The sequence below is a fragment of the Strongylocentrotus purpuratus genome, unplaced genomic scaffold (genome assembly GCF_000002235.5).
Source record: "Strongylocentrotus purpuratus isolate Spur 01 unplaced genomic scaffold, Spur_5.0 spur5_scaffold_2, whole genome shotgun sequence".
Classification (NCBI taxonomy): Eukaryota; Metazoa; Echinodermata; class Echinoidea; order Camarodonta; family Strongylocentrotidae; genus Strongylocentrotus; species Strongylocentrotus purpuratus.
Genome location: NW_022145605.1, coordinates 14589921 through 14657183, shown reverse-complemented (window position 1 = coordinate 14657183; position 67263 = coordinate 14589921). Strand labels below are relative to the sequence as shown.

At 37.5% G+C, this 67263-nt stretch overlaps 3 protein-coding genes and 1 long non-coding RNA gene across 6 annotated transcripts; 3 read left to right on the top strand and 1 right to left on the bottom strand.

Moving 5' to 3' along the window:
* Nucleotides 1–19992: 19992 nt before the first annotated feature.
* LOC592398 (vacuolar protein sorting-associated protein 37B) lies at nt 19993–41770 on the top strand. Of its 2 annotated transcripts, none has more exons than XM_791924.5 (5): nt 19993–20197; nt 25948–26450; nt 33389–33560; nt 34855–34937; nt 36953–41770. In XM_791924.5, exons 2-5 carry the CDS (start codon nt 26103–26105, stop codon nt 37328–37330), a joined length of 981 nt encoding a protein of 326 aa, XP_797017.2. In that variant the 5' UTR covers nt 19993–20197; nt 25948–26102; the 3' UTR covers nt 37331–41770. The 2 variants fall into 2 exon arrangements, with proteins under 2 accessions (XP_797017.2, XP_011670931.1); XM_011672629.2 differs by lacking the exon at nt 19993–20197 and adding an exon at nt 23435–23528.
* A 683-nt stretch (nt 41771–42453) lies between these two features.
* On the bottom strand, nt 42454–46277 carry LOC105441495. Its single transcript, XM_011672630.2, has one exon. It carries the CDS (start codon nt 46165–46167, stop codon nt 44986–44988), a length of 1182 nt encoding a protein of 393 aa, XP_011670932.2. The 5' UTR covers nt 46168–46277; the 3' UTR covers nt 42454–44985.
* Nucleotides 46278–46299: 22 nt separating this feature from the next.
* LOC592372 (arylsulfatase A) lies at nt 46300–54372 on the top strand. Of its 2 annotated transcripts, none has more exons than XM_030991751.1 (6): nt 46300–46637; nt 47672–47803; nt 48714–49082; nt 49915–50167; nt 50539–50808; nt 52253–54372. In XM_030991751.1, exons 1-6 carry the CDS (start codon nt 46315–46317, stop codon nt 52472–52474), a joined length of 1569 nt encoding a protein of 522 aa, XP_030847611.1. In that variant the 5' UTR covers nt 46300–46314; the 3' UTR covers nt 52475–54372. The 2 variants fall into 2 exon arrangements, with proteins under 2 accessions (XP_030847611.1, XP_796991.5); XM_791898.5 differs by having other exon boundaries at nt 46303–46637; nt 47672–47926.
* Nucleotides 54373–62442: 8070 nt separating this feature from the next.
* LOC115926688 lies at nt 62443–65896 on the top strand. The gene is made up of 4 exons (XR_004065211.1): nt 62443–62703; nt 64108–64201; nt 64650–64792; nt 65339–65896. It is a non-coding gene; the product is annotated as an uncharacterized LOC115926688 (long non-coding RNA).
* The last annotated feature ends 1367 nt before the right edge of the window (nt 65897–67263 follow it).

The following is a 67263-nucleotide window of genomic DNA, read 5'->3' as shown; positions in this document are numbered from 1 at the left end:
TGAACGTTTCTCTAAGTAGGTTGGGGGAGTGGTATTTACGATAAGGCAGAGCGTAGCGTTTGTTGGCGTAGGGTCTAGGGCCTTTAACCCTCTGAACTACAACTTGTTGGCGGCAAAACTGATATCCCGCTTCTTTTCTTTTCTTCTTCCGTTTTTACCTCCCTTTATCTCTTCTTTTCCTTTTTCTTTCCCTTTTCATCATTCTCTCTTATTTTGTAATAGGGGGGGGGGGGGGGGGTGACAGCTGGGATCCAAGACCCTTTCGGCCCTTGATCTGCTTCTTCCCCCCTTTTTTTCCCCTTCTTCTTCCTCTTCCTCTTCTTTCTTTCCCTTTCTCTCCTCTTTCCCTTTCCCTTCTTTTCTTCTCTCTCTCTCTTTTTTTGCGGGGGGGGGGGGGGGGGCAAGGCCCTCCCGGCGCCCTGGATCCGCGTCTGCCTTTAGGGGGTATAGCTGCGCCTGCCGTCAGCTAGCTGAAAGTGTTAACAACTAGAAGCACAGTGTTAAATACTAAAAGTGAACCAGGTAATCGTAGTGAGGCAAAGTGGTCTCGTGGATAAGCAACCGCCTAGTAAGTGGAAGGTATCGGGTTCGATCCCCAGCTAGTGTATTTTGTTTTAAAGCCCAAAAGCCAGATATTAAAAGTTAATAATTTTTCCAATTTTGGTGTGATAAAATAATTATTGTTGGTGCTGTTGATTGTTGATGTATGGGAAAGGGTTCCAATGCACAATATGTCAATGGATTCCTCAAAAAAACTTGAAAAAGGGCCTATGGTGAAGGGGGAGCAGCTGAGTGTAGGAAAAAGCTGTTAGGGAGCCCCTTTGGGGGGTCTTTTTTTGGGGGGGGGGGGGGGTCTTTTTTTTTCTTTTTCTTGGAGGTCGTCAGCTAGCTGGCGGTCGTCAGCGTAGCCGGCGGCCGGTAGCGTTAGCCCCAAAGCCATGTCCAATTTTTAAACTACATTCAAGAGTCCTTATTGCCAGGTTAAACAAGTTTTTTACATTTTCAGTACTACTTTCTTCCTTTTATTCACTCTGTACACTCCCATGCTATCCTTTTCCAGTCTGTTAACAACTTTACAACATGAATTCAATGATGGGCAAGGTTTTACTTCTCATATGAAAGCGCCCAAACTTCGCGAGGTGAAACAAAGGGTCTTTCAATTCAAGTCTATTCAAGCCCAATATGGGCTAACAACTGGCCTGCATACCCGAGCAGAATCATTTTGTGCTCGACAAAGACACACAGCCTTGGGTAAAGAGGTCCAATGTTATTAATTTTTTAGTTATATTTTTTCATTGACAGTATACTATTAAATATCAGGAATATTGGATGCTCTGTTTCAAATACAGTCCAGATTGCTGCGCAATGAATTATCTAATGCTTCTTGTCCAAAAACCATATCTAACTGGTTTTTAAAATGGTATCATTTTAATTTCCATTTCCAGCATTATTTTGAACTGTCTTGAACTGAAGTTGTTTTCCTTTCTTATATTTCGATACCATTACGTCATCAAAATAATGCGGTCATTGTTGCAATGTCAGGAATGCTAATATTACCTCTTATGTAATCCTCGCAATTGACAAAAATATTCCGTCAATGAAGGGAGGGTCGGTTTTTTTTCTTCAATTCATTAATTCATTAATTGATGCCATGTCAGAAAGAGCTGAATAATGTGTTACATAACTATTCAAACATTGCAGGTGCAAGCTATTGAACACGGAATCGAATAGCCAAGCTTCCCTATTCATTGGTGCCCTGTTATAGAAATCGTAGCATATCCTAACACTATGAACATGACTGACAATGAATATGCATGTGACACCTGTTCTACACATTTTTACATAATAGCAGTGAAGGGATGTTCTTTGTCTACCTGAGGAACTGTATATTTTGTCCGCTCTCATTGTCAGTCATTTTCATAGTGTAAATTGAATAGATCCGTGTTCTGTTCATTATGCTATGTCAGGGCAGTGGCCTATTGTCATATCACTTGAAGTTTAAGTCAGCAGTTTGCAAAATAAATGAAAATAACATAAAACCTCACTATTATATCAGAAATATCAGTAACTGAAAGAAAACATTTACGGGCAATCTTGACAACATCGGACTGCAAAAATATGAATAATTATGCATCCCGAAATCGTTAAATCAGTAAATCAACATATTAAAGTCATTAACATGCAGAAAGTGCTATAAGACCAAGAAGCGAACCAGTTAGTAGCATTGAGGCAAAGTGGTCTTGTCGATAAGACTGATCGCTTCACAACGCAATGTATGTATGTACTAGGGTTCGACTCCCAGCTTCTTTTTTATACCTCATGTTATTTTTTAATTTTTTTTCTTTACCCCATGATATTGACGTGTCCATCTCCTTTTTTTAAAGGGGACACCCCCCCCCCCCCACCTCCTCAACAAAGGAGAAAATAACATTTGATACTTTTTCTTTAACAAGCGACTCTCTGAATTAGTTAGAATACGTTTTTTGCTACATCTACAAAAATAAGTATCAATATGAAAAAATACCTGACGATTACCAGTTGACACATTAGTCTAGTGGATAGGCAAACGCCTGGCAACTGGAAGGTATCGGGTTCGACTCCCAGCTAGTGCTTTTTTTTAATTTTTTTATAAATCTTTGAAAAAGAAAAAACTGATGTTAGAACCCATTTTCATCTCACTCATAGTTTGGTGTGATAAAATAATTATTGTTGGCGTTGTTGATGTATGGGAAAGGGTTCCAAACCACAATATGTCAATGGATTCCTCAAAAAAAAACTTGAAAAAGGGCCTATGGTGAGGGGGAGCAGCTGAGTGTAGGAAAAAACTGTAATGGAGCCCCTTTGGGGGGGGGGGGTCTTTTTTTTTGGGGGGGGGGGAGTCTTTTTTTTGGGGGGGAGTCTTTTTTTTGGGGGGGGTCTTTTTTGGGGGGGTCTTTTTTTAGCTGGCGGTCTTAAGCTAGCTGGCGGTCATCAGCGTAGCCGGTGGCCGGTAGCGTTAGCCCCAAAGCCATGTCCAATTTTTAAACTAAATTCAAGAGTCCCTTATTGCCAGGTTAAACAAGTTTTTTACATTTTCAGTACTACTTACATCCATTTATTCAATCTGTACACTCCCATGCTATCCTTTTCCAGTCTGTAAACAACTTTACAACATGAATTCAATGATGGGCAAGGTTTTACTTCTCATATGAAAGCGCCCAAACTTCGCGAGGTGAAACAAAGGGTCTTTCAATTCAAGTCTATTCAAGCCCAATATGGGCTAACAACTGGCCTGCATACCCGAGCAGAATCATTTTGTGCTTGACAAAGACACACAGCCTTGGGTAAAGAGGTCCATTATTATTATTTTTTTAGTTATATTTTTTCATTGACAGTATACTATTAAATATCAGGAATATTGGATGCTCTGTTTCAAATCCAGTCCAGATTGCCGAGCAATGAATTATCTCATGCTTCTTGTCCTTAAACCATATCTAACTGGTTTTTAAAATGGTATCATTTTAATTTCCATTTCCCAGCATTATTTTGAACCGTCTTGAACTGAAGTGTTTTCCTTTTTATATTTCGATATCATTACGTCATCTTTCATACGCCTTCCCGGCATGCACCTTGAGCATTGTATACGTTTCTGTAGATTAATGTAATGTGCATAGATAGCAATGTACCATACTTGGAACACAAGCACCTTCAATCTCATATAGTGTAGTTGACGCAAATTAGGCTCCGTCTCATTTCATCTCTCTCGGAGCTTCTGATACCGATCATGTCGAATTATGATGTTTGGTTATTTTGGCACATCTGCTCCTACTTCTATAATGTCAAGTTTTCGTTATATACAAGGCTTATGTTTAGGAATGTCACTAGACGTGAAAAACTAAATGGGAGAGAGAAGAGAAAGAGAGGGGGGAGGGGGCGAGTTAGAGCGCGAGAGAATTATCACAATCTTTATTTTAGATCGTGTAAGGGATTTCCTGACTACTTGCATATTTTGTAATGTTACTAATTTTTACATAAAGTTTTCACAATCTTTACTCTTTACCAATATATCAGATATAATGTATTATAAAGTACCGAAATGTCATGTCATACTGGCCAAGTTATCAAGGTTGCTGGTTCCACAACAATCTTGTTCTAAACAATCGTGTGATGATCACACAAGCCCCATACCTAGTATGTTTCATTTTGAAGAACTTCAGTTAGTGTTCTCGCTCATTAATTATTAACTCCATAATATCTCCTAGCATGATTTCATTTAAAATTGCCTAGCACCCCCTCCATTGAGCCTTAGAGTTATTAGCTCCATCTATCCCCTAGCATGATTTCATTTAAACTTGCACTAACTACATCCAGCCTAGCACCCTCTCCATCTAGCCTAGCACCCCCTCCATTGAGCCTTAGAAATATTAACTCCATTTCCTAGCTAGTTTGCCATTAATGCTAGTTTTCAAAACTAATTTATGTATAATACACCTACGTGTTACTTTCAAGTTGCCTTTGATACCAGGTAAGGAAGTAATGTTCGATAATGTCAAAGTCTTCTGCAATATTGTATCGTAAGTATTGAGATAAGACTGAGTATATGCAGTGCGTCCCATAAAAAAAGAAACTGAGAATTATCAATGTTTTATCATAACTTAATCACAATTATAAACAAAGAAAATGCAATAATTTTTCAATAATTCATTGCATTTTCACCCCGGTCCCCAACAGGAAAAATTCCTCTGTAGGGCTCTGCATTATGGTTCATGGAATGCCCACATAGAGGATACTTTTATGTTGGGGGTCGGGGGGGCAAAATGCAATGAATTATTGATAATTAAATGCCTGAAACCCCTTAGCTTACTGGGAATCTGCCCTTGACCAGTGGCGGATCCAGGGGGAGCCCGGGGAAAAAAAATCATAGAATTAATGATAGATATGATTCTATTGATATATTATAGAGGTAGAAAATCTAATGATAAGCTTGCTCTAAATAATAAAATAATTTTTTTTCTACAGCGAGAAAGACATGTACAAAGTTCATTGGTGTATAAACCATTGAAAAGACTGGAGCGACCATGTAAAACACACCGTTACATCAATCTCCAGAAATATTGGCATACTGTATAGAATAAAATGTTTTGTTTTGATAGAATATTAGTTATGCTATGTAATAGTCTAATCTTACCACATATATCCTATTGTAATATTTTGTGGGCAACATCCAAGTGTGTGACTAATAATATTCTTTTGCTGCAAAAGAAATCAGTACGCTATTTTGTACCCGAGTTGGTTATCGTGACCATGCTACCCCACCTGAAATGCTTAAAGGTTGATGATATTTACTTCCTCCAAATTTCCATATTCATGTCCGGGGGTCTCAGTCATGTAGAAATACTGTAAGCATGCATGACCACAGGTCTTCCAGACACCCCGGAAACGAGGCTCTTTAAAGGTATAGACCAGTTTTGGAAACGCCCCCTCTCGAAAAATGAAATGGAAGCTCTTACTACCAATCATGTGAAAGAATATGTTTTTACTAATACGTGGTCATACAAATTTTGCCAAGAAACCGCCTACTAATTGATATATTTGGTAAATTATTTTATCTATTTGGACCTGATAGATATAACACACGTGTCGCGCACGTGTGCGTAGTCCCATTAACATCTTTCTGTGTACAGTGCTTATAACATTACCAAGACTGGGCCAATATTTCTTATCATTTGATGATTCCTGAACCTTGGAGGACACACCAATACTTAGCCTATATGCTTGATGATCAACCTTTTCTGATCGATTCCACCACGCCTCTTTCATAATGCAATCGCATGACCATAACTGGTCTTTATCTTTAAGTGATTCGCACGCTTCGCTTACTCACCACCGCCCCCAAAATAAGAATCTAGCTACGTGCCTTCAGTTAAATATATAGCTCAAGCCCGTACAAGCTTTTAAGGGGGGGGGAGGGGTTCTTATAGGGTTGCCACTTTTGAGCCAGAGGTGAGAGTGAATCATTGCGAGGGGTGTAATGAGCACTTAATTTTTTTTTCGTGAGAAAAAGTTTATCCGCGAATTACCCGGCGAAAAGGCGGGGGGGGGGGGGGTGGTGGGGGAGGTGGTGGTGAGCACTAATTTGTGCGGGTGTAGCTACGATGTTGACTAAGTTAACGAAATAAATCTTAATATATTTATGTTGTCGAGGAAAATGACCTTGTGCCCATATCGCAAGTAGGCCTACTATACAGTGCGTCCCAGAAAAAACGAAACCGAGAATTAATCACAATTATAATTAATAAATGACACATATTTGTAAAGCATAGATCCTCCTCTTTCATTTGATGTAACTCATATGATGCATATTTTCACGCGCGAGTGATTAAAACAAATTGAAGAGAGGGTACCAAAAAGTCATTTGGCGGGCGTTATCTGAATTTCAAAGAGAAAATCACATTTCTAGAAAGTTTATTTTCTGCCCTTTCATACGACACCTCAATCAGAAATAACAAAGTTCTGTTTGTTTAAATTAATGCTTGCATTTCCATAATTTGATGAAACGAATTGGTTTTTACTGGTTGCCTGCCATAGCAACGAGCAGACTCGACAAAAGACTTAACTCGAAAGAGCCCCCAGAAACTTAGGGGTTTTGGGCATTAAATTTCCATCAGATTAGCATCCAGTGGACCGCCTTAGGGCCCTAGATAGGGTCCAGGGGGGGGGGGGGGGGCAAAGCCACCGGATGTTCAGGGGTCTTGTTATGCCGACATGTTTTGATCGAGTTATGAAATAAAATTATTTGAATTTAATTGAATTGAATGACAATACCCATTCGAAGACTCGAATCATATCACTTCCCCAAAACGACAGAACATAACTTTAGAGTCGATTTGATATTCGCAGAGAAATTTATTTTTAATTTTTAAAGATAACCAGATAGAATGATTAAAAAAAAAATATTGGCTGCCATCAAAGCTGAATCACGAGACACACTGAGCTTAAATGTGCTAAATATTACTTTGATATGTATACAAAAATCATACTTTCCGTGCGCGTCTCAAATGTCTGACGGACAATCTGTGCGGAAGAGGTCTCGCACCAATAGTCCGCCTGCCGCACCGAATGTCCGTACTCTAGTCCAGGCGCGGATCCAGGATTTCTTAGGGGGGGGGGGGGGGGGCCCAAATTTGAAATTTTGCGAGCCAAATATTGGTACGTAATGGTGACCAACAGTGACGTAATGCGGGGGGGGGGGGGGTCGGTGCAGGGAGGGGCGAATTTCCCCTCCCTCCTCCGCGAAACGCGGAAGCTTTGACGTTTCATTAAATTATTAGAGAAAGAAGACGATTCGATGTACCGTTCTCGAAAAAAAATTCTCGTCTGAATTAAGTTTTTTACCTCCCGCGCGAAGCGCGGAAAAATTTTACGATTTATTTAACTATTAGTGAAAGAAGACGGTTCGTTGTAGAGTTTTCGACTCTTAATCCTAGTCTGAATTCAGTTTCCCCCCCCCCCCCCTCCCGCGCGAAGCGCGGAAGCTTTTAAGTTTCTTTCAATCATTAGAGACAGAAGACGATTCGTTGTACCGTTTTCGAAAATAATCCTCGTCTGAATTTAGATTTTTCCCCTCCCGCGCGAAGCGCGGAAGCTTTTACGTTACATTAAATCATTCGAGAAACAAGACGATTCGTTGAACAGTTCTCGACTCTTAATCCTCGTCTGAATTCAGTTTTTCCCCTTCCGCGCGAAGCGTGGAAGCTTTTACGATTCATTAAATCATTAGAGAAAAAAGACGATTCGTTGTACCGTTCTCGACTCTTAATCCTTGTCTAGATTCATCCCCCTCCCTCTCCTGCGCGAAGCGCGGAAGCTTTGACGTTTCATTAAAATATTAAAGAAAGAAAGAAGACGATTCGTTGTGCCGTTCTCGACTCTTAATCCTCGTCTGAATTCAGGTCCCCCCCCCTCTCGCGGAAGCTTTTAATTTTCATTAAATCTTGAGAGAAAGAAGACGATTCGTTGTACCGTTTTCGAAAATAATCCTCGTCTGAATTTAGATTTTCCCCTCTTCCGCGCGAGGCGTGGAAGCTTTTACGAATCCTTAAATCATTAGAGAAAGAAGACGAAAAATCAGGGGTTTTAGGCATTAAATTATCGTCAGATAAGCATCTATGGGCCCCCGTAGAGCCCTATAGGTGGAGTCCATGGGGGCAGAGCCCCCGGAAGCTTAGGGGTTTTAGGCATTTAATCCAGTTCAGATGAGCATATTTTGATGCCTCATTATTTTTTAACACGGGCAGTTAACTATTCTCTCTTTTTTGCTCTCATTCTATTTTATTTCTCTTTAATATACTTTTTCAAAAAAAGTGTAGGGGGGGGGGGGGGAGGGAGCTCGAGGCTCCCAATCTCTGCCGTACCTCGGGCCCTAACATCTAGGAATCTCAAGAATCATATTTCTTGCCTGGCTGTAAATTTAGGAATTTGTCATTTTCGAACAAACACATACAAACGTATAATTTACTAAAAAGTGAGGAAAAATCTCGGAAATTAAGTAATTTCAGCATTATTTGTAATTCACCGTTGTGGAATTAGAAATAAACCACGTTTAAATTTGATTTCCCCAAGCCCCCCCCCCCCCCCCTATCCGTACGCCAGTATCTCCTCTTTTCTTTTTTCTTCCTCTTTTTTCTTTCCCTTTCTCTCCTCTTTCCCTTTCCCTTCTTTTCCTTTCTTCTCTCTCTTTTTTTTTTTTGCGGGGGGGGGGGGGGGGGGGCCAAGGCCCGCTCGGCCCCCCCCCCCCTGGATCCGCGCCTGCTCTAGTCCACACGTATACATATTCAATACAAGTATAATTATACGGGCAATTCCACGGTAACGGAAGGACATTCAGACAAGATTTTTGAACTTCAAGTTCATACTACAAGAACTGTTTTATTAGTAAAAGATGTGAAACAGTACAGATATAATACCTATACAAGTGTCTTTAATTCTCCCAAAAAAAATTGTCATTATAGTTGAGTGGTATAAAAATATGCATATCAATTACCTCGGTAACGGAAGGACATAAAAACGGACATGGTTTTTCCAGTTAATTAGTTTTTATCCAAACTCTGTGAAGTTGATGAAGCTTTCCACTTGACTGATACACATTTTGTTCCCCATAGTTTAATATATACATCACCTTATTTCACATTAAAATATATACATTGGTATGTTAATTACTCCATGTTTTGTCCGTTAATGTCAGGTAACGGAAGGACGGTAACGGAAGGACGTAAGGATATGTACATAAACATGTACAGTATATTACTGTCAACAATACAAATACAAACTATGAATTTGTAATGAACAAGGTAATATCATTACACATGAGTACTTTTCTCATAATTTCACACCCACATGTACACCTACATGTATATAATTTGTAGATACAGAGGGATTAAAACTTAATTAGATGTATTTACATAGTAATTAAATCATGTGCACCAGTTACGTTGAAAATTATTCATTTTGTTTAAAAAAAATTGCCATTTATAGTAGAGAAATGGCCCTATCTGAGTAAAAAGTGTAAATTTACAAAAAAAGAAAAAGAATTACAGTGACTTGATGTGAAAATGTATCATCAGCTTAGGAAATAATGCAGTTCACTTTATACAATTGTAAAAAGTGACATAACTGAGTTTTAAACATCCAAACAAAGTTGTATTACAACAAAATTACAAAAACAAAACAAGTCTAGGCATTTCATCTGACATCTGTCATCTTAATTTGCTTCTAAGATAGTTGTAGGGAAGTGAAATCTTCCCCTCTTATCAATTACTGGTATTGGAAGTATCTCCAAAATTTGTTTCTGGCTAACCACAGCATACTTATCAGTATGATCTTTTGCCTTAAACATGAGGCCCTTTGTGTCCCCCTTATGGAGATGCATTACATGGAAGTCTTCATCATTGATTCTGATAACTTGGGCAGCATATTTGAATTCTTTTTCGAGCTTGTTTCCTCCCAAGTACTGAACAAGAACAAAATCTCCAAGTTTTGGGATAGGTTGCTTATCAGGCGATGATGATGGTCCAGGAGAAGAAAGTTCAGTTGAAGTGAGTTCAGAGGAAGAAGGCGTAGGTCCAGATGTGGAAGGTTGAGATGTCGATGGTCCTGATGTTGAAGGTCCTGATGTTGAAGGTTCAGGTGGTTCAATATCCTGGTCGTGCTCGATAGCTTGAGATGATCCAGTAGCTCCAGTAGGTGGTGTATTTTTACAGGCTTTCATTAGTTCAAACTCCTTGTATGAGTCTGAGGTGGCATACACAGCATATGAAACAATATGCTTCCTCAGAGGGACAACTACATGAGTATTATGAGTGTTTGGCAATGCACTGACATTAGCCCACCTGGCATCAAGAACATCCTTCCTAGCATCTACATCTGTGGCAGGGACGAACATCACTTTGATTTTTGTATGCTTTTTAGCTTCTGTAGCGAAAGACTTTGGATCTGTGATGAAAGCCCCTGTTTTACACGCAGTAAACACCAGGCGTTTGATTTGTCCCCCAATGCCGTCAACACTTCCCTTCCCATGGCTTGTTGCGAAGAAGTTCCATGATGTCTGTATGCTATACATCTCACTGAAGTATGTCAAGTTTTCAAATAGAAACCTCTGTTTGAACTGACTTGCTGCACCATCTGAAAAAAAGGATACTGTTTCCATTTCAGGGCAAGATTTCTTCAACTCCATTATGATGTGCTCTAGGAATGTGGCCACTTGGTATTTCCCATGGACCAAATCATCACTCACAATGGCAAATGATTCTACCTTTCCATTACCAATATTAGCACATCCTGTGAATATGGTTACTTGTTCATGGTTCCAGTGACCACTTTGAATTTCATCTTGGTGGATGATAGAGTAGTTTTCTGCGAAGTCCACCTGTACAACTATGTGGCGTCCATCGGCTTTGTCTTTCTCTCTCTCAAAATGGGCGCTCTGCTTCCTTTTTATGAAGGTATGGATGAGAAACCCGGGTAGTTGCTGGCGAATACTTTTTATGCATCCACTCAAGGTACCTCGCTGAATGCTTTTCGTTGCCTTTCCCTCAACAGTAATCCACTGGATCCATTCAGCCTCATCATCAGCCTCTTCTGGGAAGCAGTAGGTGTCATCAAATTTGGAACGACAGGCAGAACATTTCCCAAACATGCAGTTCTCCTTTTCCTGATCACATACCACTGTTGCAATGAAGTCACGGAAATGTGTTGGAATCTTCCTTGCAACAGACTTGTCAATACACTCCAACAGAAGCTTGATGTTTTCATGATATTTGCAGATGCAAACGTTATGGGGGAAGTCACGTGAGAGGAAGACATGGCAGGGCCGCAGGGAATAAAACTTTGATAAGCCAACAGATTGATCAGGATTTTCTTCAAGGTATAAGTTGTGGCATTCTTTTAAGGTCATTATAAGAAAGCGCTTTTGGATGTACTCTTTTGTACCATCTTCTTTCCTTGAAATTACAACATCTTTCCGGTTTGGACTCTGCCAGGAAATGTCATCGCGGCAGTAGAATGTTGAAATTGCCTCGCAGAGTTCATCAGTTACTTTGGTGGGGCCATTTTGTGAATAATCACTATCTTCTGTAGGAACTGCGAATTTCCTGGCCAGTGTTTTGATGACCCTGCTCCTCTTTCGTGGACTGAGTGGAAGATGCTGTGATGCACGCTTCACAGCTTTCCCCAAACTTTGAGGATTTTTGTAGCTCTGCTCGTTATTGTTTGTAGTTGCTGGTGTTCCCTTGTCATCGTTTGCCCTTACCCGTCTCTTTCTTTCTCTTTCCTCTCTTCTTAAGGCCTTTAAACCAGCTGTTGACAAGCTTTTCCTCTTTTCTTTCTTGCGGACTCTGTCTTTAGCTTTCATTTCTTCGTGACTGCCTTTTCCCTTGCACCGTTCTCGATATCTTCTTTGCTTTTCTGCAGCTGACAGAGGCATATTGACATTCTGTAAAATGGAAAAAATATCTCAAAAATTTAAAAGGTTGAAATTAAAAAATGTACAAAGAATTTGTTTAATCAGACTCATCTAGGCTCTTAATGTGACAAATGCATTCCAAGTATACATGTAGGCATATATGTGTCATTAAATATGATCACATTTGAACTTTGTTGTTGTCCAGACATAGTGACTAAAGTCACATACATGTAGAACCTGTATGTTCTGAAGTCTTGACTATAAAATGGTTGCAATGAGAAAATGATATTACCATTTAATTACTCTAGATAATATTTGTAGTCTCAAGATACAAAAATATATTGGTATTTTACATTAACTTGAAAATAGAAATAATTGATACCAGCATATAAAATCAAAATATAATAAAAACATTCAAACCAGAGGTAATGCACTATTAAGCATTATGATTACAGATTTTACAAGTTAGGTACTCATCAAAGAGAAAGGAAAGAACATACACTTACCAGCTCAGAGGCAGTTGGAGTGGCTTGAAAAAAAAATGTCTTAGCGATAGCTGCCAAATGCTCCGTAAATCTGCTTAATTACAGTATTAGTATTAATTGATTGTAACAAATACTGTAGAAGAATGAACTAAATATTCAGTACTTAAGAAATCAAGTGATATCAATGTATATAGAGCAAAAGGAGTCACTCTACATCATCTCAACACAAGCTCTCAGGGTGTGGTCAAGCATGCACAAAGCACAGAGCTGTATGTATTGAGCACTTGCTTTCTGGATCGAATAGTTGGTTCTTGATTTATTACACAAATCACCTGGTAAACATACCACAGATTTATGTAGATTTATCCAAAGGATAAGTGCAGCTACAGAAACATTTTTTTCATCTTCCTATTTTAGGCTCAAAGCAGCATATGACTACATGTAATGTCCTTCCGTTACCACTATTTGTCCTTCTGTTACCAGCTTTGGTAACGGAAGGACAATTTTTAATTCATTTTTATTAATTAACGAAGGAGGATTTTTGGACTACATGAACACTAAATGGTAGGCCTACCTAAACTTGCTTTGCATTGTAAATTTTAGTGTTTATCAACTACTCTTTTTAATACAATATTGAAAAAAGACCTTTTTTAGGTAACGGAAGGACATTTTTTCAAGGAGGAAATAAAGAAGTCACTGAAGTGGAACAAACAATATTGAAATCAATAAAAAACATGAAATTCTTCATTTGTTATATCTTATAGGTTATAAACATGATTGTTATGACATGTGCATGTTACATGTTATGTGTAGGACATCAACACTTTTGTGTGATAATTTTTACTTTTGAAGACTTAATTAGGGTAATTAAACAATCATAATTTAGACCACAACGCTCTCATTAAAGTAAATTTTTTCCATCAAATCTGAAAAATATAGACTTCATGCTTTCATTTGAAACTAAAATTGTGTTGAAATGATGACTTTGAAAGTTAAGGCCCGGTCCCACTGCACTTACGGATGCAAAGAGGATGTAAAACGTAAACAAATCTTGCCATCCGTTGGAAAACGCTATGCATCCGTTGTGTACTCATTGCATACGTGTTTCATACGCTCTATCCATCGAGCATCCGTCCACTGTGATTTCATCCGCGCAAAAAGTTTTGAGCTGCACAAAACTTTTAGAACGGATGAACTTCCGCCGTGTACGATGTAAATCCGCGACAAATACGAGCAACAAACGTTCTATGTCCGTTATCATCCATTAAACGTCCGCTGTATCCTCTCTGCATCCTCTGGGCATCCTCGCAACTCACATCCGCTGCAGCTGAAAACGGAAAGAGGGAGGAAAGATAAGGTACATGGAACGTCTATACATCGTTAGTAGCACGGAAATAGAAAGGATGTAAGCGTATGCATCTCGTATATAAAGTATTCAAAGCTGTCATCAACTTCCATCCGCTTTCATCCGCTAGGCTTCCGATGAACATCCGTTCAACATCTCCGCTACATACTACCCACGTCCGTTATTCTCCGTTCTGTTTTCGCAAATTTTCGCAAATTTTGTCCATTTCTGGAGCGGATGAAAACGGATGGAGCCACACCCGTCCGTTATGCATACGTTTTGTGTCCATCGGCCAGTGGGACCGGGCCATTAAGGTGTCATGTCCACTTTGGCATGGAATTGCCCATACTTAATGAATGAAACGACTGGATAACCCATATTCAGCTTTGCCAGCTAGCTAGGGATGACACTACAGGTCTTCCCGGCGCGGATCCAGGGGGTGGGGGGGGGGGGGGGGGGGCGAGAGGGCCTTGACCCCCAACCGCCAACAAAAAATGAAGAGAGAGAGAGAGAAGGTAAAGCGGAGAGTAAGGGAAAGGAAGAAGAGGAAGAAGAAAAGAAAAGGGGAAAAGAAGGTGATCGGGGGGCGAAAGGCTTTTGCCTCCCAGGCTGTTGCCCCCCCCCCCCCAGCAAAAAGAAAAAGAGAAGGAAGAGAAGGTAAAGAAAAAAGGGAAAAGAGGAGATAAAAGGAAGGAAAGAAAAAAGAGGGATATCAGTTGCAGTTTTCCCGCGAACAAGTTGGGGATCGGGGGGGGGGGGGGGCGGCAAATGGCTCTTGCCTCCCCCCCCCCCTTCTACAGCAAACTTCAAAGAGAGAGAAAGGAAAAGAAGGAAAAGGGAAAGAAAAGAGAGGTACGGGAGATCAATTGTGTTTTTTCCCTCCAACGTGGTGTGGATCGGGGGCAAAAGGCCTTCGCCTACCCTCCCCTGGCCCCTCAGCAAACAAAAAGAGAGAGAAAGAGAGAGAGAAGGAGAGAAAAGAAGGGAAAGGGAAAGAAGAGAGAAGAGGAAAGGAAGAAGAAAGGAAAAAGGGGAAAAGAAGGAGATCGGTGGGGGGGGGGGTCGAAAGGGCCTTGCCGCCCATGCTGTTGCCTCCCCCCGCAAAACAAGAGAGAAGGAAGGAAAGGGAAAGAACCAAAAGAAGAAAAGAAAAGAAGGGATATCAGTTGCTATTTTCATGCACACAAGATGTGGATCGCGGAGAAAGGCCCTTGCCTCTGCCCCCCCCCCTGACCACCCCCCCCCTCCCCGCCAAAAAAAAAGAGAGAAAGAAGGGAAAGGGAAAGAGGAGAGCTAAAATGGAACACAAAAGAGGAAGAAGTAAAGAAAAGGGTAAAAAGAAGCAGAGATCAGTTGCAATTAATCCCACCAACATCATATGGATCGGGGGAGGGGGCGAAAGGCCCCTGCCTCCCTCATTAAAGTTAAATGAGAGAGAGAGAGAGAGAGAAGTAAGGGAAGGGAAAGGGGAAAAAAGAGGAAGAAGAAAGGTAGGGGAGATCAGTTGCAATTTTTCCCGATGTGTACCCCTCCCCCCCCCCCCTCAGCAAAGAGAGAGAAAGAGAAAGAAAGGGAAAGAGGAGAGAAAGGGACAGAAAACAAAGAGGAAGAAAAGAAAAGGGGGAAAAGAATTAGGGAAGATCAGTTGCGATTTTCATTGGTTCTTCTATCATCATTGTACAACTATCGTACAAATCGTATTGTACAAATGTATTTATATATTCATTTATTTATTCCTGTTTGATAACAAAAATATGAATATAAACTCATAACAGCAACAAAATTAAATGCAGAAGGAAACTATCACAAAAATGATCATGCGAAGGCTAAATTGTTATGCGCAAATGGTCATTTTCGTCGACGACATAAATATACAAATTATTTCGTCAACTTAGTTAGCATCATAGCTATATATTTAAACGCAGGTGCGTAGCTAGGATCTTATTTTAGGGAGGGGCGGTATTGAGCAAGCGAATCACTTAAATAGCGCGCGTGGGGGAGGGGATGGGTGAAAGGCCTCCCGCGCGAAGTGCGGTAACTTAGACGTTTCATTAAATTATTATGAAAAGAAGACGATTTGTTGTACCGTTCTCGACTCTTAATCCTTGTCTGAATTCAGTTTCTCCCCCTATCGCGCGAAGTGCGGGAGCTTCAACGTTTCATTAAATTATTAGAAAAAGAAGACTATTCATTGTACTGACTCTAAATCATTGTCTGAATTTTCAAAAATGTTTCTTTGTCCGATAAAAAGTCACAGCTCGAAGGGGAAAAACTTGCTGGCCGACCGACATAACAAAAATCCCACCGACTTCAACCCCACACCCCCCCCCCCCCTTTAGCGACGCCCCTGAATGTAGAGTGGCCTGAGTGGGTAGGCACAGGGCTTGGTTCTAAACCTACAGAGACACTTCGATGAAGACATCCTTATTTCATGATTGCGTGTGTTGAACTGCCCTGGACTTTACAACTTTAAACCTCCAGGGTTTATTTTGCATATATAGGTATTTATCAAATATCATAGGTAGCAAATAAAGGATGACTAAAAGAGGAATGAAATCAAACAGATAGGAGAGGATGATCGAGCATAATGATGCGCACCAATCTATAATGATAATGATAACCGAGCCCGGCCAAAATATGGGGGGGGGGGGGGGGGGGGGGCTCAGTGATATCCGAGCCTCTCACAAAATATCGGGGGGCTCCGTGATGTTATCCGAGCCCCACACAAATATCGGGGGGGTCAATGGTATGCGAGATCCGATGTCTGAGCCCCCCCCCCTCCTCCCCAAATAAATATTTATAAAATGTTTATATTTGAATGGTAAGCCTGTAGATTATAGGTACACATGAGTTTCATGCCTAGAATATAATGATTGGGGAGGAGGGGGGGGGGGGGTTTAATGATATCCGAGCCCCGCAATAAGTATCGGGGGCGGCTCAATGATATCTGAGCACCGCTTAAATATTGGGGGCTCAATGGTATCTTAGCCCCTAAGGACTCAATGATATCTAAGCCCCACCGACAAATTGGGGGGCTTAATGATATCCCTAAGCCTTTGTACTTGTCAATGAAGTCTACTTTTTGAAACTTAAAGGGATTGGGTAACTTTGTCTCAGGTTCTGAAACAAAATCCTGGAATGATAGTAAGGGCTAGTTCTGACCGGAAAACGACCCAAATATCGGATTATGGCAAGCTGCCCCAGGGCCTTGTCCTATATACGGATCAGGAAAACAATACTTGTCAGGACCTGTGGAACGGCGGGCTTGGGGGCTCAAGCCCCCCCCCCCACACTTTTGAAAAAGTATATTAAAGATAATTAAATAGAAAGAAATAGAAAAGAAAGTATGCTCATGTGACCGTAATTAAATGCCCATACCCCTGAGCTTCCGGAGGCTCTGCCCCCTTGATCCCACCTTGTGCCCTAAGGCTGGCCCCTGGATGCTCATCTGACCGTAATTTTAATGCCTAAAACCCCTGCGCTTCCGGGGGCTCCACCCCTTGGACCATACGCCAATTATTGACCTGCTAGTGTCATGAATAAGGTATGAAAATATGCTCATCTGACCGTAATTAAATGCCCCTACACCCTGAGCATCCGCCAATTTGTGCTACGCTCTACCTTATCTTAAATACTCTAGCCTCCCCCACTCACTTTCAACCACATTTTCAATCACTTTTATTTTCCTGGATCACGAGTATATACTAGTAGTGAGTTGGTTGAAGAACGAAGCCACGTACAAAAGTATAATCGATTACAACAGTTTTGGGGCCGATATTCATAGAATAAAGGTTTTAAATAAAATATTCACTTCTACTTTCAAAAGGACTGGCCCATTTGCTTTAAAAAAATTGTAGAGAGTTATTATTATGTAATATCTAGGAAAAATGTCTACCACATGATTTACCGAGTTGCTTCCTTTTATCAAATATAAACGTAAAACAAAATGAGGACAGACTGTGCGGATAGCAAACCGCACGGATCGTCCCTCGGACGATCCGTGCGAGTCACGGACGATCGATGCGAGCAGAAAACCCGCATGTTATGTCCGACGGACAAACGAAACTGGTAGGACAAACGGTGCGGTCACACCGGCGGATTTTGTTCCGCGAACACGATCCGCCAGTCACACTAAACGCCGTCACACCGGTGAGATCAAATGAAGAGATCGAGTGTCATGAAGATTGATAACGGCAATGCTTTATTTTGAAATATATATATTTCAAATAGATAAATAATCGGAGGAAAGAAGGAATGGTCGTGAATGATCGAAGAATACGAGGAGGAATTAAGGAAGGAATTATAAGAAGAAAAAGATGGGTAGAATAAGAAGAAGAAGAAGAAGAAGAAGAAGAAGAAGAAGAAGAAGAAGAACGGAAGAAGAAGAAGAAGAAGAAGAAGAAGAAGAAGAAGAAGAAGAAGAAGAAGAAGAAGAAGAAGAACGATCAATTAGAAGAAGAGGAAGGGAAGAAAGAAGAGAAAAGAAGAGAAGAAGAATAACAAGAAGGAGAAGAAGAAGGAGGAGGAGAAGGAGGAGGAGAAGAATTAGAAGAAGAAGAGAAGAAAAGAAGAGAAGAGAAGAGAAGACTGAGATTAGAGAAGAGAAGAGAAGAAGAATAATTAAGGAGAAGAAGAAGGATCGAGGCCGGAGGTGGAGGAGAAGAAGAACAAGGAGGAATCAAGAAAGAATGTAAACAAGAGAGAAGAATGACCTAATTATTTAGAAGAAGAAAGAGGGGGACGACGGAGTCATTTGGAGGAGGAGAGGATCGAGGAGTATACTTGGCTATAATAAATATTATATAAAAAGAAGCTATAATTAGCCCTTGTTAATTTTTCTTCCCTCGATCATATAACCTGATGATTTAGGTTTGGACGCGGGCCGGTCACCGGTGTGCAGACCAAGCCTCAAACCCATATACAGGCCTATTCATTTTTACCCCCCCCCCCCGCCAGTTCCAAGAGGACTTACATCTTTTAAAACACAATGAGCTCTTTTTAGAGCACATTGGAGAGATAGATCAAATTTAACCAACCGCTTCCACCACGCGCGTACACAGGGGGAGGGGGGGGGGGGGGATGTATTTGGGGTTAACCCCCCCCTCAATTTTTTTTTTAATTATTGCTGAAGGGGGGATGTGTTAGCTCCTTAACCCCCCCCCCCCTACTGAGCGAAATATCTGTCGGTGCGATTTTCATATTCCGAGGGGCAAAAAAACAAATATTGCTCACTACCCCCCGGGACTATTCCCCCCCCCCCCCTAACTGAGCGAAATATCGGTCGGCGCGATTTTCAATTTTCAAACATCCTCCTTGAAAATCCTTCGGACGCCACTGGCTTTAACCCAGGGGCGGATCCAGCCGGCGGCAAGGGGGGGGGGGGGGGAGCAAATCTTGAGAAAATATTTAGCGGCGAATCAGCCAGCCGGCGAACAGCGAATGAGCGGGGGGGATTTTTTTCATGGGGGGGGGGGGGGGGCAAAATGTTAATTTTGTTTGTTTGGGGGTTCAGGGGGGCCGCTTTTGTTTTTATGTTTTATTAAAGGTAGAAATTTAAGTTACTATTCTAATTTTTTACCTGTTTGGGACACTAGGGGGGGGGGCCGGGCCAGTAGAATCGCCTTATGGATCCGCGCCTGCTTCTACCCCCTCCCCCCCCCCCCAAAAAAAAAAAAAAAATCAACTTATTATAAGTCAAGCTGCTCAAAAACAATATATATGTCAGACAACAATAATGTAATCGAGTAACTAAGATTTTTAAAAGCCTCATTGTCTCCATACAGGAAATGTTTTTCGATACAATAATGATGGTCATCATGAGTTATGACTAAAGATCATCAATATTTGATAACACTTCATAAAACATAACGTTTTGATGAAATCATTTGAATTATATGAGGAAGTGTTAACTAAGATATTTATCACGAACCTCCAATATTTCAACAACAAAAACGTCTGGTCGTCCATAGGGCACTTTGATTTCTTTGATGTGAAACTCACTGCATTGGTCAATGAGCTTAAATATCACGAATGAGCTAATGTAATACACATGCTTATGTTTATGAATGTGTTTAAATTCACTGCCACTAAAGAAAATAAACTGCTTTCATGACGGGATAAAATGAAAAAACAAATAAGGAGGCAAGCCACAATAAATTTGTTAACAAGCATCTATGCTGATGTTCATCGAAAACTCTTTGGCGCCCTCTATCGATCAAATCATTACAACAAAATAACATCATGTCTACAAAAAGATTACAACAATGGTAAGGTCACCTGTGTTTGTGTAATCCAGATGTAAATTGATGAATGCATTGTCATGACGGATTTTGCTTCAATTTCAAAAGCAAAGCGATAACCATGCTTAGACATGCAGATGGACTGAGTCGATGAGAAGAAATAGATATCTGAGACAGTTGTAAGAAATTGGTAAGGAAAATTGGTTTTTATCTAAAATGTGACGTTGCCGTTGCAATCACGTTTATTACTCTGTTGTGAAGATCAGCTGGTGCATGGTCGATGGTGTAGGGTCTAACTGTTAGATCGAAAATGTGTTGAAATTTGAAAAGTTTAAGAAATTACTCGGCGCTAGTTCAGAAGTCTATCCAAACTTTGACCCGTAACTCCTGCGTGGAGATACCCTACTAAAACAAACCCTAAATGAAGTAAATATTCATCTAGATCTAACCATCAAATAATGCCCAAATAATGGTCATGATACAGTGATAATGATATGTCGATATGTTTGTAATGTAACCTGTTTCGTGTCAATTTTCTTATGTTTTTCAGAGTGTTATTCCTAAAATTAAAACGAAGACCTATAAAGTCTAGACCCACTTTCTCACAGGATTCACGGCAAAGCAAACTGCAGCACAATACAGCAACACAGTTGCTAACGTACCGACGGTGGGTGGGGTGCAGGCGCGCGCGTGTGTTCAGTTAGTGACTGTAATAGTTTAGATCTACAGTCGCTAACTTAAAGTGCGGGTTCAAAATCACAAATATGGCAAATAGCGTATTACTAGTGTAAGGTTTTAATTTCACTGATCCAAGTGGTTACTTGTTTATTTTACATGTATGTACATTTAGCTTTCCACTCCGATATGCTTTAGCGCACTCCTGACCTACATTCATTCTCTCATGTCTGCTAGCTCTTGGCTTCTATTGTTCTGTCCCTATTCATTCATCCTCATGCACATTACCTGCTATAGCACCACACACACACACTCTTCCTTATCTCTTAGCTATTCAACCCAGCACACATGGCACATGGCACTCTATCTTTTACAAGCTTTTCTATTGGTTACTTACTTATTGTCCAATCTTGTGATTGGTTATTATTGTTTGATGGACTGGATGTCAGCCATCTTGGCAGCCATTTTGTGGTTGGAATAAAATCTGATAGTGCAGCTCAAGTCCTCAAACATGTAAGACCACTTTTGTTTTGTGTGGGTCCTTACACTAGAAACTGGTAAGCTAACAGATGGCCATCATGCAAGTTTCAGGTCAACTACATATCGAGTGATTTATAAAAAAATAACTAATGTTTTAATGCCGTCACAATATGAACCAACCCTGCCTAAGCAGACGACATCCCATAAAGAATGAACATAATTGCAATGCTTTTATTTCTCATATTATTTATAATGAGTTTAGTGTTTATAAATGTGATGGAATTTTACACCATTCAAAAAATGATATGACCCCCATTCTGATAACTAAATTCATTTGTTTGTAAATACACAGGATAGGGGTTAATGAACAATCAAAGAAACCACAATTTCAAATTAAAAAACCTCCGGAATGATAGCATGGACGTCATTTGTTCCCTTTTGAAACGCCGAGCATGCCGCCAAGTATGCAGCTGAAAATACAATCGCATCTTATTTTGTTTACAACAAATACAAGCGACAGATTCCTTCTTTTTTTTATCCTTGCATTTTTCATCAAAATAATACCATGCAGGGTTTAGAGTGAGGCAATAGATTAAACATTTCGCCTGAGGGTATTGAAGTAAGAGAAATAACTGAAGAAAAGATGACAAAACAAGCACTGAAATTGTGTGAGATATCATTGGACATCGTCTGCTTGTGCACATCATGTTCAACATGTAACGTCATATCTCAGCAGTGGCAAGGGAGCTTTTCAGGCGCTATGTCGGGGCTATATCTAAGCATTTTGTAGTTGTTAATAATCATTACTTTGAATGTTTCCAAGCATTGACTTTTGATAACCTTGGCCAATGAAAGTGTCACCTTTGCAATAATGACATTAAAGTTAGTTTTTTAAATCAATGAACCTTCTCTTTAACACATGGAAGGTTGTGTGTACTGACATTATAAAAGCAAAACTCCTTCTCAACCTGCATCCAGAAGTCAATGTGACCTTATTAAAGTTGTCAATTTTACCTTTGGATTTAACAAAAAATATGCATTAAATTAACCATCATGGTACATATTTTCCCTGTATAATATTGTCCAACATAAGTTTTAAAAGATACATGTACATTGTAAATTAGATATTGCACATCAACTTCTTTAAATTACGGTTTGAAATCAACTGTGCGGATAACCAACCTGTCTGGACACATAGTCTGTGGGTTTAAATCAAAATATATGTTTTCTTTTTCTTCTTTTTTTTTTGCTTTAGTTTTTTAAACAAATGGTCAAGAAAACTATCAGTCTGGATCTACACCCTGTACGTTGTAGTCTATCTGTTTAATGTGTCAAAATCTTCACTTTTGTCTGTTATCAATTAACCTTTAAGGCATCATTTAACAATGTTAAATCTGAGAAGCTCGGCCCTTCATAATGTACTGTACGTGTTATCAGTGTCTGTGATATGGTGTAATATTGAAGCCCTAAAAAAATTATCAAGAAGTGCCTCAAAAAAGTAAAAATCTTTGAGTGACCGGTTTTACCATACTCGTTTTCCCCAATAGACTTTTTCAAAATTTGTAATTCCAATCATAAATATTTTTGATAATCAGACAGGCGATCGGCTTGTAAAAGTCATGGGGTTCCTGACCGACCTAAAGGTTTATAATTATGATTGCAGCATGAGCTATATCCAGGATTTTGTTTCAGAATCTGAGACAAAGTTACCGGATCCCTTTAAAGCTGTCCAATCATGACGACGTGAGCAACGTGTGCAGAGTAGATTTTACTGCAAATGCTCTGTTTAAAGCCAGAAACACAGAGTGAATTCCCTGAATGCCCAGGCAAAATATGAAGTTATCAAAGACGTGTCATTTGGCTCTAATGGGATTTTTTTTTTCTTCATTTGGTAACTTGAATAAACAATTTTCAAGTACTTTCTGATTTTATGGACTGGTAACTAGATATAGAAGCTATTATACACTCCCGCAGAGTACTAGAGAACTTCCCATCTCCAATGTCCTTTTTCCCATTGAATATTGATTTTAAGAATTGAAGAGCAGGATCTATCAGTATTGTTGAATCATTGCTGTGTACATGTAGATCTTAAGTCATATGCTAGGGAAAAGGAAATAACTTAATTTACAAGAGGCTGCTGTCTTGTTACTAGTGACGGTCCTTTATTCTGTGAAGATATTTTCAATGAGTATGCTGTCAACTGCAGAATCTGAATATATCCATGATTTAGAGCTCTGGATTTGCTAGTTCATCAAACTACTCATTGATTTTTTTTTTAATAATTAGTTCTTTTGAGCCCATTTGGAATATTCTCAGGATTTGATTGCAATAGAAATTAAAGAGTAGCAGATTCTTCAAAATGTTAGGTATGTACATGTACATGTAGTCTTATACTCTTTTCACACTGGTTTTGCTTAACCCCGTACTTTGCTTAGCCCCGTACTATCCTTAACCCTGGACTATTTTGTTTGGCTTTTCACACACACTGTTTTTAGTCCCGTACTAGCGCCTATTCCGGAATAAGAAAATTCACGCTGTTCTCACTGCAATTCGTTAACCCCGAATATCGTGAATGTTATGATTGGACATACATTGTACTTCGCATCTGGCCAGCTGCGATACGCTCCATTGCGTAGTACCGGACTATTTTTTGTTTCTGTTCTCATTCATTTGCTTGGCACCGCAATTGCGGGGTTAGCAGGAGTTAGCACCACAATTGCAGAGTTAGCCCTGCTATTTTGCAGGGTTAGTTAACCCTGTACTATACAGTAGGTGGGGCTAAGACCCCCCCCCCTTAACCCCACCTATAGTAGGGGGTTAAGCAAAATATTGCCAGTGTGATAACAGTAATAGAGTATGTACTGTAGTAGGATACATTTGAATACCAGTATTGTAATCAAGAGGACATCATAGTGAACTCCTCTTTTTATAATGTATTGTGATGGTGAGGGCTAATGAAAGTTTAAATGGTTGTAAAGTGAATTGTGCAAGGTACATGTACTGTACATGTGTAAGTGAATATTTGGTCATATTGTGTATTGACGTTATTAAAGGTGTCATACATTGTAGAATAAACATGCAGGACACTAGAAAATGGGTGCAGAGTAAACATGGTAAGATGTATATTGCGTCGCATGTAAATATCCTGTATTGTTTTGGAGCAGGAGGGGATATCTTGAGAAATGGATGTTTTTTACACAATATACAGTGTACAAACCTACACTACAATGTACATGATGTAAAGTAGATGGACTTAAGAAAACCTAATGCTCTAAAAATGTTTAATGAAAGTTGGAATGCATGGCTTGACAAAAAGTGTATATTTTTATTATTGTTCTTTTTATTGCTCTTTTTGGCAACCAATTGACTTTGATGTTTTAGTGGCCTACAGTAGATTAATACAGTTAAGGACAAAGTTTATAATTTAAAAATATTTCTTTTCCTTGTAGAATACAAATAATATAAAGATGGACTTGAATCATTCACATATATTAATAGAAAATAAGATAAGGTTGCCTGATGAGGGCAACTATTCATCTTACTTTTTAAATACTAGCGACTAGCTGGAATGCTCCCCAGGGAGTGGAAAATGTGCATACAGTACATTGTGTTGCGGGTAAGCCTGAATCCGATGACCGGGGTACATGTAATAATATGTTCTGCGCCTAGAAACAAAGTATAAGGCGCATTATAAATGTGAGCTATTATTATTATTATTATTATTATTATTAAATATTTGGTTGCCTGACAGAGCAGCCCAACCCCAGCCAGCCCTTGGGTACTCCCCACTGTTTGTGTGGAACCTTGCATGCATACTACAGCATACATGTAGTTGTAACAATGTAGGTGAAAACAGATACACATATTCTCACGCTTTTGCAAATGTTCATTGATTTATTTAGAAATTTGTATCATATTTGTTAAATAACAAAGAACAAATTTTTGTGTCAACGTTGTGATGTTGAAACAGCTGTTGTAAGAATCGGTTCCAGTTTTCACTGCTGTTTGTCTGGGTAAAAATTACATGCAAGTGAGATCAGAAAATGAAAAGCATCCTAATGTGACCATGGGGAATTTCCCCCAGCTGAACTGATTTTAAAATAAACATAGACAGTGTTTTTTTCCCGAATATACATGTATGTTGAATTGTTGATCAGTTGTTATTATTATTATTTTTTTAATTACATTTATAAATGTACTGTTTTTTGTTAATTTGGTTTATTTTTTATGAAAGACTCAATATTATTAATACTGTTGCATTATTATAAATTCATTAAGGCTTTCACTGCAATGGTTTCTGTACATACATGTACCTGTACATGCACATGTGTGTCTGTCACTATTGAGCTTTAAAAAAAATAATATACTGTTTATCTTCAATTCATTGTCACCTGATTTTATATGAAGATAAGCCGTGTGTAGGACTGGTGGCGTTTCACAGAACTTTTCATCAGTGACAAATGACAGTTTTGCTATAAGCTACTGAAATCTTGCTTCTGATTGGTTATCAACAGATTTGTCACTGATTTTTGTAATTTGTCATTGAAAAAAGGCTTTGTGAAATGGGTCCCAGATCTTATTTACCGTAATTGCCGGCATTAAGATGATAGTTTGCAGTTACATGTAGTCCAGATAAGGTTTAGAACATTTAAAGGATGACTACATTTTTTAAACATTTATCAAATCGCTGCTGAATTTACATGTACATGTACAGTGTACATGTAGTATTATTTAAAAAATATTTTGTTCAATATGTATTTGAAGATTATTTTTTGTTCATTGCAGGCCCGGTCTATACAGAATCTCTGAGATACAGAACTGCTTACTACCCGCCTCATCCCTGTGGTCCAGTCCCAGCGCCCCACCCAGCCTTCCTCCCCCACCCACCCCAACCACATCCACCCCAACCACACCCACCACCACCACCCCAACATACTGCCATGTACAGCAGTCACAGCTACCCTTACGCCTTCAACCAATCCCCCCACCAGACCCCGCCCCGTCATACGCCACCCCAGGCTCACATGCCCATGCCCAATCCGCCCCAGTCCCAGCCCAACCTGAGCTACCCACACCCCACCTCCTCCTCATACCCCGCCTCCTCCTCGTACCCCACCCCTCCGACATCATCACCACAAGCACCCATGGCAGCAGCAGTGGGAGCACCAGGGGCGAGCAGGGGGTCGTCGGAGTTCCCTCTTCTAGCACACCTGTCGGTAGATGAGCTTCAGAGGTTACTCAGCTGTGAAGACAAGCTCAATGATATTGCTGCTGATGATGCAAATCAGGTAAGAGCATATTTGCGTCCAATAGGAACTCCCTAATCATCCGTGGTAAAGTGTCAAGTTAAGTGCTAAGTGTTCTCAAATGCGTGTGTGTGTGTATGTTTTGGAAGGCTAGGGGTGCACACTGGTACACGTTTGTCTTGTTTATTCTCGTGTGTGTATCAAAAATTGTAGAAATATGGTTTGTCCATCACTCCTGTAACGCTGTACCACTGTCTGCTGCTTGCTCAAGATCCTTGGTGAATACTAAATCAGTCACTCATCCACTCCTTATTCTACTGAAGAAGGAAAACATTCATGAGCAGATAAGATTTGTATTAAGTCGATCAATGAAAATCAAAAAAATTGTATTGACAATTCCCTCTATTTGTTTATTTATTTATTACTAACTTTATTTTGATATTATCTGGGAATAGAATACTTGCAGTGTATTTCCTTATTATTGTTATATTTGACATTGCTAATTGCATGCCATCTCTTAAAGCTTAGATGTATGTAGATAATGCTTTTGTCTGTTTCTGATTCAGCTGTAAAGATAATATGTTATTATTGTATTGAAAAGGAAACAAAACTGAATCATGTTTGTTTGGAATTTTGCTTCTTGTAATCAATAGACATGTGTGTCAGATGTTCTGAAACATCTCAGTTTTTTTGGTCCCCTTTATTTCCAATGAATTTTCAGTGTAATTACCTGTAGCTCATTTTAAGGAATGCCAAAGTTAGGCTCTGATAAAATGTTATGTTCGTAGAACCCCCCCCCCCCCCCCCCCACACACACATTCACATACACATGAAAGGCTACTGCTGTATTAGTGAATGAGTATGTACATGTATACATGTAATGGTACTACTTTTACTACTACTACTACTACTTCTACTACTACTACTACTACTCTTGCATATTCTACTACTACTTATAGTACTTCTACTATTGCTACTTCTGGCAGTGCAATACTACTACTTCTTCTACATGTACGTATAATAATAACATTTTCTATTGCCATACTGAAAACATACAGTTCTTGTATGAAATTGAAAGATTTCAAAATATCCTCATGAATACAATCTTGTAATTGAGGAGGAACATATTGAAAAAAGTGTATACAGTGTTAATACTGAGCAGTACAATACAGCTACATTTCTGAGTAGATTGAACCCACACATATCCATCATGATTGTGCAACATTGTTTGTGTAATACTCAATTACTCATGGTCATATAGGAATAGCGATGACACTATCTGATCAGTATACATTGTAGTACAGTATGCTACCAATTATGTACCGTACAGTGTATGATCATCCATCTTACACCTACATTGTACATCAATTACTAATTATGACAATTTATTTGGATCATCAAAAATCTGTATTATTTGCAGTAACTGGGTGTATTTGGTTCGTAGATCTACAAACAAACAAAGATCCTGTAGAAACTATTTCAGTTCAGGCTATGTACATGTAGTTTAGTCAAGTATGATTCATCAGGTACTTGTAAATGGTAAGGAACTTTGACTGACCTCACCTTCCATTGTTTATTCAAACTCTGAATAATCATTGCAATCTGTCTGCAGGCGTACTTGAAGTGCAATTACAGAATTGCAAGCATTTTAATTGCAAAATGATAGGCCTACAGTGTACATAATTTACATCAACTGTACATGTAGATCAGTATAATAACTGTCTACATTTATGAATCAGAATTACATATATTCTAAGATTTTATTTTTGTGTACAGTACCTTGTTTTCCACTATTTACAATAACTACATGTAGTTTGAATTATATATGACAGTAGACTTCATTCTATCAGAGACATAAACAAAACATACATGTACATGTATAACACAATCAGAGATTGTATAATTTAACCTTCACAGAAATCATGCTCATTTATTAACATGTACATCTAAGCGTGTACATGTATGTGAGTAGTATTTTGTACATGTAATTGTGGTGAGGCTACATATTATTTCCTGCAGTTGTGGTTTAGATTAGCATGTAGACTACCTGTGGATTTTAACAGACTCTTGTTCATAATTAATGCAATTCTGATGTGTTGCAGGAAAACAATTTGTACAAGTGTTGGAAGGTAGGACTCCACAAATTTGTTTAAAGGGGAGTCCTGGGTCCTGTCTTATAAAGAGTTGATATTTTTAATAGCAACTTATTAGCAATTGATATCAATCGCAACTACATGTACATGTACATATGGGACTGCAAACTTGCCATTGATTAGGACTTGTGATTGCTTGAATTCTTGCGATTGATTTGGATCAATCCCAACTCTTTATAAGATAGGGGCCCAATTTCAATTTTTAGAGTCTGTCTACATGAGTCCTACAGGTGTATGTAAAACTCTTGATTTTTGTTGTTGTTGATTTTTTTTTTGTTGATTTTTTTAAAACTTTTTTTATTTTATTATTATTATTATTTATTTTTTTTATTATTTTTTTTTATGGGGGGGGGGGGGGTGGGGTCCAGACTGATAATTTGGGCACCTGTCAGTGTTGAGTCCCGGTTGGTGTGAAGGGGTCAAACACAGGTATGTAAGGCTTTAACTCACCACACATTATACAGTGAAACCTGTACATGTATACAAAGGGCGTGTTCATGCTTCACTTTTTCTGGCCAGAATCAGGCATCTGTTACGCGTTTAGTTTAAAACACGGTTGCGTCCATGCTCACTTTTGTAGAATCACTGAAAAACGGCGATCACGATCGCCGATCGTAAACTCACAAAAAGATGCGTTTACAATTTGTAAACGCGTTTAAATGGGGTCAACGCACTGACCTCTAGTGGGTCTACGTAGCATGCACAGTGAAGGTTTGCGAATCCAGCTGGAAGACCAATTAAGGCCACACAGGGAGAATTGCCTGGAGGAGCCAGAGAAGTGAGCATGAACAGTACACAGTGGAACTGCGATTACGATGAGCGTTTACGATGAGCGTTACAAATCGCTCATTCTGCCTTCAAAATTTAAGCTTAAACGCACCCAAAGACCGCTTAATACGGGAAACAAGAAAAACGATCCTATAGACATGTGGTCTTTCTGTACAGGTGGTGGCTATGCAGGTTTCAGTAAGTTGGATTTGTGGTACATTCCGAGCACTGCATGTACAATATAGGAATATGTACACCCCTGTACATGACTTACATGTCACATGAATTTTGAGGAGATTTTAATGTAAGAATAATTTTAAAAGGCAAAAATCTCTTTCTAGGGTGAGAAAAAAAGGAATCTGTCATGAAGAACAAAGTGAGGTGGAACACAAAGAAAAGCAGCAACAGACTTTGACAATTCGGAACACACATATTTTGTTGTTGTTATATTCCTTTGTAAGATTATCTTTTGTTTTAATATTTAAGAGAAAAATTATTCATCCATATTCATTTTATTCAAAATTAGAAGAAAAAAAACACTTTCTTTTCACTTTCTTTTTAAGATTTACCTGTAGTCAGATGAAAAGTTTTGAACGAAAGCTAAAACGGGGTCTGCCCCCTTTTCAAGTTCTATCTTTTGTTTTAATATTTAAGAAAAAAAAGAAGAAAAAAAATGGTTATTTGTTTTCAATTTCTTTTTTAAATTTACCTGTAGTCAGATGAAAAGTCTTGAACGAAAGCTAAAACAGGGTCTGCCCCCTTTTCAAGTTCTATCTTTTGTTTTAATATTTAAGAAAAAAAAGAAGAAAAAAAAATGGTTATTTGTTTTCAATTTCTTTTTTAAATTTACCTGTAGTCAGATGAAAAGTCTTGAATGAAAGCTAAATCGGGGTCTGCCCCCTTTTCAAGTTGCATTGGATATGACAGGTAACTTGTGAGAGTGCTGTTCCCCCTGCTGGGTTGGAAGCATTCCTTTCCATACTGTCTAAATGCAAATCATCCAGGAAGCTTCATAGGCTATGACACACGTCTTGTCTTGGTTCAGTCAAGGAGATCACACCGTAGTCTGTAGTATGTACAGCCTGTAGTTAGTATACCCTACTCCATGGTTATTATATCGGGTATAAATTACTGCAGGAAGTAAATTAGCATCATATTCATTTACCACGTATTAAACCACCTGGACTGCACATTTCCTCAGTAGACAATTGTGAAGATCTTTCCTTGATTCAGTCTGCAAAACTCTACGTACATGTACACTGTATAGCCTGAAGTTGCAATATTGGTTGTAAATTACTGCAGGAAGTATCATAATTCATTTTCAAAGAAAAACACCTCGACGATGCTTTTCGGAGAAGCCATGATACACAACAACTAGTATTCTTCATCCAGTCTGCACGGACATGTACAGCCTGTAGCGTTGCTTGTAAGTTACTTGGAAGAGACTTTGCATCACATTCTGATTCATCAAGACCAAGTAAAAAGGCCTCGACAGGACTACCCTCCGAGTAGACGTTCGTGAAGCAGCTTTGAGATACAATTATTCTTGATTCCGATTGCACGGACATGTACAGCCCAATGTTAAAGCAGCATCGGTTGTAAATCACTGCAGGAAGTAAATTGACATCGTATTCATTGACGACGTAAAACATCTCAACGAATTTGTCCTTTAGCATTTATAAAAGATCGAAGCATCAAGATACGGACACCATGAATAATTTCAGCAGATCACCAAAAGCTCCTGGTGTGCCTGGAAAGAAAGTCCATGTAGGTTTAATTGTCAAACATGTTGTAAATAGTCTTTAATTATGAGATTTACATTTTATGCTCCACTTCTGTTTTATTTCAAAGATATGTTATTCATTATATGTGAAATCAATGATCTGTTCAGAATGAAGCAGGTTATATTAGTACACTTCAAAGATTGATCTTGCATGGTGCATCAACATCCTGTACTTTAATGTAGAGTGTGGTGATCTGAAAAGTAATAGAACCTGCAGGATAAAAAATTTCCTCAATTTTTAAAAGTGAAATGTATTTGTTTTCATAAGGCGTCATGAAAAACATGACCTGTTTCCAATGATAGAAGCTCCTTTACTTTTATCCAAATTTTGGCAAGGACAGAATTGGGAGTATGAATAGAAAAAACACCATTTTCACTGACAATGAGGGCATTGAAGGGTGCAAATAACCCGGGAGTTCTCTTTGTATAGGGACGGGTACTACCGTAGCTCTGTTTGACTGAAAAGGCAATACCGGTAGGCCTACATATCACTTGAATAAGTACATCATTTCACTATTGAAGAAAGTTGTAATTTGAAAGCAGATACTGAAGGAAATTCATATAACAGCATGGATTATGATCATCCAGAGGTATTTCTTTTCAATCTTATTAAGTGTTTCTCTTGCTGATTTATGTATTCTGTATGAATATCCTGATACAAATGATAGTTGTTGTTATTGTGACTGTTATTGCAGTGTACATGTACATGCCGGCATACATACAATTCCATTCAACCACATGCATGTCTGTGGTTGAATGGAATTGTGGACGAGTACATACACAAAATTGTAATGACTAAAAATAGAAGTATGCTCATCTTTTAATTTTCTGGTATTAAATGTAAATGGAGTATCATACTTTTGCATCGTTTTTTGAACTTATGCAAAACTGTATACTGGTAAAAAATAATAAAAGAAACTGCTAAAAGTGCTATGTACATGTATTAAACTGCATATTTTGTTCTCATTACAATGACTACACAATAATTGACAATGAGCTGCATGGACTACCGGTATTGAAAAGTAAACATGTACTTTTCTTCCTATTGCTATTCCTTCATGAAGAAAGACTTGAACATTGTATATTTGTCCTTGGGTGGAGGAGATAGATTATGTCCATGTCGAGTACATGTACATGTATGTACCGGTATAACTTTGAACCAGACTTCCATATATCTTAAAGACCCTGTCGGAAGCGAAGAATGAAATAGATGAATTATGTATCAACGGAAAGCCTTTAAGACTTCCATATCTTAAAGACCCTGTCGGAAGCGAAGAATGAAATAGATGAATTATGTATCAACGGAAAGCCTTTAAGCCATAGATTTGCCACACTCAACCCAGGTGATGTAAATGGGTTCCCTGGCAGGAATTAATTCTTTGAAATGCTAGAGCGCCGTAATGGCAGAACAGCTAAAGCCGGGTTAATAATCTCCAAGTTTGGAAGCGCTTACTGATTGTAATACAAGTGCTAATATAAAAACTGAGTATTATTATTATTATTGTTATTACAATAATATCAATTATAAGCTTTTTAAGTGTCTGTTAGAGGAGTAACAGATCTATCTCTGAAAGCTCGAAATCTAAAGCTTTGGGAATCGGAAGTTGTTTACCTTAAAACTGACATAATTTTACGTGGAGTACGCATATTCACAATGACTTTGCATTAATTAAGCACGGCTCATCACCTCAGCTACATGTACAGTACATGTAGGCGAGCTGATCAGGTTCGCATTTAATTTTATTACAGTAATTGTGGAAAATGAGGTTTTAATTCCTCTCAAAAGTCTGGAAAGATGATTCAGTATGCTAATTCTTTACTCCCATGATTCTTTAACTCTCTAGATCTTATGGTAGAGATATCATTAAAATCATTATCAGTCTATTGTAGTATACAATCAGAGGTACCTTTTTGTCTGAGTATATCAATGTTTGATAAAAGTCTACAGTGAACATTTATTCTAAACAACAAAAGTATCTGTTTCCTACATGTAGATATTTTTAGTCTGATCCATATTCTATTGGGGCTATAAAATCATATTTGACAGTTTGATACAAGATCACCCTAAACTTATTCCTCTAGTCAATAAAATACCTTCACCTTTATCCTTAATTATTGCAATATTGGTTTTGTTTACTGGTATGTTTTTAATGTACATATTGGCAATAAAAAAAGATCTGTCACCAAGTAGCAAATAAATGTCTAAATTTGTTTTCCTTTAATGATAACATATTTAATAATTTGTTTTATTATTATCAACATTTATGATTGAGCAGAACAAGCAGCGGCGTGTGGACAAGGAGATGGCCATGGCAGAGAACAGGAGTTTGGCTGACCACAATCTGTCCCGAGAGACGAGGTTACGGGAAGGACGGAACCAGCTTGGCCGTCTACACGAAGAGGCAAAGAGCATACGAGACGTTTACGACGTAGACAGGAGAAGATTAGGTATGATCGTAAAGTAGGATAGATACTGTCAACCATAAACTTTTTATGAATTTGTGAATCGTCGAGACTTGCGAAAGTTTTGTACTCACTAATCGCAAGACAAATTTTGGAAATTTATTAGTTCCTTGCCATAGAAAATCAGAAATGGCCGTTGTTATCCCTTAGCAAAAGTTGTGTATACAGTACTGTATATTAACTACGTATTGCGGGTTGATAATACTGTAGCATATTCCAAATTTTGTAAGATTTTTGATTGTTTACCTCCACAAGGTCAAAGGTCATGTACATCTTGGGACTGTTTTTTGTAGATTCCCAAATGTACTCATGTGAAAATGTATGTCTACAAATAGGGTAATTGCACATCTTGGCTTTATGGACTGTAACTCCACATACAGATTTTGATTTATGTTCTGCATTCAGCAACAATTAACAGGATGCACTTTAGTAACGTTGAGATGTCTTGAATGTTTATTTAATTTATGAATTTACATCACCTACATTGTAGTGCTAGATTGGTCTAGATTAATCTGGTTTCGTTTCCAATTCATAATCATCTATGAAAACTTAAAAGTGTAGATTCCCAAATGTACTCATGTGAAAATGTATGTCTACAAATAGGGTAATTGCACATCTTGGCTTTATGGGCTGTAACTCCACATACAGATTTTGATTTATGTTCTGCATTCAGCAACAATTAACAGGATGCACTTTAGTAACGTTGAGATGTCTTGAATGTTTATTTAATTTATGAATTTACATCACCTACATTGTAGTGCTAGATTGGTCTAGATTAATCTGGTTTCGTTTCCAATTCATAATCATCTATGAAAACTTAAAAGTGTTTCAGTTTACATGTAAGTGGTTCCACTCATGACCCATGCTCTGGCGAGAATAGCTCTGTGGTAATTTCATACACTAACAAAATTCCTACATTCAGTCCTAGACCAAACACTGTACCTAACCCTAACCTTAAACCTAACTTAAAGTGATTTTTAAGCTGCTGTAAGTCATGGGCCACCATCTGGTGCTGTGCAGGCATACATACATATAAAGTGTCTCAATAAAAAGAAAAATGTAACATAGAAATGTGTGGCACTAAAAAAAATGTTTGGTTTGATGGAGCTGGACATTGAGTACCCCTTGCTCGAGGCTGGGGAAAAAGGTGCAGGAGAAGTCCATTGCCATCATTATCTTAACACTACAGATTTGACAAAATTTGAGCAAGTGTCCAGTCACTATTCAAGTAACGTTCATACCAGTATCATGTTTTCCCAATGTTCAATTTTCTTTCCAGAGTCTTTAAATGAGAACTTTTCACTGGATGCTGCCAAAGTCATGTTAGAAACATCAGCTACCAAGACAGAAGAAGAATCAGAGGTAGGTCTTAACCCTTATTCCTTCCCTAGCCCCCTCCCTGTCATTTTTGTTAAGTTTAACAGAGGACCAATTACCAATAAGATAAGCATACTCTATTTAAAATATCAGCTTCATATATTACTTTTGGGAAGTTAAATACAGATGTTACACTCGAAATACCAGAAAATCTTCTGACACGTTTGAATAAAATGAGTCTATATTTAGGCAATTACACATTCAATTGAAGATTCTTGAGTAACATCATCCTGGTATTTCTTCTTCTGAACAGGATATCCAACTGGACTAAATGATTTTGTGGTTAAAAATTAAAACGAATCTCATATCATTTAACAAGTGATGCAAACCTGCATGTCCTTTTGCTTGTAATAAGTAGGTCTTCTATTTTCTCTTCTTTTTTTTAAAGGCATTTTTTGTGTTGGAACAAATAGGAAAGTTGTCCGCCACTACATACATAACAGACACATTACAGATTTAGTCAATTTAAAGAGCCCATACCTATATTGATCACAACTTTTTTTTTAATTCACCATCTCAATTTTTTGTCTGATTACATTCAAACGTTCACCAGTCTACTTCCCTGAGTTTTCTGCTTTCCTCTAGAGTAGTTTGTTGTCAAGGTTGGATTTCCCTTCAAATCAGACTTTACACAAAATATTCTAATGCTCAGTTCACACATGTCACAATAAAACACTTAAAAATTTAGATGCTGAGCATTACAGCAACCAACAACAAAAGTACACTTGATTGTGAAATAACAACTGGGAATGAAGAGGGGAAAAAAGCTACACTGTACAATGCATCAAAGGCATACTCTGTGAACTGCATGCTATGGTACTGATTTGTAAAGGGCACTACGCTTTCATCATTTAATTTTTGCAGCAGCGGATATTTTAGGCGGATTCCCGTTATTAATGCCCATGCCATATCTGAATAGCACTATGCAAGTACTTGGGAGTTTCTCAACAGTAATTTAATAAGCCTCTTCTTTTAATAGAGAGTTCTATTGGTCTCATATTGTTGCATTGCAAATGTAATAGTTAGGGTATCACTTTAAGAAATATAAGATAAGTGCTTTGAAATTCAGTGGTAATTCAATAAGTCTGTTGTTTAACCAAAAAAAGAAAAGGAAATAAAGATGATAAAGAATCCATTTCCTGTTTTGAGTATTATGGAGTGGGTTTACTCTGGTCCTAGAAAATCTTGAAAAAGAAGAACTATTATATCTTAGCCTGAAAATATTACAGAATCCCCTAAAGGCTCGTTGAAATATGAAGTGGTAAACCACAGCAACATTCTTACAATGTGTAAATAAATAGGCAAAGGCCCGGCGCGTATTCACCGAGCTCTGTGATATCAGATACAAAAATGTGATGCGTATGTAACTATGACACTCCCATCATCATACATGTACCAGCAACAAAAAAGCCCATTTTTACCATGCCATATCTGATCAGGCTTCAGCAGTGGCGTAGTTATCGCTCTTAATGCTTGACAAATGTGTAGAGCATTGAGTTAACCATCTATCTATATGTAAATTTTATACTTGGTCATTGATAATATTTTTAACCCAATATTGATGCAAGATACTACATTAGGTTGTATTTATACTAATTATATTCTTCTGTTAATATTGAAAATTGAAATGCTTCCAATATTCAGCATTTATAGCCAAATGCCTGCTTTAATATCTTGTCTAAAACTAAAGATTTGTTGGTTATCCCATGAGAACCAGAAGGGGGTTGAAGTGTGTGCTTTAATATCAGCACCCTAGCTCTCCAGCGATGATGTACGATGTGGCAGGAAAGCCACCATTAAGATAGTATGGGGTATTACATGTTCTGTACATTTGATTGAATTTTGTAGCATCAGTGCAGTACTTGAGCATGTCGTCATAAGTGTTGTTATTTTGCTTCAACCCTAGAGGAAATAACTTTTTGTCAATATTTTGCTTATAAATCAAGATACATTCCATACTTGACTTGAGTCATTTGTGTTTATTGTTTCACCCCACTCAGGAAATCGCTGAAGAGTTCCTGAATGGCAACTTACCCATATCAGACTTTGTCGAACAATTCATGCAGCGGCGCATGATGGCGCATGTACGGCGAATTAAATCTGACAAAATGCAAGAACTCTTGAGAAAACCTAGTTATCCTGCACTCCCGCAGAATGTAGATATCCCCATGACCACGCCCATGGGCTACACCCCCATGCCTGCCAGACCGGCGCCTGGTGTTCCTCCTGCTACTGGTAACCAGATGCCCTCGTACTATCCTGGGCACCCTGCACACATCCCGGCACCTGCGCCTGCCCCTGTAGCGTACAGTGGGTCACCATGGGCGGCCTACCAATCAACACCCAATATGCCATCACTACCAGCTTTTCCTCGTTAACATCTTCTAAACTGCCAAACTGAGACTGAGCATTATTAGATGAAGGCAGTTATAATAGTGGACAATCTACAATAGCAATTGCAGTTATGACATCTATTACATTTACCGTTATGTATCTGTACCTTGATCCCATGGTTCTGCTTCTTTCAGAGACATGCCTGTGAGCGCAGCGTTACTGTGAAGTCCTACAGGGTACATGTGAGTGCGTTACACCCTCAGAAAAGGGAAATGCCACTTGAGGCAAATGTACCTTCGACAAGGGTACCAATTGGTTTTGGTCCTGATAAATCACCCCCTTAGATGCCACAGAGCCATGTATCTCTCACTTTGGATCAAGGTTTTAATAAACAGTCCTCTGCCAAGAAGCTTGTATCAGTGTATGACTGTTTTTAAATTCCTTCATCAAGGTCAGAGCAGTGTCGGTGCCACACTTTGGATGGGGTAGATGATCTCATTCCCCAACCACTCAAGGAAGTGATGTGCAACTGTGAAGCTAGCTCTGTTTTCATGTGCAAGAATATGACACCACTAGAAGTGAGTTTTTATCATGGACCACTTTGTTGTTTTGCAGTGAATATTACATTGTATGTCCTGGAGAAGGGTGTTCACTTGAGAATTTGATTAATAAGGTAAGCCTTGAGGAATAGACTTCCTGGTGTCCCTCTCCCACATACATGACAACTACGGTTTCAAATTAGTATGCACTGGAGCAAGTTTTGAAGCCCAGATATTTAACGTATTAGTAAACATTCTGGTAAAACATTCTGGTAAAATATGACCCAACAATGTCGAAGAATTGACAGGCTTTGAGGCATCACACTTGTCAGGTCTCAACTTAAAACAATGCTGGAAATAATGAATATTTTGACAGCTTTAACTTATTCAATAACTGGGGAATACAAGTGTATAAAACAGTTTGTAGAAACAGACCTTGATACCTTGGCAATGACATTTGACCTATACTCCTTCACACGTCATCATCAGCGCATGGCACATTCTAAATAAAATTTGTGCCTCATTCATTGTCAGAAGTAGCCATAAATTTAGATACTCCTGTACTGGTAATTATCATTTTAGTTACATGAGGTTTTATGACACATGTGTCGCGACAATTGCTTTGCAGTCAATTTCCTATGCTAAACTTATTCCTGATTCGTTCAAGCCTGCAACCAATGCTATAACCTGACCCTGAACTTTACCTAAAACCCAAGCACAACACTAACCCTTACCCAATATATTTGGCCAAATAAAGCTTGTTGCAACTGTAACCAGGGCAAATATTGGATGAGAATGTTTTAAATGAGGGTCACCTATAAAAATTATTAAAAAATTTAAAAAAGAAAGTAAATTTTATTACTATTTTTATCTAATCATGCATGCATATTTTGCTATATTGGTTTAAATGATTAAGTAATGTTTAATCTTATCGTGTATTAATTGAATCAAAACATTTTAATTGAGGTGGTTAGTGGTTACACTGCCATTTAAAGTTGATTGTGAATATTAGTCATAATGATCAAAAATTCGTTTTAGTCTGATGTACAATTGATGTGATTGAAAGTCTTCTATGATCCCAAAGCAAGGGTATAGAGTGATAGCTGTTTTGAAACCCTTAAAGCTATACTGGCCCCTCTAGCGCCATCTTGTGTCAGCTGTAGCAGTTTGTTTCTGTAACTTGCTGCACCCCCAGCTGCGTTGTTGGTTCTCATGTCGAGTTCCCTGTCTGCGAAGTGGAAATGAGGTATTGGGTTGCACACTGTTGGCAAGTTGACCACGAGGTGGCGCTGTGCAATATATAGTGTGCTAGGGCAGAAAGTTCAATCAGTTCAGTATCGCTTTAAAGTACTGAAAGAGCATGTGTATCCTCTTGTATCCTCTTGTTATTTGAAAACAAATAATAAGGCATGAAGATATCATTGTCCATGTGATCTTTCAACAATTTTTCAGTGGGATCATATTGAATGTTTTTGAAAGTTGTTGACTTCAAGGTTTGAGTGTTCTGATCAGTAATTGTATTGATTAATTGATTCAAACAATATATTGATGCTTTTATAAAATGTGAGGCAATTTGAAACAGGCATGCATATTTCATTTTCAAGCATATATTTGTATAACTTTAGGCAAAGTTCAAATGAGAGTGAAATTGTGTTTTTTATTTCTTTAAATCATTTTAAGCAGACTAATTTTCACAGGCCATTAATATTGATGTGCTATCTGTATGTATAGAAGAACACCTGTGGTGGGTCTGCCTCAATACCCTGACATTTTACTCATCAATTCCATGTTTCCACCCGATTTGGGGTGTGATTCAGGTACATTATAGACTGCTCTTTTGTCATATCCAGGTCATAACCCTTTCATCATTGTTTTCATGTAGAAAATTTCATAGATGGGTACGTTTTTTAGTATGTTGATTGATTGATTATAATTTGTGTGATCTTGCCTTTTGAAATTACAGGATAGGTGTTCTCTTCTTTCCTTTTTAGTTGGTTTTTGCTGCTGGTATCATTGTTCTGAACACAGAAACAATCTAAAGATCTCTGTATGTCCAAATAGTAACGGAGGTTCATTTTCTGACTTTGGTATGTTCATGACATTGGCCTCATCCGAGCATATGTGTATTTCAAACAAATGATATATATCTACCCCCCCCCCCCCCCTATTGTACTGACAAATTCCAAGCCCAGAGCAATTGTCAGTAGAGCATTTGTCGCACCCTCTTTGTAAGAAAACTGGAGGTGCATTTTGAAATATGGATGCATTTTTAATAGGGTGATCAAATGTTGCTGCTTCTACGCTTTCACTTAATAACTTTTCGGTGACTGAACTTCATTGCATGATTTTAGCAGTATTATTTCCTATATATAATTTGTAGTACACCAGTATGTTTTCTGTTACCTGCATATTTTCGATTTTTTTTTGCTCGTTCCGTCTTTTGATTCTTTGATCATACCTAAAGTGATTGGTATCATAGAACTATTGCAGTGTAGCTATATTTTGTACATCGTTTCATGCACTAATCAAGTACTCTTGTAGAATTTTTTTGTAAATAATCAAGCATTATAATTTATACTCCCAATATATACCTGTACAGTGATGGTATACAAACTTGTGCACTTTGTGTTCCAGAGCTTATTAAATTATTGATTTTAGTTGAATTAAAAAAAAAACAATATCGGTGGAAAAACATGATTCAATAACCAAAGGAAATTTAATAGAAAGAAAAGGGACATTGTAATAGAATAGGAAATTCATTTTGTTAAAATTGTGGTTTTATTGTATTGTCTCATTATATATTGCCTTGCTGAATATCCAAGTTCAACATTTCAAACATTGAATTAGAGGCATTTATGTGACATGTTATTTTTATGGGTGAATGGTGAAGGGCAACTTCTTTCGAAAAGTCAATCCAAGGCAATTTCAATAGCCTTGTGCGTCACCTATTGAAATGTGTGAAACACGACAGTGACGCATTATGTAATCCAAACATAATTCTTTTGGATATAAAAATAGAGTTTTGAAATTGCCCTTGTGTTGAGTTTGATTGTGTTTTAATTATCTATTTCAATTAGCCAATATGCAATAAAGAAATCTAATATACATGTATATGGATTATCGGTAATGGGCAGTTTTATCATTCAAGCATTGAATTCCAAAGAAAGTTCATGTGCAAATAAATTTGAAGCCACTGAAAACGAGTGCTTAAGATGACATACTAATGTAATGTAACTAAGCAAAATGCTGTATACATAGTTAAAAATGTCTGGCCAATCAAAATTTGTTTTTTTACCGGTACCAGGTATCTCTCTTGCATCTTTTAACAGTACACCAGTGTCTGAAGTAGTTCTTCTGGTACTTTCCTGCCCCATCTAGCTAAATCTCAGATACGTGTAGATGAAAATGACCACCAAGTTTAAAAAACACATTTTGGTTTGAGAGTTGTGATTTGCGGAAGAAAAGGTGCGGTTTCCCTTTTCATGCATTTTTTTTTAACGAAACGTCTCTTGTAGCACTTTCCAGAGGTAAATTGCTCACTGCTTTTTTTTTTTTTGTCCTTTGTTCAAAAGCAGCAGTTGGCATATCAATGGAATTTGCAAAGCTACTGTCTAAAGACAAGTTCATGTAGTAATTGTTTGTTTGCAGGAGTGAAAAATAAAAAATGTGAACTGTTCTACTGAAATAAGTCAATTGGAATGACTCGATCACTTCATGGTCTCTATTTTTACCTTTCTTCTCATGCTTTTGTCAAATCACATTAGAAACATACATATGTCAACAAATCACCAACTACTGTTTATTAGAAGCAGTTCTTATAAATAATTTAAACAAATATCTTTTTACCATTGCATACATGTTTATTAGAGAGTACTGGAGTAGAGATATTAAGTATCTAACAATTATATAGACTAAACAGAACCAGTTAGATATCCATTTTTACTTTTTAGTTAATAAAAGAAAGGGAAAAAAAGGATGAAAACAACCATTTAATCATTAAGATGACATATTGATTCAATTGAAAATTAGTTCATTAGCTTTTTTATTTAATGATCATTACTTATGTCCATATATTTTAGTACATGTGCCAATATTGTACATTTCTGTATATGCTGTGTACGTTGATTGAGCAATTTATATTATGGGCATACACGTACTTGCTTGTAAAATCATTGACTATATTCATTGACTATATTCATGAAGATTGTATTAAATATATTAAGATCAATCAAGATTTTTCGCTTTATTATTTGAAGTAAATACATGTTGTTTGGCATCTCTAACTTTTGTCTATTCTGTACTGATCAACCGAGTTCAAGGAAAATAACTTTAATAAAGTTACCTTCATGTATGTTGCAGCGTAATTGGTTGAATAATAAAGAGAGGGAGACAGAGTGAAAATCAAACGAGAGAGACAGAGTGAAAATCAAACGAGAGAGAAAGACAGATATAAAGCGAGATGGAGAATAGGGAGAGAGAGCAGACAAAACAGACCTGATGAGATGCACAATTTGCTTGTAATTAGTACATTCTGTTTTGTCAGTGCATGTACAATATATTTGTACAAAATTATATTCTTACATAAATCAAAAACAAAATATGAAATAAAACAAGTCAAACAAACATAGTTGTGATTAGAATAGATACAAATTTATTCATTCACATGTAGCATGAAGCCTGAAACAAATCAATTTCAAAAGATATGTTTGGCAGTTAATATAACAATAAATGAATATATTCTAAAAGATGTTGGTACACATAAATGTATCCATAAACTTCTTCATCATTTTGTGCTGAAGTAGAGGATTTATTTAAGTATCACCTGCCCAAGAAAAAAACGCACCTTGAATAATATCATGTCTACCCGGGCACTCTGCTCCTATTAAAATCATTTCTTAAAACAGCTGTAGTTGTGCATAATATTGTTACCCCATTGCACTGAAATGCTCCAATTCTCCTAGGCTTAAATACAGTCCTTGTATGCAATAGGTTAAGTTAAAATTTGACATACAGTAATGAGAAGTGTCATTAACATTCTTTTGAATTGTTTTAGTTGACAGCAGAGTTTATAAACTAACCCAAGAAAAATTTCTGGACCTGGTGTCAGCAACTCGGCATAATACATGTACAAGTAAAATTACTTTGAAGTTTGAATATATGTACTCCATGCACAGCAAACTAGAAAACCTTTCCATTTAACCTGTGATGTACGACTAGTCAGTGTCAGATTATCAGATGGCATGTCAACTTTTTCACCTCGGTAATCCACAAAAGATGTGTGTGCAATGTGTCTAAACACATGAATACCGGTATATGGATCATCATAAGTTACTAATATATTACTACTTCTGCATTTTTACGTTTACTGGATTCCATACATTATTCCACTGAGCAATACAATTCAGCAGCACACTTTTAATGATGCAGTATTTTTTTCAGTACGTAAAGAAAGAAACACCTACAAGCTCACACACAATTATGTTCATTTCTTGATAATAGAAATATACTTTATCTGTACGTGAGCAGCAAGACCCTGAAAGTTCATATATCTACTGTACAGTGAATCACTGTCCATTATACGTGTACATTCAAAAACCAACTCACATCTGCCATAAAGTAAATGGTAAATAGTCCATATTCTACTAATTCAGTTTACCCAGCCCAGGGTCTTAGATCACATTTAACAAATAAAAACAAATTAGAGTAGACCCCCAATTAACTCTCTTTATGACACCCTACTTCAGATAAAAGCTTAAACCAAGCTCTAGACTGAAATTCTAGAAGAATACTGTAGGCAAATTCATTTATATATTTATCTTTGAAAATATTATTATTATTAACATATTTACAGGTACACATACTTGCAAATGTAGTCTATTTTATATAATAAAACATAAGAATACAAATTGCACAAAACTGTCTGAGACTGTAAAGTCAGAAAAAGAAAAAAGTATTATGATTAAAAGTTCAAAACATTTAAAAATTAATCACCAAACATAAAACTGCTTAATGATTAAAACTAGTAAGTTGGTTTAAAATGTACGGCAAACAGCAACTAGATAAAACACTAATACCAATGTATGTAAGTATGCATCGATACATGATATCTTACATATTTGTGTTTTTTGTTTTTGCTTTTGCCTATTTTTTGCTTTACTTCCTGTAATATGGAAGCTCATCATAATAAATTCTTTATATAACAAAGTCTCATTCTCATTCTCATTCTAACAAGGTAAGTTTTATCATTAACATTTTTATCATTCCCTGACTTGTGAACCCTGATATTATGTCCGTATATCATTACGAGGCAATTTCCTTGTTCTAGAGGAATTTTTTATGTTTCCCTATACTAGGAGACTTTACATGGAGTCTATGATAGACTGACTTTGAATATACATGTACATGTACCTGTATGCAATTAATCCATTGCATATGTACCGGTATTCAAATTCAGTCCATTAGAAAATCTTTTAAAATTCTATATATACTAAGAGTAAAAATAAAACCTTGGTATCTACAGTTGTACATAAATTACTTAATGAACAAAATACTGTTGGGAAAGTTGTAGTCAAACAAGTGATAGCAAACCTGAGGACTACAATGGTAGCCATTTGTTTAAAACATACACCTGGGGGGTGTTTCACAAAGACTAAGATTGACTTTAAGTCGGACTTAACAATGTCAGGCTTTTAGTGCCACCGTTTGCTCTCACCATTATGATCTTTAGATATTATATTTTCCTTCAATAATGAAATATCCAAAAATGTAAATTCTGTAGATTTGTGACCATGATTTGTACATCCTTTTGAGAGACCAATGCCAATTAATTGTGAATACAAACAGTGGCATGAACGTTTGTATTTGCCACTGTTTGTATTCACCATTAATTAGCATTGGTCCATAGTTTAGTCCAACTTAAAGTTGATCTTAGTCAAAAAAGTTGTGAAACACCCCCAGGTGTACTTGTACAGTTATATGATCTGAGCCTATTTATGAATATAAACTTTATCTTGTAAAGGTACATATATAGGAAAGTAAAAATGATTATCTGTCCTCGATTAAATTAGACTACCTACATGTAATGGCGTAAGTATATTTGCTACTTAAACAGTTTGTTTGCCACTCTCATCCTAAACTCTGACTGACTGATAATTAGGTAATTATTTTGTTTCTTTATTAGCTCCTGGTTGTTCCTTCTCTACATATACTGTGTCATTCCGTGCAATACTCGTTACAGCCATGGCAAGTGCACCAATCAAACACGCTGCAAGAAACAATGGAGAGAGCCTGGCCCTCCTCTGGAGGTCCATGTATTCATCAATACGCTGCTGCCTCTCTGCTCTGTTCCTCTGCTCCTTATCCCTTGCGTCTTGATAGTGTTTGCTAAAGAAGTCATCCATGTTCTTGGCTTGCCGTTTTGCCTCCATGCTGAAAGCCATACCAGAACTGGTGTACATGGGATCACGATTCACTCCTTCTTCCGCAGCCTTCTCTTCCGGTTTCACCTCTCCATGGACATCCCGCTGGTTGAGAGTGCCACGGTCGTAGCGCTTACGTAACGTGAGGTTGCCGAGGACACTGTAGGCTTCGTTGATCAAGGCGAACTTCCGCTGGGCTTCCTTGCTGCCTGCATTTTTGTCTGGGTGATAGATCTTGGACAGCTTGAAGTAGGCCTCTTTGACTTGGGCTTGAGTGGCACTTGGTGTGGTGTTGAGGACTTCGTAGTAAGACTTTTCCTTCCTGTGTTGAGACCTTGGTCCCATTGCATAATGCCTCACTGGTGAATCCTTCCAAAAACCACCACTTGCTCTTTGCTTGAGAAAATTATTACTCGAGAGATAATCAGCATGATCAATGAATCCTGATTTAGTAGCTGATTTTCTCTTATATGCAAACATTGTTGAAACATCGTCACTCTGACTCTGTTGCTGTTGTGATTGGTGTGCGATTCTTTTTCTGCTGAAAGTTAAAGTAAAACCTTCATTTTCTTCAACAGTTGAGGTAGTTCTCTGTGAAGTGCCACAATTTGTTTTATTGACTGATGCTTTACATTTAAATACTTGATTATCAAAGTCAGATAATTCAGAAGAAGAGTTTGAAGTTAAATAACATGCAGATTCTACTCCTAACGGATTCCCAGCTATACTTGCCGCCTGGAGCTCCGGCCGATCGGGCCCCGAGGAAGCCGTTGCAGTTTTATGCTGCATCTGCAAACAGCTCACCAATCCAAACGTCTTGAGTTTGACCCGATTATCAGTTCCGTATCGTTTCATCAAGCACCTGTTTATATGCTGCTGGACTTGGCAACTATGATGATGAGTTTTTCTGAAGAAAGCTGCCATTTTCAAGCAGTTCTGTAAAACTTTGAAGTAATTATTGCGGCTTATGCCGAACGAAAAGCCGGAGGAGAGAGAGAGAGAGAGAGCTAGAGTCACGGTTGACCTACCAATGACCTTTGGACGGTGAAGCTCTAGATCACGTGCTGCTATATGCCAAGATCACCTGACAGTACCATTGAAGGCTGCCGGCTGGGCGTGCAGAGAGAGATTTTTTTAAATTCCATCATCATGCAAGGCATTTCTTTGGATGTTTTTCGATTTGTTGTGGTGTTAACATGGCTTGTGATATCCGTTGTACATGCTGTACCATCGAAGCCAAACATTGTTCTTCTTTACGCTGATGATCTTGGTTATGGTGATTTAGAGGCATACGGGCACCCGACGAGCTCAACGCCCAACATCAACCGTCTGGCAGCCGAAGGTCTCCGGTTCACTCAGTTCTATTCTTCGGCTCCCGTATGCAGTCCATCAAGGTAATACTACTTCGGTTCGGCTGCTCACGCTCTTTGTGTCTGCTATATGTGTGTGTGTGTGGGGGGGGGGGGGGTGGGCAGGACTCAGTAGGGGTTTCAAATAATAACAATTCCAGTAAGAGCAAGAAGACTAGAATTTAGAAAGGCAATTTTCTGTATTTGTGCAAATGGTATTTTTTAATTATTTTTTAATTTTTTATTCATTTGTTTTAATCCACGATGATTATAGTATATCAGAGTCTAGTAGAAATAAGAACTAGAATAAGAACAAAAGTACTCAGCCATATTTTTTCAGATTCTGACTCAGAAAAAAAGGAATACACTGTACAAAAGAAGAAGATCAAACTTTTTATCATTTATGTCTGTAAATCTTTTCCATGAAACTTTCTCATTTTGTTCGTTTTCAAGCAGTTGAAGATAAATCCAGATTCATGCAATTCTCGCTACCCCAAATAGCGATTCTGCCGAGATCCGGGGAAAATCCTGAAAAGCGCATTGCATTATGGGATAGCTTTTCGACATTACAGCTTCCTGTGCAGGCGTTCGTGATCACAACCCTCTCTTTCATGGTAGAGTTTAACGGCCTTTTGTGCTAAAGTCACTAATTCTGCCCGAAGCTTTCCATTGCATATTATAATCTGTACAAATTACACTGATTGGCATCGATTTTAGCGTGCGTGAAAACTCTGCACAGCGAACACAGGCGTTAGCGCCAGCGGGATGGGACTCTATACCGGAAGTTGTAGTGACGACCCGAGAGAGTGAAAATTACCTCGTCTCGCGAATTTCGAGATTTTCGTACCTATTTAGGGTAGCGAGAATTAGTCCAACCAGCAGCCACTTTCATTTTCAATAAGAGAGTTTGTAAATCCAAGTCAGATATTTAAAATATTAAAGAACATTTTTGACTTTGTGTCATTTGATAACTCACTCCTTAATATGGCTAATTTTACAAAAACATGGAAGCTGGAAAGTTGAATATAAACTGGTGCTGTTAACATGTTAAAAACTTGTTTTTTTAAAAATAAATATAGGGCAGCCATCTTGACAGGAAGATACCATGTTCGTTCAGGAGTCTATCCCGGAGTGTTCGACCCCTTATCTTCTGGAGGTCTCCCTCACAATGAGACGACAATAGCCGAGATTCTCCGCCCCCTGGGCTACAGGTCGAGTATCATCGGCAAGTGGCATTTAGGTGTGGGGAAGGATGGCATGTACCTCCCTACGACCCAAGGCTTTGACCATTACTATGGCATTCCGTACTCCCAAGACTTTTGCCCATGCCTAATGTAATTATGCCCTTGTTGTTCTTGAAAATGATTTGAGGAACGATCCAACAATATATAATTGTCTTCTTCCACATTCTTACATGGTGTGCTCCACAAATTTCTTAATGTTACATATGTGTTACTATAAGAAATGTTTTTCTCTTTGATTAATGAAACATGACATCATCGGAGCTGCAGCAAACCAATTTGACTGGACTATTTGGACCTTACATGGTCCTGTTGCAGGGCCCGTTGCATTGATGGTAATTTTGCCATTAATGATAACTTCTATTGAAACCTTGATTTGATTGGCCATTGAGTGATGTTGCCATTATAATTGATATTGATGGCAAAGTTACCATCAACGGAATGTCTCTTGATAACCAATGTGGCTATTGCTTGCAATTGCACGATACATGCAACAAAACTAAAGGAAACATACACAGGATCAATGAGCATTTAGCTCTGGAAAACTAACAAAGTCCTTTGGTAAAAATAACACTGAGTAAATAGAAAAAGTCATAAGATTTGTCCTTAAAGGAAAACTCTTATTTTCTATAAAATATTCATTAGTATCCTGTGAACAAGTTATTCTTCATACCAGGATGATTATTCTGTGGGACGTTATCAATGATATTGACAGCCATTATTCCTTTTCTTTTCTTCTTTTTTTTTCCCGCTTAGAAACATTGGTTTTAAGCGCATTATAAATATAATGTATTATTATTTATTTATAATGCTCAAGATTGTTGAGCAGACCAATGCAATGAATGGAAGCATGATTGAATCCATTTGTTCTCCCCTTCAGCTGTTTCTATCCCAACGCTCCTTGTTTCGATGGCTGTCGCACCAACGAGAGCCCATGCCCCATCTTCAATGACACCGTCATCGTAGAACAACCTGCGAATCTCACAAACATCGAAGAACGCTACACCACCCTCGCCAAGAAATACATCTCAGACAACGCAGCAGCAGGCCAGCCTTTCTTTCTCTATTATGCCTACCACCACGTACACCACCCACAATTTGCTGGAGAGAGGTTCCGTAATGCGACGGTCAGGGGCACGTTCGGGGATGCGCTGGCAGAGTTGGATTGGAGTATTGGCGAGGTACTGAATCAGCTCGACAGCAGCGGAATAGCGGAGAACACGTTTGTATTCTTCACCTCTGATAATGGGTAAGCAAAACTAAACATAGTCACTAAAGGCTCGTTTACATATGGCGACGTAAACCGCATCAGATAAGCCATTGCGTTTAAAAAGAAACAATTAAATAAAAGGTAACTGCACGCAAGAAAGGCGTATTCACTGAGCTCTGTATTATAAGATAAAGAAGTGTGACACGTATTACACTTTACGTCATCATAGAAACTGCCACGGTTTTGCTGCGTCATATCTGAACGAGCCTTTAACCCATTGCTTACGGGAACCTAGTGGTCCCTGTGTTAAGTCTATGGGAATAAGATAATTCAGTAGCCAACGGGTTAAGTTGGTCCTTGGAGAGTTTCAGTGAAACCTTAGGGTGACTTGTCCACTAGACCATTACGCCTCTTCACAATGACCGTTCCCATATTTGACTTTAAAGGGAAATCCAACCTTCATAGACTCATTCTGTAATCAAAAAGGCAAAAGTTTAAACGAAAATCGGACAAACAAAAGTTCAGAATTTGTCAATGTTGTAAATCAAATCGTCTAAAGTGTCAATTTTTCCAACTGCATGAATCATGAGGGTCTTTTCTTTTTAGAGGGCCTATAATGATGTGATATCCATAATATATTTCGAATAGTACACCAAAGGGAGAAGGCACGTAATAGAAAACAGAAATCAATGATATTTTTCCACACAACAAACATACTAGTATGAGTTTTCAGTGACTGTGTCACAATCCACTGACCAAGTGACCAATTTGAGATTCAATTCATATTGATTAACTTTCCTAGTGCAGTCTAATTAGCTACAGTATGCCACTAGTTAAATCACATATTTTTTTTTTTTTTTAATGTATCCAGCCCTAGCCTTACCCGAAAAGTAAGAGGTGGAAATGCTGGGCTCCTCAAGTGTGGCAAAGGTACCACCTACGAGGGCGGTGTTCGTGTCCCAGCTATTGCACGCTGGACCGGACGTATCGATCCAGGACGAACGATCGAGCTTGCTGCGCAGATCGACATCCTGCCAACGATTGCCAAGATAACAGGAGCTGTTTTACCTGAAGTGATATTAGACGGAGTGGATATGAGCCCCATATTGTTTGAACAAAATCAGGTGAGATGCAAAGCGTTGCATTTTATTTCAATTTGCCACTCTTGACCGAGGTGAGGTAAAGGGATACCACGTAGGAGTCATTGGATGGGATGGCTCAGCACTATTACATGGAAGCTCACTTAAATCAGGGGTAATGATAGTATTGAGCATATTATAACCTTAGGAAATGGGCTTTCTCAATATAGTGTTATTATTTTAACTGTTGATTCTAAAGTGCAGTTTGCCATAATTAGTACTGTGGTGGTAGTAGTAGAAGTAGTAGTAGTATCAGTGGTGTAGGTGGTGGTGGTAGTGGTAGTAGTAGTAGTAGTTTCGTTATTGATACTGTTATCATCACCATCATCATCCTCATCATCATGATTAATCATCAGACTTTGAGAGAAGACTACATCTACTACCCAACAAGTGCCAACCCTGAGTTTGGGATCTATGCCGTACGATGGCACCAATACAAAGCCCACTTTTACACCCAGGGTTCTCCGGTCAGCGGCAGCACCAACCACGACAAGGATTGCCGCCCATCGGCCAAGCGGACATCCCATGATCCTCCTCTGCTTTTCGATCTTTACCAGGATGCATCAGAGCTTTACGATCTCGGAAACAACTCTAACTATGCAACAGTGATTGCTCAGATTGAACAAGTAGGTTTGACATGTTTAATATTCATAGTAGTCCTAACTTTACGCAAAATGTATAGAGTCTTTCACCAAAGCGATGGTACAGTAGATGAAAACAGAATATATTTGTCCATATGTCAGGAAGGTGTTAAAGAATTAATGGCTAACCCAAATTGTTTATTGTCTCATATGATGTTCTTCTTTGATAGCTCAAAGGTACTATGTCCCTTTTGCAGCCAACTTCAAATTCTGTAGAACTTGGCAGGAATTATGAATATGTCATGTATGTCCTATCTGTGAAATTTAAATGTTAGCAGTGTCCTAATATTCAAATTATGCAAGGAAACCTGTTTACTTGCTACTCTTCTTCTTACTACTTACTGTCAGACACTATTGAGTGACTGACTGGCTTTTTTCTTCTTTGATAATAACATACATAAAATGAGCTGTAAAGGGTACATGAGCATTTGTCTACATCAATAACCTACTTCTTGTGATGGCCAAAATTTAACTGATTGAATCTTTGCACAGCATAAAACGTATGACCATTCAGTACAATGGTCTGAAAATCAAGACTATTACTTATTGGCTCTATAGCTCCTAGGTCGATTTGACAACTAATAGTCATTATTTTCACACTTGAAGACATTTTCAAGCTCCACCTTTTTTAGGGAAGTTCTAAATTAGTATTATCTTTCAAATGCTGTTGGAATTTAACCTTTTCATTTTTTTGGCCTGCAAATGGTACAGTACCTTTAATATGAGTTTTATTCCTGATTGCATGTCACAAAATAAAAAGACCCATTTTACTCCAAGATGTATCTTCATATTTTTGTCCATGTTCCTACTTTCTTTGGATAATGCATTATGAAAAAGAAAGTTAGAAGCCATGATAAAATTAAATCATATACCCATAGGTTTTTACAAAAAAAGCATTAGTGAAAAATCATGTTTTGTTCCGAAGATGTAATAGCAAAGAAACATTTCAAAATGGAAAGTATTTGTACCATTTTCAGATCTTGTCTTGATAAGATAGAACAGAGTCAGTTAATTATGAATATTTATATAATATTGGATGGCTTTGTTTACGTGTGATTATGATACAAGAATATATTGCTCGAACTATGACAATATTGAACGAGTCAAAGACAAGTCTAACATTGTCTTAGCAAGAGCAATATATTCTTATCACACGTAAACAAAGCCATACAGTATTATTATTATTATCTTTATTAGTCCAACTAGCTAACTAACACAATTTGAATTACCTCTGTAAATATGGCTTTATTTTTGTATGATATTGCCATGATATCGATAGTTGAAGTTCCCGGATGACTGAGCAATACGACAACAATATTGGTCAGTCATCCGGGTCCTGCACTAAATATATTGAATACACTGATTTATTGTACCACTTGAAAGCCTTTAGAGATAATAATGCTGATTATCTTTCCTGTGTCAATGGCAGGTCAAGTCGAAATTTGAATCAACCATGTTCTGGCCCCCGTCGGAGGTGGACAAGCCAGAAAACAAGAACCTTGAGCCGTGCTGCGACCCAGGATGTACGCCCTTCCCAAAATGCTGCCAGTGTCATTCAGACGACGGACAACGGGAGAATGGCAACGATGGTCATTTGCACTGGACAGAAGGGAGGTTAGGTCAGCGCTGGAGGTCAAGGCCAGTTGTTTAAGTCCAGGAACAAGAACAAGGCAGGGGCCATAAGTAACGATGATTGGGGATGAACAGACTTGTCACTACTACTGCACCATGTGAATGAATCTTCATCAGGGAAAGTTCTAGTTGCATATTTGACAAGGTTTGATGGAATAGATAGGTCCGTCTTCTACTAATTCTGTTAAACCTGACCCAGGGTTCTAAGATCATGTTTAACAGAGGAAAACTGAGACCTTGGCCTAACCGTCTTTGTTAAACCCGATTTTGAACGAAAGCGCAGTTTTGATCACACTGTTTTGGTAACCAAATGTATTCTGTTTTTGTCTTATATTCAAACATTTATTGATTTATATTGTTTTATTATTTTTGAGTATTTGTTCTAACCTGCAATATTTTATATAGATGTCGATTTGTAGAGCATGCTATTGTTTAAAATGATATTTCCATGTTAACAGTCAAATCTGTTTATTAAGGTCACCCAAGGGAAACAAAGAGAAAAATTGGCCACTGTAGGCAAGTGGCCTTTCTAGATGGTTTTACCACACACATTTCTTTCTCACAAGAAATGAAATACATGGCCACTATAGACAGGTGTTCACTGAGACAGGTTTGACTGTTTGCAAAAATTATGTTTGTAATGTATGAGGATGGTGAAGTTGAATAGGTTGTTGGGAAAGTTATTTGGTATTGCAAATGTACTAATTTGTTCTCATGTTTTCACATTTAAATGTAATGTTAAACCAGGAGCTTTCACACAGTGACATTTTTGCAAAATATTTCGGTGTATGTTTTTTTTTCAGCAAGAAATTTGTATTAATTGCGATAACTTCAAAGTTGCTCTAAAAACCCATCTCTTTCTAAACAGTGCTATTTAATCATGTCAATGTAGCGTAATAATTTGTGTTGTTTTAGTTTACTTTATTTTAGTTAAGAATGTATGAGGATGGTGAAGTTGAATAGGTTGTTGGGAAAGTTATTTGGTATTGCAAATGTACTAATTTGTTCTCATGTTTTCACATTTAAATGTAATGTTAAACCAGGAGCTTTCACACAGTGACATTTTTGCAAAATATTTTGGTGTATGTTTTTTTTTCAGCAAGAAATTTGTATTAATTGCGATAACTTCAAAGTTGCTCTAAAAACCCATCTCTTTCTAAACAGTGCTATTTAATCATGTCAATGTAGCGTAATAATTTGTGTTGTTTTAGTTTACTTTATTTTAGTTAAGAATGTTATATTTTTGTGATAGTAATACATGTATGTACAGCGCCATGAGCGTCAGAGCCTGGCGGATACCGGCGCTATATAAATATCCATATTATTATTGTTAACTCAATTTTGTGTTCTATTTATTTTGTTATTCGAACCACTCACATAATTCTCAAAAGTTATTAGTATTCATGTACTGTGAGCATCTGTGAACATTTTTTCCAAAGTATTTTCATATTGCTTAGATGCAGATGAAGGCAATATAATCTCATTTCACCCAAATCAAAGAGAGATATGTGATATAAATGATGATGAAATATAACTTTGGATTGCTAGGTGAAACCATGTTGGTTTCTAGATGCAGTATCATGTTATTATACTAACAGTATTGTCACAACAAGGTGAAATTAGATTTAAAAATAATTTCTTAAAATCATAACAACTCAACAGAAACAACAGTCAAAACAAAGCAAAATAAAATACCTGTAAAGATGGTCATAGGTTTTTGATTAAAAAAAATCAACTCTATTACAATTCAGTCCTCTGTGCATGCCCATTATTAACATTTACATACATGAATAAGTGTAAGGTTCATAACAGTATTATTTAATTATTGAAGAAGATTGTAGTGGTATATATGTTAATAAATTTATGGTGAATCTATGGTAGGTGAAAATAAAAGAATATATTTTCATTACACTTTTATATACCAGTGTCATTGATGTGTTTATGTAAAAGTCTAGTGCTGCCTCTTTTCATTCCTCAAACAAAATTGAATGGCAATGTAACATCAATATTTGAGATTCAAGATTCAAGTTTTATTTCTATAATAATACTGAAACTTGTGTCCCATTGGTGTTTCACGCAATATAGATATAGGCATGAATATGATATTGAATGGTGAGAACCAAAAGGGTGTTTATCCAACATTGAAGAAGAGTGAGCCAACGCCCTTCCAGCTCAGTCTCGGCAGACAGTACATAACAAGGATATTATTCTGAGTCACATCATGAATTACATTCAGTTGTATAGCCCATTACAGATTAAAAGCCCTATTTAATAAATTATCTAAAGCTACAATATAAATTTACATGTGTAGGACTTAAGGGTACTTTATGTACTTAATATTTTGACATGCTCATTAAAGTATTACAATTTTCATTAGTTTGGTTTGAAAATGTAATGACAAAAGTCCCTGGAAATATGAAGATAAAGTCACCAATGTTTTCCAAGGTAAAGTTCATGTGGATCTTTATTAAGAAAGATATAACACAAGTTACTGTAGAATCGTAGACAGAGTTGGAAGTGGAGGAGTTTTAAAGTAATTTCATAAATTTGTCAGATGACAGGTAATGTTGATTCCCATAAACTTTTGGATTGATTTTTGTCAAGATCAATTTTCAGAGAATTATAGAACATGCAGTGATTATGTGTTATATGTTCCACCCCTGAAACATTACAACATACCCACCACCGTGCTATCAAAGTGAGGCTAAAGACCATCACAAAACAGGAAATACAGTTAAAACATTAACCAAGATGCATATATGATTTTGGCTAATGGATCAACATTTCCTCATGTGATACAGGCAGTTTGGGAAACAGTCTAAATGTCGGACTGTGCAAAGCTTAAAAAGTTTTCTTTCATTCCATTGTTTAATCCTCCTTGCACAAAAGTCTTAAAGCTTATCTGCCATAGTTTACAGGAGGGATTAGACTGCCCTGCAAGGTCATTAGACAGGTGGTTATCTCATCAACTCAGCTCTCAGTTAACATAAGAAAAAAAGGATCATTGGGGACCAATGGTCACCGATTAGGCATGGTTTGTTATATAGAGGGCGCAAGTAACTACAAGTAGTGCAGTGGGCCTTTAACCTCTGCAGTTGTTTTTGGTCAGGTTCTCTCACAAAGTGAGTTTCGCTCTTCTTCTTTCCTTTTTCGTTTTTTCTTATTCATCTTCTTCTTCTTCATCTTCGTCTTCTTTTTCTTCTTCTTCTTTTTCTTCTTCTTCTTTTTCTTCTTCTTCTTTTTCTTCTTCTTCTTCTTCTTCTTCTTCTTCTTCTTCTTCTTTTTCTTCTTCTTCTTTTTCTTCTTCTTCTTCTTTTTCTTCTTCTTCTTCTTCTTCTTTTCTTCTTCTTCTTCTTCTTCTTTTTCTTCTTCTTCTATCTCTGTCTCTCTCTTTCTGCCTCTCTCCCATTGATCTTCTCCCTTTCGATTTCTCTTAGTCTTCTCTCAACTTTAATATTCATCTGCCTTCTCTCAGTTCCCCCTCTCTCTCTCTTTCTCTCTTTCTCTCTCTCTCTCTCTGCTTCTCTCTTTCTCTCACAATTCTCCCCATATGCAACCGCCTCTCCTTGTTTTCCCCTCTTCCAGCGTTTAAAACAATTGTTTGGGCAAGTTCATGACATGAATTTTTGCCTATCAAACCGGGTTAGAGCCCTTCCACAACTTGAATATTTTAGTATTAAAAGTATTATTATGCGAGGGACCGTAGCGACCGACAGATAAGCTCTATTTTTAAAAATATAGAATAATTTATTTTCTAGAGCATTGAAGACTCTAGAATTCTAGATAAATGTATAATGTTGTTGTTGTATTAGGGAGAGGGAGAGAGAGAGAGAGAGAGAGAGAGAGATTGAAAGAAACAAACGATGCGCTGTGAGTGATTCGATCGTTACAGTGCCCATAAAGTACCAAAATTAATGCATGACGATAAGTTCTCAAGAATGATGGAAGCGGTGACAGCATTATACGCATAATAAAGTGGCAAAGTAATAGAAGAGACATGGAAATGAACCCTTTTCTTTCTGTTTGTCTTTATTACAATATTTCTTTATTCATTCTATTGTTTTCCCTTTTTTCCCCCTTTTTCCCCCTTTTTTTAATTCTTTTTTCCCTTTTCCTCTTTTTGGACGTGGAACTGAGTCTCAGTTTATTTCGCTATGCAGTCTGTAGGTAAACGAAACAGAAACTCCCAATATCTAATCCCGCATCACTTTGTCAAGACGTCTGCTACCTCCAACTAAAGTCAGAATTCTATGATTTGCTGTCAGTCTTTCCAACATTTGTTTCACCAGTCTATATATTTTGGTTGAAAACGTATCAGTTGGTCCCTTCTTGTCGTCCGGCACATTGTAACATTGTCTACATAATCACCAATAGTGATCTGTCGGTTTATGACAGGTTCAGTGACCCAATCTGAATTGTCTCGATCTTTAGCCATCCGTTTCAACATTTCATATCCCGGGGCTCCAGATTCTGCGATTAAATCATCTAGAAAGCATTTACGAGGTCTTCCCCTCATCTTCTTTCCATGTAGACGACCTTCTATGACTGATCATCAAGCCAATATCGTGCTGCATTATGTGTCCAAGCCATTTCATCTGTCTCTTTCTAATCGTTTGAATCAGCACCCGCTTTTCTTGAGCTCGATGCAACACCTCTTCATTTGAAACTCTGTCCCTCCAAGATACACCTATATTTACGCCAGCACCACATTATTTCGACCGCCTCCAGTCGCTGAACGTCCTTCGGGGCGAGTGGCCACGTCTCTGTCCCATACAAGTGTACACTCCATACTAGAAGACGCTCTATCAAACTAAGGTCAATTGTGTGGCTCATCACGATGTCTTGTCGTTGAAAGAAGGTTAAAGACAGCATTTATGTGTGCTCCCGGAAGCCTGCTTTGTTTTGCCAGTCTGTTCATGAGACGGAACAGTTAGGTCCCTACCTGCACCGATCTACTGTTTGGACCAAAGACGTTTAAATCAGGCCCCCCAAGCTCCGCCATTTTGTCCGGATCCATTAGAAGCCAAAATAAGCCCCCTTGCATAATTCATGAGCCTTATGAATTATGCATTCTGTAGGATGCTCCCCACGAAAAGTGTACTGGAATTATGTTAACTACATGGTAAAAGACAATACGCGTATCAGCGTAATTAGAGAGGTCAAATAATCTACTGTACGGAATTATGGGTAATTTATTCATCACGCTGCGCGCTCGCAACGCAAGTGATTCAGCGAATCAGCGTGGATTATTCTGATGCGATCACCGTGAGGTGAAATACGCGCTCGAACTTGTATTATCGATCACCAGTATGACAGCTGGTGTACCCAGGATGCATCGGGAAGTGGACCTTGAAAGTCCCACTCGTTGTTGTGTTGTTGTTGTTTTTTAATATGGGGGAGTGGCCTCAACTTCATTGAATAAGAAATACTGATATTGTCTCGATCTTATTCCCTTTTTAGTCTATCAATAACTGGGTCTGTTTTTGTTTTATTAAATCAAACATGCTATAAGCCATATAACAACACATTCTCTGACTATGATTATACATTTTAATTATGCTAATGTATAAAGTTTCCTTATTTTAGACAAATAAATTATGTGGCAAAGTGGATGGTTTTTCTCCACCCATAACGGTTTGTTGTCTTGACTGAACAACCTGTTGTAGTTCCTTTCTGTCTCACTTTCTGTCGTGTTATTACCACTCATTTACATTTACTCGTTATCAACTACAATCAACCATTCCCTATTCACTCCATTACTGTCCACATTTCACTTGGATTCTTCACTTTTCCTTTTTGCAGCCTTTGCAGGAGCTTTGAACATGTTTAATGTAGAGACCAGAGAGATCGGAAAATATGTTAATCATTTTATTCAAATTTTCTAACTTGAAAACGGAAAGTGAAACATTGTTTTTCAACATCTTGACATCATTTTTGTTTAAAGACAATGTAATTTAACACTGGAAATTTTGAATTGGGTTGCCCCCCCCCCCCTAAAAAAAACCCACAAAAACAACAAACAAACAAACCCAGAAGTGGTACCAGGGTTAGTTAGTTAGGAGGCCCATGTCCTTTATAATTTTATTTTTAGGAATAGTTTTCTCTCTGTTATCAATTTGACATTGGTATACCGTTAATTTCACTGGGAAAACCACCCCCTTCCCTTACACATCAATACTGCCATTACTTCTAGCAACAGTAATTCTATAATTCAAAACGTTTTCATTTTCTAAATCCTTCTAATATATATAACAAATATAATATTTTTTACACTTTTGCAACCTATTACATGGTCCATGTAGAAACAGCACCAGGAAGAGGATAACAAGCCCCCCCCCCCCCCGTTTTTTTAAGCTAGGAAGTATGAAAACATGATTCTATTAAAACTAGCAGTTTGGATACAAAAGGCAATGATGATTAGCAGTTTTCATATTTTTGGTGCATTTAGAGGGTTGTCTTTCAAACATTCTTACATACAATACTTGAAGCAGCAATAATGTAATAATCTACAAAACTGCAAATACAGAAGTCCATAGACTGAGGTAAATGAATTTCAACATGTATAATTATGATTAAAATATCATTGATTAATTCAATCTTTGATATAGACTGATAGATCTTTATCACTCAAATTTCAAGGAAATTTCTTTCTGCCCAGCCCTCAGTTTCATCCCATAAGATGGTAGTTGACATTGTTAAAATGTTAATGTTTATTCATTGATGATTAGTTATCTTTAATTATTTGAAAGTTGACAAGATGATAAATTCATTAGCTTTTTTTAAATGTGGTATTCTACAAACATATGATACAAATAATAAATAAATAGTATGTAAATATTCAAGTTTAAACCCATCTCTACTGTCCTCTTTCATTATATGAGGGTGGCATCTTTAAGACGTAGTCCCATGTCCATGTAGATGTCTTATGCATTCATCGATGAAGATGTAGGCTAGTTTTCAGAAGAAAAGGCTGAGATAATAACCCAAGTCTGTTGAATGGAAAAATAAAATAAGATACTGTGCATAAGAAAATAAACAACAACTAATAACATACACCATGATACCTGCTCTGACAAAAAGAGGAAGGACTAATATTCACTTGGGATTCTAGTGGGCAAACCTAAACTATTTTTCCTACAAGACTAGTTACTGACCACATCTTAGATTATTTCTGACGATAGGCCTGCTGGAGCTTGGATCAGACAAGGTATGAAATAAGTAATAAGTGTACAATTTACTTGTACGGTGAACTTGTGCTCATAATTGATTAATACTCGGTTAAGTATGGGACATAAAATGACCCAACAACTTGGACCAGTGAATGTGCTGGAAATAATGCTACTGAAGCATACGTAATGTAGACTTATATTTCATCTATATCAAAATTTTATTTTATATCTAAATCACAATTGTGATATTCAGTATTCTTTTACAAGTAACGGACAATGAAAAATATCTTTGTCAGATCTATAACTTTCTGCATGATATGTGTTCTACAATAGTTTATTGGGGGTACCTACATTGTATATTAGCACACTTGCTCGTATGAAGTGTAGTAGGCCCGCATCTCTAGATATAGTGATTCTGCCAATATCTGTTCTTTGTTCCTCTCCTGGGTTTGTAATCAGCATGCCTTCATCATCCACTGTAAAGAAGCATCATCCTACATAAGAGAAAAAATGTAGGTACTTCAATTAAAAAGTGATAATAATAGATACATATCAACCATAATACATTATACATCCTATAAACAGACTTTCGTTAATCTTATGTTGTGTTCTTCTTCATCTTCATTGCTCAAGAAGTGAAAGGACCACTTACAAAAAAAAGAAGTAATGAGGGGTCCTGTGTATACCCTACATATATGATCATTATTATTATTATGTAGTGCTTTGAATGTGCATTATAGACATCGTTCTTCTACACACAGGACCTCCTGTAAATAAGGACAAATCCCTTTGTAAACAAAGAAAGGGAAGAACTAGAATAAAATATCCCCTCCACTATAATACACCTGCAACATAAACTTAGTTCCATTTCCTTTTTAGTGAATTAATAGATGGTCGTTTAATATTTGTGTGCTAAATATCCTGAAAATTTTACCTGCATGGGACTTTCAGCTTCATCTTGCAAATATAAGAAATGTTGTAATGTCTACTCATCAGTTAACTCCTTCCAGCTCTTCATCAGTTTCAATCTGTTGGAACAAAAAGAAAAGAAAATCAATTAGACAATCAAGGCGTCCCTTTCTCCTTAACAAAATGAAAATAGATCTAGCATGAAAGCTATTTTTCATGTCATGGTTGGCCTTAATTTTAATATGGTGTCGAAATCAACATTCCAATTTAATGGACCACAGTACAAGTTAAAATTAAATGGAAGATTTAACTTGTGCCTCAAAAGTGCTTTATATGGCCTAGAGGTCTATACATACAATGTATAAAGTAGTCTTAAGTAGAATTGGTTTATTAAGACAAGAAGAAGTGGACTACATAAGTAAACATAATTGTGGACTAGGGGTCTTCTCTTACACAAACAAATAGATTTATCAACATGAACTGCACAATTTGGAGAAGAAAAAAATCTCTAATATATTAAAAGAATTAATAGGGGTCAGGCGCGTACGCAGGGGGGGGGGGGTTAATAGATCTATGTGTATGTTTTTCTGGAACCCCCTTCCCCCCCCCCTTTTTGAGTGTTGATTTTTTTTTTTTTAATAAAATGTTAAAAAATATCCTAGAAAAAAATCTAATGCATGACCTAAAAAAGATGACTCCCCCCCCCCCCAAAAAAAGTCCTCTTACCCCCCCCCCCCCCCGCTTATTCAGCGGCTGGCTGGGTCGTTGCGAATTTTTTGGCCCGATTTCAAAATGTTAACCCCCCCCCCCCCCCTTGAAAAAATCCTGCGTACGCCACTGATAGCTAGGGTCTAGATCTAGATCTAGATCGAGTAGGCCTGTCTAGAGACTCTAGACTAGTATAAATAATGACAACTTGACAAGCATACTGGACCCACCATAATCTAAATATTAAATAAACAAATCCTATTGTTCATATTTTTTAAGTATATTTTATTAGTTTCAGGTTTACATCTTGATGAATAGGATTTGGAGTTGTTTGATTATCAATGGTCACAGATAATTTTGGTCTAAATAAAGTTGACACGCACCGCGTACCGATGATGCAACTGAGCGAACGGATGGCACTGAGCCATCAGAGTCCACATCTACTAAAGATTTTAACAATAATTAATCCACTTGGATTATCAAAAAAATAATGCTTCGTAGATTATTTTAAGGTGTAACGTTAAATCTAGATTTAAATTAAATCGATGATTGGTGAATTAGATTCATGATGACGATCAGATCTGAAATAAAACTTGATTAGAAAGTTTGATCTCGATGCAAATGAGCACCGAAATTCCCCGGAGTGGGCCTGCCGGAACGGCCGGGCCCCTAACTGGAGTACTAGGGTGAAATGACAGCAAACCGCAGTCAAACTACTTCATGACGATGAAAATCAAAGTTCAATTTCAAGAGCAATAATTTCCTAGTCTTTTCCCCAAAAATCTGTTGAGAACGGTCTCCAAATGTAACGAAATTACCGTACATCACGAAGATTATTGCAGTTTTTTCAAAATTGATGACTAAATTCACTTAATCTACTCATATTTCAATCAATTACTCACCCATTCTCAATGAACTAACTCTTCTCAGTTTGTGCGAGTGTAGTAGCGTCGTGCATAAATCTGCATAATTAAAGTGACGCAATGAGGTCAAATATATTATCCGGTTTCTTAAACGATACTATCGATAAAATACATATTCATGAGGCACTTATCCAATCAAAAAGCCGCCTCGGGTGCTTATTTTGTCTTCAAATGATCCAAAAGAGGCGGAGCCTAATCCCATTCGTGTAATGGTTTCCGCGCGTGCTGCTTTCCGTCTAGTAATTATATTTAAACGTCTTTGGTTTAAATATATTACTAGACGGAAAGCAGCACGCGCGGAAACCATGCAGACGAATGGGATTAGGCTCCGCCTCTTTTGGATCATTTGAAGACAAAATAAGCACCCGAGGCGGCTTTCTGATTGGATAAGAGCCTCATGAATATGTATTTTATCGATAGTATCGTTTAAGAAACCGGATAAATATATTTGACCTCATTGCGTCCCTTTAATTATGCAGATTTATGCACAACGCTACTACACTCGCACAAACTGAGAAGAGTTAGTTCATTGAGAATGGGTGAGTAATTGATTGAAATATGAGTAGATTAAGTGAATTTAGTCATCAATTTTGAAAAAGCTGCAATAGTCTTCGTGATGTACGGTAATTTCGTTACATTTGGAGACAGTTCTCAACAGATTTTGGGGGAAAAGACTAGTTGAATATTGCTCTTGAAATTGCACTTTGATTTTCATCGTCATGAAGTAGTTTGACTGCGGTTTGCCGTCATTTCACCCTAGTACTCCAGTTAGGGCCCCGGGGTTCCGGCAGGCCCACCTCGGGAATTTCGGTGCTCATTTGCATCAAGATCAAACTTTCTAATCAAGTTTTATTTCAGATTTGATCGTCATCATGAATCTAATTCACCAATCACCGATTCAATTTAAATCTAGATTTAACGTTACACCTTAAAATAATCTACAAGGCATGATTTTTTTTGATAATCCAAGTGGATTAATTCTTGATAAAATCTTTAGTAGGCCTAGATGTGGACTCTGATGGCTTTACTTATCAATTATCGGTGCCATCCGTTCGCTCAGTTGCATCATCGGTACGCGGTGCGTGTCAACTTTATTAAGACCAAAAGTATCTGTGACCATTGATAATCAAACAACTCCAAATCCTATTCATTTAGATGTAAACCTGAAACTTATTAATAAAATATATTTAAAAAACATCAACACTAGGCTAGTAGGATTTGTTTATTTAATATTTAGATTTTGTGTGGGTCCAGCGTGCTTGTCAAGTTGTCATTACTAGAGTCTAGACCTAGTATAGACCTACTAGATCTAGATCTAGATCTAGGGGGGGGGGGGGGGGGGGGGGGTAAGAGGACTTTTTTTTGGGGGGGGGGGTCATCTTTTTTTATGTCATCCATTAGGATTGTTGTTGTTTTTAAATTTTATTTTAAAAAAAATCAACCCTCAAAAGGGGGGAAGGGGGGGGGGGGGGGTTCCAGAAAAACATACACATAAAAAAAGCTCAAAGGGGAGGGGGGGTTAACCCCCCCTGCATACGCGCCTGACCCCTATTAATTCTTTTAATATATTAGAGATTTTTTTCTTCTCCAAATTGTGCAGTTCATGTTGATAAATCTATTTGTGTAAGAGAAGACCCCTAGTCCACAATTATGTTTACTTATGTAGTCCACTTCTTCTTGTCTTAATAAACCGATTCTACTTATGACTACTTTATATGTATAGGCCATATAAAGCACCTTTTGAGGCACAAGTTAAATCTTCCATTTAATTTTAATTTGTACTGTGGTCCATTAAATTGGAATGTTGATTTCCACACCATATTAAAATTAAGGCCAACCATGACATGAAAAATAGCTTTCATGCTAGATCTATTTTTATTTTGTTAAGGAGAAAGGGACGCCTTGATTGTCATATTGATTTTGTTTTCTTTTTGTTCCAACAGATTGAAACTGATGAAGAGCTTGAAGGAGTTAACTGATGAGTAGACATTACAACATTTCTTATATTTGCAAGATGAAGCTGAAAGTCACATGCAGGTAAAATTTTTCAGGATATTTGGCACACAAATATTAAACGACCACCTATTAATTCACTAAAAAGGAAATGGAACTAAGTTTATAAGTTTATGTTGCAGTTGTATATAGTGGAGGGGATATTTTATTCTAGTTCTTCCCTTTCTTTGTTTACAAAGGGATTTGTCCTTATTTACAGGAGGTCCTGTTTTTAGAAGAACGATGTCTAATGCACGTTCAAAGCACTACATAATAATAATAATGATCATATATGTAGGGTATACACAAGACCCCTCATTACTTCTTTTTTTGTAAGTGGTCCTTTCACTTCTTGAGCAATGAAGATGAAGAAGAACACAACATTAAAGATTAATGAAAGTCTGTTTATAGGATGTATCATGTATTATGGTTGATATGTATCTATTATTATCACTTTTTAATTGAAGTACCTACATTGTTTTCTCTTATGTAGGATGATGCTTCTCTACAGTGGATGATGAAGGCATGCTGATTACAAACCCAGGAGAGGAACAAAGAACAGATATTGGCAGAATCACTATATCTAGAGATGCGGGCCTACTACACTTCAAACGAGCAAGTGTGCTAATATACAATGTAGGTACCCTCAATAAACTATTGTAGAACACATATCATGCAGAAAGTTATAGATCTGACAAAGATATTTTTCATTGTCCGTTACTTGTGAAAGAATACTGAATATCACAATTGTGATTTAGATTTAAAATAAAATGTTGATATAGATGAAATATAAGTCTACATTACGTATGTTTCAATATCATTATTTCCAGTACATTCTCTGGTCCAAGTTGTTTGGTCATTTTATGTCCCATACTTAACCGAGTATTATTCAATTATGAGCACAAGTTCACAATACAAGTACATTGTACACGTATTACTTATTTCATACCTTGTCTGATCCAAGCTCCAGCAGGCCTATCATCTTAATGGGATCATCAGAAATAATCTAAGATGTGGTCAGTAACTAGTCTTGTAGGAAAAATAGTTTTGGTTTGCCCACTATAACCCCAAGTGAATTTTAGTCCTTTGTCATGTTGTCAGAGCAGGTATCAGGGTGTATGTTATTAGTCATTGTTGTTTTTTCTTATACACTGTATCTTATTTCATTTTTTCATTCAACAGACTTTGGTTATCGTTACAGCCCTTTCTTCTGAAAACTAGGCTACAACTTTATTGATGAATGCAAGAGACATCTACATTGGAGTACGTCTTGAAGATGCCACCCTCATATAATGTAAGAGGACAGGAGAGATGGGTTTAAACTTGAATATTTACATGATATTTATTTATTATTTGTATTATATATTTGTAGAATACCACATTCAATAAAGCTAATGAATTTATCATCATGTCAACTTTCAAATGATTAAAGATAACTATTCATCAATGAATAAACATTAACATTTTAACAATGTCAACTACCATCTTATGGGAGGACTGGGCCGAAAGATTCTCCTTGAAATTTGAGTGATAAAGATCTACCAGTCTATATCAAAGATTGAATTAATCAATGATATTTTAATTATAATTATACATGTTGAAATTCATTTACCTCTATGGACTTCTGTATTTTAGAGGATTTGTAGAGTATTACATTATTGCAGTATAATGCTGCTTCAAGTATTGTATGTAAGAAGGTTTTAAAGTCAACCCTCTAAATGCATTAAATATAGAAAGACATAGACAGACTGCCATTTCATCATTGCTTTTCGTATCCAAACTACTAATTTTAATAGAATCATGTTTTGATACTTCTTAACTTAAGAAATCATGGGGGGGGGGGGGGGGGGGGGCTTGAAATCCCCTTCCTGGTGCTGTTTCTACATGGACCATGTACATAATGTAACTGGTTGCAAAAGTGTAAACAATATAATATTCATCATATTAGAAGGATTTAGAAAGTGAAAACGTTTTGAATTATAGCATTTATGTTGCTAGAAGTAATAATATAAGTATAATTGCAGTGTTTATTGTTAAAGGAAAGGGATGGTGTCCCAGTGAAATTAACAGTATACCAATGTAAAATTAATAAAAAAAGAGAAATTATTCTTTAAAATAAAAATTATGCAGGACATGGGCCTCCTAACTAAAACCCTGGTACCACTTCTGGGTTGTTGTTGTTTTTTCTTTGGGGGGGGGGGTGGCAGGCAACCCGGCCAATTCAAAATTTCCAGTGTTAAATTCAATTGTCTTTAAAAAAAGAAATCATTTATGTCAAGATGAAATTAAACAATGTTTCACTTTCCTTTTTTCAAGTTGGAACATTTGAATAAAATGATTAACATACTTTCTGTTTTCTCTGGTCTCTACATTAAAATTGTTCAAAGCTCCTGCAAAGGCTGCAAAAAGGAAAAGTGAAGAGAATCCAAGTGAAATGTGGAGGGTAATGGAGTGAATATAGAATGGTTGATCGTAGTTGATAGCGAGTGCATGCAAATGAGTGGAATAACAAGTACGACTGAAAGTGAGACAGAAAGGAATTGCAACAGGTTGTTCAGTAAAGAGAACACAACTTGCAGACGATATTTTTCGAAAGATGGAGAAAGAGAGAGAAAGGGAATTTTTAAGGTCACGATGAGGGTGGATGGGGAAAATCCATCCACTGTGCCACATAATTTGTTTGTCTAAAATAAGGCAACTTAATACATCGGCATATTTAAAAACTTTAATCATAGCCAGAGAATGTATTGAAAATGGATGGTTATTATCATTTTTTGGTCAAAGAGATTTTCAGAAAAATCTAATGCTGGAATATTAATAAGTAGAGGTGTAATGATGTTTAAATTAGTTGGCGTAAATATTCAAAAATGAATGATACATGCCATTAAAACTCAAACAACATGCACAACAACGAGTGGAACTTTAAGGTCCACTTCCCAGATGCATCCTGGGTACACCAGCTGTTTTACTGGTGATCGATAATACACGTTCGAGCGCGTATTTCACCTAACGGTGATCGCATCAGAATAATCCATACTGATTCGCTGAATCACTTGCGTTGCTAGCGCGCAGCGTGATGAATAAATTACCCATAATTCCGTACAGTA

Coding starts and splice junctions, on each gene's coding strand:
- LOC592398 (XM_011672629.2), top strand. Junction 26,451..33,388: donor CTGCTGATGATGCAAATCAG/GTAAGAGCATAT, acceptor ATGATTGAGCAG/AACAAGCAGCGGCGTGTGGA. Junction 33,561..34,854: donor CGTAGACAGGAGAAGATTAG/GTATGATCGTAA, acceptor TTTTCTTTCCAG/AGTCTTTAAATGAGAACTTT.
- LOC105441495 (XM_011672630.2), bottom strand. CDS start 46,167: ATGGCAGCTTTCTTCAGAAAAACTCATCATCATAGTTGCCAAGTCCAG.
- LOC592372 (XM_791898.5), top strand. CDS start 46,315: ATGCCAAGATCACCTGACAGTACCATTGAAGGCTGCCGGCTGGGCGTG. Junction 47,927..48,713: donor GACTTTTGCCCATGCCTAAT/GTAATTATGCCC, acceptor TCTCCCCTTCAG/CTGTTTCTATCCCAACGCTC. Junction 49,083..49,914: donor TTCTTCACCTCTGATAATGG/GTAAGCAAAACT, acceptor TAATGTATCCAG/CCCTAGCCTTACCCGAAAAG.